Below are 72,089 nucleotides of genomic sequence, written 5' to 3'. Positions count from 1 at the left end.
GCTTTGAAAATTTGTATCTGTCCCAATTAAATGCTTGCCCAGGCCATTTTGCGTATTCAAAACACTTTTTTTGTTGTAATGACCTTTGCAGTCCTTTTACTAAAGTAGGATGAGCATCCTTACTTTATGTGTGGTTGTGATAATAGCAGGTCACACTAGGTAACTAGATTTGCTGATTATATGAATCTGAAAAAGTAAGTCAAAATTCTAGAAATATTTGAGTGAATGAACAATAAACAATCTTATAAATGATTCTTTGGGAATGGAAGTGAAGGAGGTAAAAAAGGTAATTACTAATAAAATGTGTACCATGCATTGCATATATACTGTGCCCTAGGGCACTGAAGGTCCCTTTATCTTCTTTAATCCATGCTATTCTTTGAGGTCGTTAGTCTTTTCCTCTTATTATGGTTAAGGAAGCCAAAGATCAGGAAGATGAAGTCCCCGGTACCAGGATACACACCAGGAGGAGCAAAGTCAAGATTTCAGTTTTGGTTTTGATGATCTCCAACCTGGGTGGGATGGGGTCTCATGTCAGAGAATGTAAATACACAGGTGATGGAGAGGTGATGATGCTTGTCAATCAGGGTGTGAAAAAGTTGAATTCTAGAGCACTAGAGCTCAGAGTTCTCAATACAACATAGACTCATATAGCTACTGACATAGCTAGAGATTTTCCCCCTAAATTTTTATTGTAAATGAGAAAATAAAATCCAGAGAGGAGGTATGATACATATTATGCCTCAGCCCCAAATCCTTTGTCTTCCTATTTGTACCACTAATTTGAACCTGGAAGTATGTAAACAAGTCAGGCCCACACAGTTCCTTCCTGTCCAACACTGGAGGAGGAAAAATTAGCCAGCCTCCTGTACTGATGTCATTGATTTGAATTTCAGGAAGTGGACCTTTTTCTCTGGAATTCCCTTGCTCTTAGGTTAGACAAAGCCGGGGTTTACTTACCTGTAGGCCACAGCACAAAGCCGTCAGTTTTACACGAGATGCATGCACTTTGCTGACTCCTCCTCTATCTTTCTTCTTCCTTCTCTCAACTTGCCTAGTTAAAATTCACTAAAGTGCTAAATCATAAATACCAATGCATCAGAATTAATTGTGATGTTTACTTTGCTACATTTGCCTCTGGACTCTCTGTGTATTTTCACAAATCTAACAATTTTACCTAGAGTAACCAGACACTGTTCAGCCTTTATTAGCCACTGTTGGATTTGAACCAGTGACCTCGAGGTGAGAGACTGCACATCACATTACCAATGCCCCAAGCTACAAGGTTCACTTTCTGGCTGTTTCTTTAATGTAATTGCCAACAGCAAGATCGGCGGTGGGAATTCTCCCAAGTATGTGGATCCTAAGGTCTTAGAAATTCAGCAGGGAAGAGCTCTTCTTTTTGCCTTGGAGTTTGGACATATTAACTAGCAACATCGTTAGAGAAACTGCAGAGGGATAAAAAATGGTGTATAATCAGCACTGTTCTCCTAGAGAAGAAGTAGGATATCAGGTTATAACCATCTGATTTCCTGTCAGACTGGTTGATGGCTCAAGTCACCAAAGCCCATGTTAAAGGAAATATTCGAGAACATTAATGATTTGCTGGTACCAAGGGATACGATGAACAGTTTAAAAATACTGCCCCTCGATGGGAGAAAATGTATTTCTATTAAGGGACCAGAATTGTGCTACGCTTGTTGGAATTTTTGCTTGTGCACAGGAATTTAGCTCGAGGTCTATGTCTGTCACTAAAATTGACAACTGCCTATGGCTCTGCACAATTGAAACGTAGATCTTAAATTTCACATCATTATCCAAATAAAATATATCTGCCAAGGGGGACTGGTATTACACAGTTAGAGGACTGTGATACCAGTTGTCTGATTAACATATTGAGAGGAATATAAGAATTTCTCACCTATTTTCCAGAGGGAGGCTGGCTGGGGAGCTCCTGTTAAAATGGACTAATTGATCAGGCTTCCTGTGCTAAGTACAGAAATGCCCGGCAATGGTCTAGCCTGTGGAGGCAGGGTTTCCCCGTAACATATGTCAGTAACGTGAGAGAAGGGACAGGAAACAATGCTGATGCTTCCTTAATCCCATCTTGTGAAAGTGAAGGACTATTAATACCAGCCCCTGAGTGCCTGGACCAGAAAAAATGCTCTTGGGCCGCAGATTTACCCAGAAGTAGTCTAAAGGAAGACACACACCTAAATTTCATTTTGAAGTCCCTGTTATAAGTTTTGACACCCTAATACTTCTGACTTTGCAGTATTCCCCAAAATGTCAAAGTCACGATGTACTAAAAATGCACCCCTAATTTAATAAAAAGAAATAATTGGCTGTGGTAGTGATTCACGCTACAAAAATACATTCATAGTTATTAGCATGTGTTGTCTCCAATTTTTGTTTTATATTAGGTCACTTATTTTCTAGGTAGTTCTCAATTGCAAACTCTGGAAGGCAGATTAATAGCCAAAGGCCATATGTATATGATTCACAGGTTTAGAGCACAGTGAATTCAAGAATCACAGATACATTTGGTTTTTCCAGTTGGAAATAACCTTAGGAGCCAACAGTGCTTCAGTCTTTTATTTTTCCAGATGAGAACACTGGGGGCAAGAAGTTAAAATGACTTATCACCTAAGGAGATAATGACATTTAAAATGACTTTAAGATCTAAAGACTGGCAAATAACTGATATAATTATCCTTGTGACAACATAGGGGTTCATCTGCTTTAGTTTAGCCTTGTATGAGATTTCCAGAAGTATCATCCCATAATAGTTCTCATCAGTCTATAATCCCTTTCTCCATTCTTTGGTGTATTTATAGCATTGTATTTAAAATAGTCCAGTGCCATTCTTACAGTGTTGGTTCAACTCATGCTCCGCCCTCCTTTCTTCTGCACCTCTCTAATGTGGTTTTGTATCTTTGTACTATGGTTTAGATCTTGCTCTTTTGCATGGTGCTGTATTCAGACATGGCTTAAAAATGAAAGGCTGCAAATTCCAATCTGGCTTCTTTAAAAGTTACTGTGAGACCAGAGGCAATTCACTCCATCTCCCTCTGCTTCTGCTTCTTGACAGGGAGAGGAAATTCTCATTTACTTCTACAAGTTGCGCTAGGCAGAGATGAACATATACTGTACCAGCTACCATGACTTTAAAGAAAGAAGTGAGCAGGAATGGAGGATATTTTAAAAACTGTTCTGTCTCAATTTATTTCTCTGAAAAAAATGACAGTAACAATATTGTCTCAGGTTAATTTTGAGTGTTAAATGAGAAATGTAAAACAAATGCACTTGGCATACTAACTGCTATCTGGAAATACTGTGATTTCATTCCTTCGGTAACAATTACTTCTACTTCTGGATTTCTACATTATTCATTATCAATGTCTGTACATAATATACTATGACAGTCTTATCTTAACCAGTTTGTAAATCCTTGAGGGATCTAGAATTCCATCTCACATGCATGTTCTTACTCATATACATTTTCAATATAGTCTTACTTTACTTAGCAATGAATGGAGAGATTCAGATGGTAATATTATAAATGAAAAATGAAGAATTAATTGAATGGTCCTATTTCAGATTATACTAACTATAACACTTTTAGACTTTGAATTAGTATTAAAACCTGATGGGGAAATTTTTCTTCATGAGCTGATAAATTATGCCCTGTGTGTGGGTGGCCACCTGTTTTTATAAATCAAGTTTTAATGGAACAAAGTCACATTCTTTTGTCTATGACTTCTTTTTAAGCTGCCTTTTTTTTTTTTTTTTTCAGTACTAGGGATTGAACCCAGGTCCTTGTGCATGCTGAGCAAATACTCTACCACAGAGCTATACCTCCAGCCCTGTCTATAGCTTCTTTTGCTCCACAATAGCAGAGTTGAATAATTTAGACAGAGATCATATGTCCTGCAAAATCTAAAATATATACTAGCTGGACCTTTACTGAAAAGTACCTAGGCATAAATAATATATTCTACAGTACTATAGAGCTCCTTGCTGTCAAGAAAGAAAAGAATATAACCAAAAGGAAAAAAAAAAAAAAAAAAAAAAGAAGAAGTCATGCTGGCCTATTCAAATAAATTAAAAATAATATTTATCATTTTGTTCTTTAAAGGTGTCTATAAAATGAAATCTATATGTATGGCATGTATTGAATTTTTGTAAGACATTTTAGTTTTCTTTATAACTGGTAAAGTCATTCATAATATATAAAGAACTGGTATCACATGACTTCTTGGTATTCACAAATCACTTTAAGTATGTGTTTACATATAGGGCCCTTTCAACCAACTATTCTCCAATTATATGATACCACTATGCCTATTTGTGTATAGTGAAAGCAGGTAGAACTGAAAGTTTTAATTGCTTTCACTAGCCAGGATTCTATAAGACTGGATTCCAGGAGCTGTGTCTTGATTGTTGCTATTTACAAGGCTATGAAGAAGTTTGTTGAATTGAGACAATAAAACAGATTCTGTACACAAGCATAGCCTTTGTTTACTTTGAAAGCTCACTGAGTGTCATTTTTGTTTTGCTATAACCTTGGGGATTGCCTAACTCCCTAGAGAAATGTTGGAAAGGTAGGGACTATAAAGAGTTAAGAGAAAACAGAGAAAGTGAGAATTGAGAGAGAATTCCAGTCCCCAGGGCTCTCTATTTACTCTCCTTTAAAAAAAATTTTCCCCTAGTCTTTACTGAGATTCATCAGTACTTTTTGAAATCATAAGTGTGTTACCCTGCTCAGGACCCAAAGAATTTTATAGTACATACAACATCCCTGTGGGTCTTAAATTTAGTCTGATCAGTATTCATCATTCCTGTGAAGAACAAACAAAAACATAGTCCCAGTGGGAAGACAAAGAATCTCAAGCATGAATTGGACTCCTTTTGTTCTTTTACTCTCTCCTTCCCTTGAATCCATAACCCAGCTCTGTCAAAGCCAAATAACTAGCAAATGACATGAAACAATAAAGCATCAGCCATGTAAAACTTCCCTAGGAAAAGGAAAGTAGGGAGGTTAGGAACAATATTGAATTATATATATTTGCCAGAAACCCTTGAAAAATATTTTTAAAAGCCATGCCATTACAGTGGAACAGAAGAAAGGACAAGAATGAAGCGAGTTCATTAAGGATTTGAAACAGTTTTGGATCGATGAACTTAATATTAATTTTAGTAACACTGCCCTACTATCATGTACATTTCCTTTAAGTACTATTAAAAGGTGAGAGAGAGAGAGAGAGAGAGAGAGAGAGAGAGAGGCCTTATTGATCAGTGTACAAAGAGTTTAGCAACTCAGTAGTCTGCCTTGCCAACAAATTAATTGAAAGATGGAAAGAAGAGGAATCCAGAAAGCCTAATTTCCTTTCCTTGTTTGAGTTTTTAATAAGAGTCACCCAGAGCTAAAGAGTGTAAGACAGCTCATATCATCTCAGCATCTCCCCTGTCCCTCACTACCTACCACTAGCTTTGTAAAGAACTGAGTGGAATAAGTCTGGATCCATGAATATTAGAGAATGCAAGGATCCTACAGCTACACTAAGAGTTCATTTCAGGCTCTTTCCTTCAGAGTCTTTAGGTAATGATTTGAATTTCTAAGATATCTTGGGGAAATTTCCTACCCTTCCTTAAGTGGGTAAATTTATCATGTTGATGAGTTATGTTTGTTCAAAGATTCAGTTTTCATTTTTGTAGTCTTCCACTTTAGGAGCCGTGTGCTTCCTTCCTCTCCTGGCTGACATGGAATCAGAACCCTGTGAGAAAGATCTCCAGTGCTATCTGAGATGCTGGAAAGAGGGTTCTAGATGGGATCTTTATATTTCTCACAGAATGGACTAAGCATTCCAAAGTGCTCCAGAAACACCATTAGAAGTCTGTGGACAAAGGAAAATGTGACCTCCTGTCATTCGATGTGTTAACCCAGTTTCTGTCATAGCTGTGCTCCTATACCATAGAGAGTCAGGTTAACTTTCATCAGCATTAAGTACCAAGTTGTATCTTGAAGTGACAAAAAGTGGCACTGAATAGGAAATCAGATCACCTGACTGTTAATCTAACAGTTAAGTGGGAGCTGTAGTGTGTGGACATCACTTGAATTTTCTAAACCTTAATTTCCTGATCTATAAAATGAGGATAATACTGTCTTTTCTCATAGCCCTTTACTGTGTAAAGTCATCACAAGGAGAGCATGAAGAAATGAACAAAAAGGTACCTTTTAGACAGTAGGCAAGGTGTTATATGAAAACGAGGATGAGTTGTTCCATTTTGTTTTATACAGTGGCATGACATTGATAGAAACAGCAGAAACCCTGAGTCCTGGCTCTCAGTGGTGACCTGACTTTCACAGACCATCCATAAACAGGCCTTCTTCTTTAACAGAAACTAAATTTTCAGTACTACTTTCTTGGGGATAAATGTGGGAGGGCAAAGAATGGGAAGAGTTATGAAGTTAGGCTTCTTAAAGTCTTTTCTGATATTTCCAACCTTGACATACCATGATGTTTTATTTTTCATCCTTCAGGAAAAAATTAGATTCATCTCAATCTTATCTTAGAAGAATTTGTCTCATAGTTGATACATTTTAAATATATTTAACTGTACAGTGTGCACTTGCTATAGCTTCCATAGTTCATACGATGGCAATATCTCCCACATAGGAGAAGAACTATGAATATAATTGATGACACAGTCATATAAAACTAAACTGAATTCAGAGATTATGCCACTCTTCACAAAATTTTCTTTAGAAATATTCCATAAAACTTGCAATTGATTTTATATATAACCCATAAAATTAAAAAAAAATTAATATGGAGGTCTGAAATGAAGTTGAAAGAAGAACATTGAGGAGTTGAGATGAACAGAGACATAAGATATATATTCAGTGAGGCATGTTGCCCAATTAACTAAACGTAGTTTTTGTGTTCAGAAAGACTGGGCTTCTGAGTCCTCTATTTTTCCCAAAATAAATGCAACATATAAGAGTCCCCCCTCTCAAATCCTGATCTGTGCTGCAAATATATAAATAAACTAATAACTTTTAAGAGTTTTGGGTCTGGCTCTATAATGAAACTTTGAACTTTAAGGCAACTAAGAGGTTGCCCTGAAGATAGCAACAGAAAGCTCAGCTTCCTAGGAAAGATCGAAGAGAGAAAGTGGGAGCACATTTGGATATGTAATAAAACCACCACAGCACTTGAAATGAGTTAGAGAAATTGTGGAACATAATTTGTGGTTTCATTTTTTTCTAAAATTTTTGAAATTTTTAGTCAATATACAACTGGAAACAAAAAAAACCACACAGATTAAGACAACCAAACACCAATGACACTTGAATTGCAGCACCTTCTGAAGAGACATGCACACAATCTGGTCTCCCTGACAGCCGAGTCTATTCCCACCAATCTCGTTTCACCCTGCCCCTCTGCAGAGATTTGGGGCACACTTTACAAGTTCACGAGTCTAGTGGGAAACATGCCTAGCTATCAAACACAAGAAGAGTGTATTCCTTTAGTGAATTTCAGATCGGGTGCTCATCAAATTAAAATTATGTAGAATCCTCCTGCAATCTCTAGTCAAGTAGCAGAATGTCAATAATCTAATTAGAAAGGTTTATCCTGAGGTTGGTTTTGAATCTGAACCCTGATAAATCATAAGTAACATTAAATCTTTAAATTAAAAATCTGTGAACCCCAAAATATGTTTTAAGAATGTGGAAATGAAGCAAACTCAGAAGACTCCAAGTAATACATAGGTGAAAAGTCAATCTGCACTGTATGTCTTAATTGTATAAAACTGGCTTCAAGATTTGGAATTTATTGTATTAATGTAGTGACCATTGAGATCTGATCTCTAGGTAAACCAAGCATATAGAATAATAGACACTGGAGTAAAATCAAGGAATGGGTATTAACTATTTTCCCAGAATGTATAGCTCAAAAGTAGAAAATAATTATTGTATATTCTTAATTCATGTAGCATCAGAAAGCTCCAAATGTAATAACCAGCTTATTGCTATATAGTGAGCCCTTCTTACGCTTTTCATTGGGGCCTTACATTCATTAAATTGCATTACTCTGAAAAGTAAGATTCTAGGATTTTTTTTTTGGGGGGTGGTACTGGGGATCCAACCCAGTGGCATTCTACCCTGAGTCACATCCACAGCCTTTTAAAAATATTTTAGAGACAAGTTCTCACTGAGTTAGTTGCTTAGGTCCTTGCTAAGTTGTTGAGGCTGGCTTTGCACTAGCAATCCTCCTGCCTCAGTTTCCTGAATCGATGGGATTACAGGTGAGTGCCACCATGCCCAGCAAAGTAGGGATTCTTATTCACACTTTAAGGATGAAGAAACAAAATATTAGTGAGGTTAAACAACATGTTCAAATTTACCCAGGTTGCAGATTGACGTGAGAGTCCAAATAAGGAGGGGCAAAGAATCAAACATACAAGGACAATTTAATAGAAATCAGTTTTCTTGAAAATAAAATTAGAATTATTTTATATCTTACTTTATATGATTTTCATTTGTTTCATCTTTCATTCTCTTATTCATTCAATAAATGTCCTGATTTCCAACTGTCTTTTATTGCACTAGACTGAGAGAACCAGAAAAAACAGTTTTTGCTACCAAGAAATTAGAGTTTGTTGAAAAATCAAACATAACGAATTCTTGGTAATAAATAGAACTCTATTTATACTCCTAAATCATAAACTAAATTCTCTCATACACCAAGAAAATTTTTAAAATGTATAACTATTTGGGGATATGAAGAATATTTCTTCTGACTCTGCCGAGGTAATGGTCTTATCACTAAAAACTTAAGGAAGCATGGGCATCATGAAAATTATTAAGAATGAGAGAGGAAATTTCTTCATACTTCCTGGCAAGGGTGACCTCTGAAACTGATTCAACAGATAGATCGAGGAGTTCTGTTCCCAATGGTAATAAATTAACTTTCCATAAAACTCCTGCATGTGATAACTTCACATAGATATTATAAGAGAGAATTATCTCAGATTAATAAAGAGGCATACTTTCAGCCTCAGCAAAAATATTCTAGACTCATTGAAGTTAGTAATCAAGGAGTAAGCAAGTTATTTTCCATGTCTTTGATATTGTACTCTTCAGAGTTTCTTTAGGAACACTGATGAGTGTCCTGGTGATGGTCTCTGATATGCACAGTATATTACTTTCTGTGTGAATGGATGGGGAGGAAACTTTTTTGGGCAGATGTTGGCATCATCAAGGCATCTCAGTTAAAATATTGAGCTCTGTGAGTTCATGCTGTTTTTGTTCATCACTGCCTTTGAAATTTGACCCAGTCTCAGACCCTTGTCAGAGATGTAGTATACTTTGGATGAATCAAGAAGTAATTTAATGAAATGTGATGGGTCTTTCCCATTTGTCATGCAAAACAACCCATTACTATATTGTTCTATTTTTAATGGCAGAAATTATTTTAGTCAGGTGAGAAATCGATAATATCTCTAGTTGAAAAAATAAAAGTGGTAATAACAAATGAATTGTTCTGAAATCAGCTCCTCCTGTAACCCTTCTATTTCTATAATAATATAAAGATTTATCATGATCCAATATGAAATAATTCCCTTAAAGTTTTCTCCTTTTCTGGAGAATTGAACTCAGATTTACTTTGAGTATAATTAAAAGTGAGGTTTCACCTTGTTTTATGTCAAAATCATTATACCAGAAAATAGCAATAGCAGTGTCCTTCAAAGACTAATGACACTAGGCTTATTATTCATTTTGATTAGAAAGGACTTGTTACTAGAAAACGTGTTTTTTCTTATACTAATTGCATGCAATGACTCCCTTTTGGAAGGCAAAAAAAGTTACTGTCAGGAGACCCATAGGTTCCTATTGTCCTTCATTTTTTTCTCATGATCATAATTTTAAAAAATTTATTCAAAGTGGGCCTGATGGCACATGCCTGTAATTCCATCTTCTTGGTAGACTGAGGCAGAAGAATCACAATTTCAAGGCCAGCCTGAGCAACTTAGTCAGATCTTGTCACAAAATAAATGTAAAAAGTGCTGGGCATGTAGTTCAGCAGTAGAGTGCCCTTGGGTTCAATCCCCAGTACTATGGGGGAAAAGCATTAGCTTTATGTGTCTATTTGCATGTCTGATTTTGCAATTTTCTTAATGTCATTTTTGATGTATGCTGTCTCCATTTTGCTCCGCTTATGATCTCATGAAACTCTTTTTTCCCATCATCTTCAGATTGAGCTAGCTTCCTTCTTTCAAATGGAACTCACCATGTCAACCCTAACAGTCAACAAAAGACACCCAAAAGCTTGCTCATTACTCATGGAAACCTGATGGTTTGCTTGTGCTACCCGGCAACTTAAAAACATACAGCACACTCATCCCCATAAACCCACAGCAGTATTTTCACTAAAGGATGAAATCCTGAAACATTTAATTATCTTGAAAGCAAATGGTAATTAAACACTTTTCCTAACACTGGGAAGCTGGGGTGCTGGAGGAAAGAAAGCTAGGGATTGGAATCCATTATGTAGCTGAGGCTTCTGTCTGGTCGATTTAAGCAGATTGAAGCTGAAGCAGTCACACATACCCGCCTCAGGTAAGGGAGCGCAGTGTTCCTGTGGGGTTATCAAACCGGCCAGGCCTTGAAGGCAGAGCAAAGCCCTTCCAGTGGGAAGTTCTTCCTAAGTGCTTGCATGGCATCCACGGGATTATCCCACCCCACTCACACATCATCTGGCTTTAAACTTCAGGCCCTCTGGCAACGAAGAGACGAAACATTCTATTCGTCCCCTCCTCCCTCTTATCCCTTGGTTCTGCCTTTCCCATCCTGTTTCCTAGCAGCCGCTGGCTGAGGCCTGCCCTTCTCTGCCAAGCACCAGGCTGGATTAGCTGCAAGCCAATAGCTGGGGGTCAGGATTAAGAGGCCAGCGTGCACTTTAATACAAGCTGCCTATAATTAATGGCATTATTAATAGCTTGACTGAAAAATTCATTAAAAAATCCATTAAAAATAAATACCCTTTTACAAAAGGCATTGCCTTGGGTAAGAAAAACAGAAAAAAAGATAAAGGAAAATTGATTGGTGGCTTTCAGTTCACAGAAAGACAGACCATAGTTCAAACTGATTAAAATTGAACATTTTAGATTAAGCACCCATGCCAAAATATTCTCTGTAGTTACCCAATATGAAAATATTATGGTATGTCACCTATTTATATTTCTATGTACCAAGGGTTGGGATATAAGATACACATGTAACTGCTTGAAATAACTTTCTCTGAATGAACATTCTTGACCCTTTGTAATAACAGAACATCCTATAAAATGCTAGTTAACTGTATTTGATAACTCAGAGATTCAACTGCAAAGGATCTGTCAAGAGGTAGACTTATACCCCACCAGCTCATAAATTGGCCTGATTTTTAGCAACTCAAATTCTGGCTGTGTCTAGTAGCATAGATTTTTTTTTCTTTCTTCTCTTTTCTTCTCTCTCTCTCTCTCTCTTCCATCTCCACCACAGTTCTCCTTCTCTGTATATCTGGCTCTGTAACTTGGAATCGATCTTATTGAGTTTTGCCTCAGCCCAAGTAAACAGTGTTGATGGGGATTGGAATGTCTGTGGTTCAAATGTTTGTTCAGACAGAAGAGTGGCCGTGGAAAGGGAAAGTCTTATTCTACTTAGGCATGCAGCTTTCCCCCTGATTTCTCCTCTATAAAGGTTTGTCTGTGTTGATACTAAATCTGATCTTTTGGGTCAACTTTGCTCTGGGTCTAATCTGCTCATTGGTGTGAGATGAACATTGTCTTCCAGAGGTACAGGCGACCACATCCTCCCTAAAAAAGACCCCATTCATGAGAGCATTTGCTGGAAGAGAGCTTTTATTCACTTCACCTGTTATGTTGTGCCTATAGAGCACAAAGCCAAGTGGAGATTAGGCAATTATCTGGTTAATAGGATCAACATAGACAAGAAGTTCATTCAATAGGCATTTCTGACTGCACACCACGCACAGCTCAGCCCTCCATGCGATGAGAGGCACAGGGTGAGGAGAGAACACGCTGCTGCTTAGTTCATAACGCAATAAAGGAAATGAGACATAAACACAGGCAACAACTGACATGCAATTTACAAGCGAGGGCAGAGTTGTATGGGATTCTGTGCATTACAGTCTGGACTGTAACCAGTTAAACATTATAGGAAGTGGTCATGCCAGGGTAAATTTCTCAGAAAAAAACAAATCACAGTCTCTATTCGTTCAGAGATCTCCAATTCACTCCTTTTAACCCTGATTATTTCAGACAGTACATGCTCTTTTTACCTTTTAAAATGCGTTAAATCCCCTTTGTTGATAATATAGCAAGTTCCCACAATTTATACTGAAGATGGCATTTAATTCCTGGAAATATTGAGAAACTTGTTTTTATGTGGCACTCACAAAGGCACCCACAGATATTATGTTAAAACTCTGGCATTGTTTCAGCTCTCACTTTTCCCTCCTTAATCACTATTTGGAACAGAGGTTTTTAAAGTTTTCAGCAGTTTTCAAATATTAACTGAGCAGTGAGCTTCTCAGTAGAAAGATACTGATTTTAAAAAAATGCCCCCGTTCTTTTGATTTTCAATTTTGTTGTCAATAAAATATGGCCCTAATTAGCAATGCGCTGTGTAATGTCCCAAATAGGATGTGTTATTGGTCCAAACAGCATTTCCCAATCTCTTCCATTTTCTCATGGCAGATTTTCCCTGAAGTGCAATATTTGCCGTTCTGTGAAATTCTGAAACTTGGGGATTGAGGCCCTCTTGCCTACTTCTTCAGAGCATGCAATCCTCAACTTACAACTTTTACTTCTTTGAAAGCCTCTATCCCTGGTTAAAAAGTTTTAATTATGTCATTTCATTGTTTTATCCAAGTATATTAAATATATTTGATGGTTTCTGAACTTTTACTGATATAATCAAGCAGTTGTTCTGACACATGCTGGAGAGAGGTCACATCCATGCAACAAAGATGGATAAGTGGGGTGGTGGGAGCCCAGGATAAGAGAGGCTGTGCAGAACAGAAGCCCAATGGTGGAGGAAGAGTACACAGGGAGATGGTGTCACTGTCCATCCCTGTCACTTAGCACATGGCAGTTTTGCCATCAGGCAAGTTAGGGGTGATAGGAAAAAAAGATCCTAGCAACTAGAAAAATAAGATCTAGCAAAGGCTGATATGGTTATAGCTTTCTTCAAATTCTAAAATTCTACATGTCTGAATCAGCCAGGAAATTTACCACATTTCAAGTACTTGGTGATCTACTTTCATCATAGAGGAATCAAATCATAAATATGAGATTGAGAAACATATTCAAGAGGTGAAGAAAACATGTCAAGGATTAGGAAATAAAAGAAGATATTTCAATAGAAAAGCCATCAATACCTTCCACATCCAACAAGGTGAAACTGAACCCAGCATTGAGGATTTAGACAGATCTCAAATCAGATTCTGGATCATTCATTCCTTCATTTAAAAAATAATTATTGAGAATGTTCTATATGCTAGTAACTATTCTCAGAACTGGGGATACAGCACATAACAAAACAAAAATTATGTCTTCATAAAGTTTATTTCTATGTTTTTATTAGTGCATTATAGTTATACATAAAATTGGAGTTCATCTTAATGTAATTATACATGAATGGAATATAATTTTCTGTATTTTGGTCCACAATGCTTTCTCTTTCCCCCCTTTCTGCCTCACCTGTTCCCCATACTTTTCAGGTCTTCCTTTTATTTATTTATTATTTTTAATTGGTACTTTATAGATATACATAAAGGTGAATATCACTATAATATATTCATATAAGTACATAGCATAATTAAGTGAATTTCTTTCTCATTTATTCTATCCCTTCTCCCTCCCCTCTCTCCCCTTCCTCTACTCTATCAATCTTCCATTTACATGGGATACCTGTTTCCCCCTTATTTTTCTGTAGCTTCCTCATAAGAGAGACCATTAGTTATTCCATTAAATAGAAAGTCAAGGAACATTCCCAATTGGTTCTGTGAAGCCAGTATCACCCTGATGCCAAAATCAGGCAAAGATATACCAAGGAAAGAAAACTGCAAACCAATATCCCTGGTGAACATAGCTGCAAACATCTTTAATAAAACATTGACAAATTGTATTAAAAAACACATTAAAAAGATAACAATCGAAGATCTAGTGGATTTCATCCTATGGATGCAAGTTTGGTTCAACATACATAAATTCATAAATGTAACTCACCACTTAAACAGAATTAAATACAAGACTCACATGACCATCTCAATAGATGCAGAAAAAGCCTTCAACAAAATCCAGCATTCATTCATATTAAAAATGCCAGAGAAACTAGAGATAGAAAGAACTTACCCAGCATTATAAAGATTACATACAATAAACCCAAGCTGATATTACACTAAATGGAGAAAAACTACCATAAATATTTCCTCTAAAATCAGTAACAAGTCAAGGATGTTCATTCTTACCACTCCTATTCAATGCAGCTCTTGAACTGCTGACTAGAGAAATCAGGCAAGAGAAGGAAATTAAAGGGATACAAACAGGGAAAAAAGAAGTCAATTATCTCTGTTTGTTGATGGCATGATCCTGTATCTAGAAGGCCCCACAAAACTCCACCAGAAAACTGCTAGAGCTGATAAACAAATTCAGTAAATTAGCGGGTTACAAGATTAAGATGCATAAATCAATAGATTTCCTGTATTCCAATAATGACGCTGCTGAAAAAGAAATCAGAAAAACAATTTCATTCACAATGACCTTAAAAAATGAAATTATGAATACTTGAAAGTAAATCTAACCAAGGAGGTGAAAGAGTTCTACAATGAAAACTATAGGACACTGAAGAAAGAAATTGAAGGATTGCTTTGGCTAATCTGGGCCCCTTATTTTTCCAAATGAATTTCATGAGTGCTTTTTCTATTTCCATGTAGAATATCATTGGAATTTTAATGTGAATTGTATTGAATTTATACAGTGTTTTTGGTAGTATGGGCCATTTTGACAACATTAATTTTACTTATCGAAGAACATGGGAGATCTTTCCATCTTCTCAGGCCTTACTCGATTTCTTTCTTTAATGTTCTGAAATTTTCATTGCACAGGTCTTTTACCTCTTTTGTTAGATTGAGTCCCAGGTATTTTATTTTATTTTATTGACACAATTGTGAATGAAATGGTTTTCCTAATTTCTCTTTCGGTTGATTTATCTGTGGAGTATAGGAATGCCATTGATTTATGAGTGCTAATTTTATATCCTGCTACTTTGCTGAATTCACTTATGAGTTCTAGAAGTTTTCTGATGGAGTTTTTTTGGTCTTTTAAATTCAGAATCATGTCAGCAATCAGAGCTAGTTTTAGCTCTTCCCTATTCATATCGCTGTTATTTCATTCTTTTGTTTAATTGCTCTGATCAGATATTTGAGGAACAGATATTTGGTTGATGGTCCTCTGAAATAATTCAGGAAAGAAATCATGTGGGTTTGAAGTAAGGTCCTATAAAAAACAATAATAATAACAGAGTAATAATTACAAAGATCATAGAAATATAAAAGATATAACAGGACAGCAGGATGTTTTTGAGGCCAATGGAGGGATCAAAGGTAACTAACCAGATACCTGGTTTAGTCAGATTTAAAAATTCACCAAAACCAAGAAAAGATCAGATTTGGGGGAAAATGATAAAATTGAATAGAAGTGGCAAAAGTGAGCATCCCTGTCTTGTTTCTGTTTTTATAGGGAAAGCTTTCAGGTTTTCTCAGTTTAGAATGATATTGGCTTTGGATTTTTTATCTATAGCTTTAACAATTTTGAGGAATGATCATTTTATTCCTGTTTTTTCTAGTTTCTTACTCATGAATTGGTGCAATATTTTGTCAAATGCTTTTTTCTGCGTCTATTGAGATAGCTGTGTTATTCTTATTTTTAAGTCTATTGATGTGGTGAACTACATTTATTGATTTCCATATGTTGAAACCACCTTGCATCCCTAAAATAAAACACACATGGTCATGGTGCACTATCTTCTTAATGTGTTTTTGTATGTGACTTGCTAGTATTTTATTGAGAATTTTTGTATCTATGTTCATCAAGCATATTGGTCTGAAGTTTTCTTGATGTGTCTTTGTCTGGTTTTGCTATCAAGGTGATATTGGCCTCATAAAATGAGTTTGGAAGGGGTCCCTTATTCTCTATTCCATGGAATAATTTGAGAAGGATTGGCATTAGTTCTTTAAAGGTTTTGAAGAACTTGGCTGAGAATCTATCTGGTCCTGGACTTTCTTTGTTGATAGGCTCTTAATGACTTATTTATTCTCCTTACATGAAATTTATATGTTTAAATTTTTTATGTCTTCCTGGGTGAATCTGGGTAGGTAAAATGTCTCTAGGAATTTATTGATGTCTTCAAGATTTTCTAGCTTATTGGAATATAGATTTTTCAAATTAGCTTCTCATTAGTCTCTGTATTTCAGTACTGTCTGTGGTAATATCTCTGTTTTCATCACTGAAATTAGTAATTTGCATTTTTCTCTCTTCCTCTTGATATGATTGACTCCACTTTCTTGAAAGATTATTCTGGTAGCATTATCAAGAGTAGAAGTTGTGCTATGGAGATGTGGACTTTGGTTGATGGTTGTCTGAAATAATTCAGGAAAGAAATCATGTGGGTTTGAAGTAAGGTCCTATGAAAATAATAATAATAACAGAGTAATAATTATGAAGATCATAGAAATATAAAAGATATAAAAGGACAGCAGTATGTTTTTGAGGCCAATGGAGGGATCAGAGGTAACTAACCAGATACCTGGTTTAGTCAGATTTAAAAATTCACCAAAAACAAGGAAAGATCAGATTTGGGGGAAAATGATAAAATTGTCTTTGAATAGCTCAATCTGGAGAGATCTATGTGACATCCTTATGAAATAGTGGGCAGCATGGATAGATGTATATCCAGAGAAATAAGATGGGAGTAAACTCAATACTTCTTTTTTGAATTCTCATGAAATCTTGATCATATCTCTGTTGATAGTTGGCATATTGCCCATTTGATTTCTGTACTACTGAAGAGTAAACTCTTTGAGGGCGGAAACCACATTTCCTTCATCTTACTGTCTTTCTTGCAGAAATATTCAGGCTGTTCTGTATTACTACATTTGAATAGAGGAACAAAGAGAAATAACTCAAAACTTTTCCCCTTTAAAAAGTGTATCAGGGTGCAAATAATAAAGGTGCTTTTAATTAGGATCTTTTTTGAATATCCTTTGTGACAAAATGTTTTTGGAAAGTTTTTTCTTTTTTTAAAAAAGACTTGCTGTATGCAAGTTGGGGTCTTGCCATCTGACTACTCTATTTGCACTGATTAGAACAATGGCATAAATTGATTATTCAATGGATAGGTGCTGAATACATGAAAAAACATCACAGTATTTTCTAAATATTGCCCCATAGCTAGTGAGAGCACCTGGCTAGTGAAAAAATTTAAATTTCTTTATAGATTGAATTAATTAATGAATTATTGTTATAGTCAAAATATATGATCTTATGTTGCCAGTACAAATTCTGTTTTAAAATAAGGAACTTTAAAGGATGACACCACCTGTCTAATATCAAATTGTTGGATCATACAATGGACTTATATTTCACCATTCTGTTAGAGAGCCTTTGACTCTAGGCAGCTAACCATATGTTTTTCATCCCTTTCAAGGTTAAGGCTGAGAGGATATGTTTTCATGTGGAAGTGCCAAAAAGTCACAGTCTTTGGAAGACTATATAGGCACAGGAAATATTAACTATCTTCCACAGTGTTAAGGGTCTTGACTAAAGCCACTCTCCCCTGTTTTGATTCTTAGAATTCACAAAAACGTTTTCAGTTATTTTTCCTATTTTCAAATATTTCAAATGCAATTTGCATTTTCTGCACAAAGCTGTTATTAGTCAGTAAGATGTCACTATGAATTGATAGCTAATACATAAACAAAAATTTTGGATATGGAAGGAGAAAAGAAAAGATGAGAGGCAGGGAGAAAGCACACAGACAAAGAGAATTGGGAGGAGCACCACTGAAAAGAGAAAAAGTAAAGAAGGTGAAGTCAAGACAGAACTCTGAAATTCAATGTTTTCCCTCCAGTAGAGACTGAGTAAAAGACACCCTGATATAGAAACAGACCTGACCTTCAAACTCTAGTCAATGGCTTTAGGTTTTCCATTTTAACACTGTAAAATGTTCTAAGCAAATCTATCATCACTTCACCAGTGACTTCTACTGAAATGTTTAGTGTTCCCTTCTGGACAGAGTTTTGGGCACTTCTGGCATCTTAGCTGAAGAATTCAAGGCTGTTGAAAGATAGAGAAAGACTCTCTCTGAGACTGGAGGTGGAGTCCCCTTTTGTTATCTCCAGGATAAAATTATTCTTTCTTTTTTAAAAAAATTATAATTAGTGAATATTTATTATATGAAATTATTGAATTTCACTGTGACATTCAGTGAAATTTTCATACAGGCATAAAATGTGCTTTAACATTTAGGATAGAATTATTGAGGGACTGCATATGGCAAGTCAGTGATAGTTCTACTTCACTAACGCCCATCATCTTTTGATGGAGTATCCTGTCAAGTGTATCCATCACACAATCATATGCACATAGGTAATAACCAGTGCCAAGTGAGCTTAGGATAATCAAGTATGCACTGGAACCTCAAAGAACTAATATAAGAAAGAATCCCTGATGCCCTCGAAAGTCTTGTATCTAATAGAGATGTGATCTAAAGGAAGAGAAAACAACAATTTAACAAGGAATTGGCAACATATGGTGACTACCAACTGAACAAAGCTAACATTAAGTATGGTAAGAGTTGAAAAGCAGGAGTGAGTGCCGGTAGTCTAGGTTCCAGAGTTGTTTTCTCCATGGATTCATTTAAATAGATAAAAAATACATGTTTTCCAGAGTTTTAAAATATTATATAGCCCTTTTTTTTCCCATTTGGGTCAAAATTTATTTCAAGAAACTCTCAAAAAGCTATCCATATCCCTCCATCACTTCAGAATTTGATTGTATAAATGTTTACATAAAATCAGCAGATCAAAAGCTCACATGTAGAAATATCTGTATGCCATATTTTATTTCAATAGGATGTGACAGGTGGAAGAATATAGAATATAGAGGTGGGAGAACCTAGCCAGTAGACTTTAGTCAACCATGTCTTGATATGGAGCTGGGGATGAAGAAAGATCAAGGACTATTTTTTTTTTTCTGTGTTGGACATCAAACCCAGGGCCTCACACATGCAATTGCTCTACCTCTGTGCTACACCCCCGCCCTCGGGGACACTTTTAATTGAGAGGATCAGGACTTGTATTTTTTGGGACTCCCTGAAAATGAACAAAAGATACATACCCAGTACTTGGCAAGAGCTTTTAAGGCAGCAAGAAAGAGCACTGCCTCAACTTAAACATGCTGAGACAGGAGGTGGAGGCCAAGAATGTTGACTTTCAAGTGAAATCAAGCCAGAAAACTTAAGAAATATGAATTAAATAAACACCAGCTTGAAGTAACCTGATATGAAGAAAGAAAATATTTTTAATTATTTCAAAACTGATCATGAAGTTGTCTATTGAAGGAACACCTCTTCTCAAAGAGTGAACTTCCAACTGGTGATCTTAAGGAGAGGGTCCTGAGATAAGGGACATCCAGAGAGGCTTAGAGAATGAAGGGTTTTGTTGTACTTTGTATAGGCAGCACATACAGTTCAGCTATCCACCTTCCTTGCTGTAATCTACTACCCTCTATTTTGCACTTTCCAGAGATACCTTTGTTTTGTTGGCATGTGCCCTGCTATGTATGCAAGAGATATCCATGAGTATTAACTAAGTTTGCAAAAGGAATTAGAATCCATAATAAATACTTTTAGTAAAGAGGCTTTGGGGAATAAAAATGTGTCTTCAGGCAAAATTCTCATAAACTAGACATCATATTTGATTTACAGTTTATAGTATTTTCTTCACTGTATCCAATATCCCCAGCTTGAGGGCTTCTGCTCCATGTGACATGATTGACTGCCCAAGGTGGAAGGGTAGTTCTATGCACTGAAGTTAAGTCAATGGAATTAGAAAATAAGAAAAACACAAAACAAATGGAACGTTAGTGTTTGGAGTTTGGGGTTTTGTTTATGCTTTTCTAGTAGTTAAAAAAATTTTGTGTATTACTCCATTCACCAAGCAGGAAACCATTCCAAAAATTTGGCTGCTGTTTTAGAAGGTGATTGCCCATCCTCTATTTTGATAATGTCCTGAAAATGAAGACCATAATTGGGAAGGTGTGTTATTATACTTTTTACTGTGGAATATCAAATATTCATTTACCTGGAACTTTCAAAAATGGTAAGAAGACTTCTTGAATGCAGGTGAAGGATGAATTCTCCTTCAGATTTTAAAGGTAAAGAAAAAAGGAGAGAAAATGAAACACAATTACAAAACTCGATTTAGCATCAATTTTTCAATGCACAGTGCCAGGTACATTAGTATATCGATTAAATTTATGATATAGGATATAAAAATAGACCAATATCTTATAAATCTACAAAAGCAGATTACAATAATTAATAGGTAAATACATGGGAATAACAGGAAAGGAAGGATAAATTCTTTATAGAAAATTTTATTTTTTTCCTAAGTCATACTTATATTTAACATATTAGAACGTCAGAATGATTACCTACAAAATACATTAATTTTTTTATAAAGTTATACTAATGGATATAAAATAGTTGTAATACATATTTAAAATTACCACCATGGTAAATGAGTGCACAAATTAATTGCGTGTGATTTATAAGATCCTTACTCATTTATTCACAAATAGATGGTCATAAGCATCTCTGAGCATACTGTACACAAAGAATTCTCCTGTTATTGCCATTGATGAATTAAAAAGCTAGTATGCAAGTTATGAGTAGCTTTCAAAAGAATTATTTCCTTGTCCTTTTCTACACCTCAAAAGTTATCTATAATTGGCTAGAAGCCATGGAATGCTCAGGATTATTTCCACAAAGATGTCTTTATGTGTGTGTAAGCAATATGGAAAAAGGAAGAGTAGAGTATGAACTGAAAAAGTAGTATTCTGAGAAATTAAAGGTTCTTCTGAGAAACTGATAAATGATAGGAGGAGATAAGAGACAGTACTTAAGAACTTTGAGAAGTATGCTTCAATAGCATGAGTTAATGCAGACGGGCAGAACAAAATAATTCCATAAGGGAATTGCTTTAGCCACTCCTCCCCCTCCACACACACCAAAGGCTGAAAAAATTCTTATGGTAGCTTTGCACCGTGTTTTGAAAAGATTTATGTGACTTTAATATGTATATTGGTTCCAGATTATCAGCTCTGATTTTGGATTTAAGTTTTGTCATCTCTGAAAAATGTTTATGAATTCCTGGGAAAATCCCTGCTCTCACGAAACCTGTTTTTTTCATGAGGTGGATATGGAAGTACCCTGACCAAAACTTAATCTCTGTTTCTTCAGAAGATATATCCTGGATAAAGGCTATTTTTAACTTGCTTTTACTTATGTTACTTGAAACAACCAAGTATGAGACATCATGAATAATCACATTCAGCATTTATGATTTTGACAACTTTATATGTTTTTTCTACCCCTCCACTATATTATGTCTTTTGTCTCAGTAAGTCACAGTTATTCTCCATTTGAATGGAAATCTCAATATCATATAAAAACAATATATTTCATGGCAAATCTGAGCAAATTAAAAGTCATTTACCATAAAACTTACCATGATTAAAAAAATGTATAAGGTTTAAATTAACCAAAGTAATAAAATCTGAATGAGAGATGGTAAGACAAAATGCCCTTATTTTCCATTTTCCATATCCTACAATAATGACCCTAATGAGTGCTTTTAAAATTTTGCCCATTGACTCATTGTGTATGAAACTGGGAAGAGGATATGCAGGAAATCAGAGTGGTCAGGTAAATATATGGAGCCCTGCAGATCTGTCAGTCTCAGAGGATGCAGTTGGGCCCTGCTCTGTGTTTGGGCCTAGAGCACCTGAATCATTTGGAAATAAGTGACATATGCATTAATTAGTCCACTTATTGGTTTCTACACAAATTATTTTAAAACTATTTATTTTTGCAGTTCTGGAGATTGGCCCCCCAGCCTTGTATATTCTAGGCAAGTGTTCTTCCTCTGAGTTACATCTCCAGGCCTCCAATCATTATCCAATCACTATCCATTCCATTGTTCATCTGGGTGGTTAAGATAAAGAACAAGAAAACCTTGCTAGATTTTGCAGATGTCTCATACTCTCCATCTTATACTCATATGGTCTCCATATATACACAGACACTGGGAAGTCTTCTCTACCTGAAGCAAACAGATAAGACTATACGAACTGAGGCTGAAACCACAATTGTGGATAGACTCAGTAGACTGAGGGTGCGAGGATTATGAAGTTTATAAATGATGACATGAAATAATTTGTGGAAATTAGAAAAATTAGCAATAATATCTGGGTTTGAGTGTATCCTGATTTCTTATAACTTCTTCATTTTCTCCTATCCACCAATGACCCCTGAATACCACCACAATTTGGAAACTAAAAACAATCAAAAAAAAAAAAAAAAAAAGCATACTTCGAAGATGATATTTCATCACTTCTTTAATTGAAAAAAAAAATCAAAAACAAAAGACACACAAACTGATCTCATCCCAGGGTTTTAAAGAACATTTGTAAAACTACGGAACTTTCCTTTCCTTTCCTAGAGTCTCAGTTGAACCCTAAAATAAAGATGGAGTGAAGGGTACAATTCTACTCTTCCCAAGCTGGCTTTTGGCCTACTGTGCAGCAGCTGATTCTGCGCACCCGGCATCAATAAAGGAGGTGCTATCCCTGTTTGCATTGTGTGGGTGTGTTAATCTACCACCCATGTCAAATTGCCTCAGCACTAAATGTATTTGAAAGGTTCAGCTTGTGAGGTGGTTGAGGATTTGGGGGAAGGGGAGGAAAAGCTTGGCTTTTCTTATCTCATTCAAATTGGTTTGTCCATTTCTGCTACCATGTGTCTCACAAAAAATCAAGATGGGTGATCTCCTGAGGGACTTTTAGCACATTCCCCTCTGTCAGTTGAGGATTATACCCTACAATCTGTCCCCTAGTGCTTTATACACACCCATTTAAAATAACTCCAGTAACAGGGTCTTTAATTGACTCAAGGGATGGTGGGGGCTTCCCAGTATGATTGTCATTTTGGTTCAAAGGAGAAGAATGAAGTTGATTCTGTGCCTTGTGTCTGAGTAACAATATGTGAAAAGATTCATTTAGTTCCTAATCCTTGTGGAGGATCTGAAAAGGAGCTGATCGTTTAACAGCCACACAGTGTTCTGCTTTTGAGCTGTTTTTCTTATTTATGTCTTGGTTGTTAAAGCTCTAACTGTTCCCTTTATTGTTCAATGGAGGAAAAAAAGAGAAAGAAAGAAAGACAAATTGGTATTAGTAACTTACAAAGCAATGACTCCACACTTAAAAATGAAATCCACTGAAGTAGGAGGTAAAAGTTTTGTTTGGAATATTTTGTGAGTCATTAGAGAACAGAGCCTCCTGTACGACAACTGGTTTCTTGTGGAGAAAGGAAAACAAGCAGACAAAGGAAAGCACCTTCCAGAGAAAACTGATGCATATAGTGTTTGACTTAAACCCATCTGGACCTGGCCCAGTCACACAGCCTTAGATGTGCTCAAATGAGTTTTGAAATGGGTATGAGAATACATTGGCCTATGCATTTATAGCAAAAATATTACAAAGTTGAGAATTCCCATAATTTAATGAGCTTTCCTCTCAATTCCCATTTTCCATCACATCCTCAGCAGTAAATCAAACTAAGAATACTTTATTATGAAGTTGAGGAAATATAAGGTAAGGGATTATACTATAAGAATGATTATTATTTCTCAACAAATAGTATCTGCACATCTCTACCTGTTCTTGCCAGGTCTTACTGCTGTTAATGCCTTCTGGGAAACTATAAGAGACAAGCTAAATGAAAAATCCCCCAAACTTCCAATGATGGATCAATCTAGGAGCTGAGTAAAAGTCTTCTAATACATACAAAATTTCCTCATTTTCTCTGGAGTGTTGAATTGCTTATGCAGTCATATCAGTGTGACCTCAAAATGTAGTGTATGAAGAATACAGATTGAGAAATCCAGTTTGGCTGGAATATGGATTTTTCTTGCCATATTGGATCATGATTCCAGATATGTGCATAAGGATACATTCTGATGCAGAGCATTCCCGGAAGTTAAATACGTGACTCAAAGCAAACAGCACTGGCATATTTTATTAAAGTAGCACAGAGTTCAATAAGACAAGGGTCATGTTCAAGGCACATATACAAGCAACACCTGAATTACTAAAAGAGTCAGTCTCTAGTATCCAATAAAATCCTAATTTTGATTCTTCTACATTTTTCCAGATTTTTTTAAAAGTCTTGAAAAACTCAAAGAATTTTGGGTTCTGTATTATAAGAACCACTTTTAAAGGACACAGGGCATCTAGAAAGGAAATATTTTTATATAAATGTGACTCAACACTAAATGAAAAGACCTGAAAATAAATGATCAGTTCAAGAAATTCTGAACTCTAATTGAGGCAATTTCTGCAAAGGCAGTTTTGAAAAAGAGTCCACACTGAGCTGTGACTCACCAAGGGGGTTTACAGTTTATAGTAGCTAAAGACCTAGCCAAAGAGAACAGAAGACCCCAGACTCCTCATAGTGTAAATGACCACTGAAGTTCCTTCCCAGAGTAAGATTATGTGATTCAGTTAGTGTCATAAGATGAATAAGGTATTGCGCCATAATAGTAAGTACAACTGTCACAGATATAATATAAAGAGAAAATAATCCAAGTGTCATAAGTTGAGTTTCTTATTTCTGATCTCTTACATCGATTTGCCAAGGTCCATGGTCAGTCAGAAAAGAGTATGAAATGGGAAGGCCAATGTTGCAGAGGTACCTACTGGGGTCCCTTGGCACAGAAACATCTTCAACAGTGCTGGGTACTTCATGCTTAATGTCCTTCTCTGAGATATTGCATTTATTTATTTATTTATTTATTTATTTATTTATTTATTTATTTATGCATACCAGGGATAGAACCCAGAGGTGCTTTATCACTAAGTCACATCCCCAGCCCCCCTTTTTTTCCTTATATTTTGAAACAGGATCTTGCTGGGTTACTGAGATTGGTTTTGAACTTGCCATCCTTATGCCGCAGCCTCCTGAGCTGCTGGCCACTGCACCCAGCTCCTTCTCTGAGATAATTCTTTAAGAAGAAAACATTTCTGAAAATCATTATTCTCCTTTCCTTATTGTTGTATGAAATTTTTTGTTTGTTTGTTTTTCTTCCAGGTTTGACAAGATTAGGGACCTCACTGGTTTTGTAGAGACCTACCCTGTAGAGAGCAAGAATTGAAAGATAGGAAGAAAGATATGAAAGTTTCAAAATAGAGTTCACAGTGTTCTTTACCTCACTATTGTTGCTGTAGGCCTTTTGGTTGTCAGGGAGGGGTTGGATAGAATCTCCTCCAAAGGACTGTCCTGATATTCAATTTACCTAAAAGATATTTTCATATATGTAACCCATTTTTGTTGAGCATTAAAGATTTCCTTTATAGCAAGACCTCAACTGTACAAAACACTTTGACAAACAGTCTCAAATCACCCTTATCTTTTTTTTAAGAGAAATCATAAAAAACTCCTTAAACATACTTCTAAATGAGTTTTTCAAAGTGGTATCCTCAAGGATTCAGTTGTCTCACAATGCATGATGCGAATGTTTCATATGTGCCCTATACACATTAAGTATCTGACAACATTTCTAGTAACCCAGAGTTTTATAGACATTTAAAATTAAATTATAAAAATAAACTATCGCTTTTTCTTCAAACTGGACTAACATTGACTTTGGTTCAATTCAATCTTACTCTGGAATCTGAAGTTCCTAGCTATATACTTTTCTAAACCTGTGACCAGTTTCTGAAAAATTTTTCCATAGTAGCAAAAGGATAAAAGACTTCTAAAAATTCCCTAAAGGTAAAGCCTCATCTTAGATGTCTTTACAACTTAACCATACATTGAACATGATAAGTTTTTAATATATTTACTGATTTGTGGATTTAATTCAAGGAGTTAGAATAATATGAATAATACAATGTTGAGTTACAAAAACTTCTTTGTGATTCTTGGACTAATATCATCTAGTGAAATAGGTGAAATGAACTAGGTGAAGTACTACCAGCAAAATGAATGATGCATTTCCATTAGCTTTTGAAGGTCTGAAAAGACCTGTCAACATAATACTACACTAACAAACAGCAACTTGCAAGCAAGAGAGCTTCCAAGCAGTTGGAGGAGTTTGGCACAGGAGATCCAACACAGGCAGAGAAGCCAAAATGTTTCCCAGAGAATGCAAGGTGGCTTTGTGCTCCAGTTCACCTTCCTACCTGATCTTGGTCCAGAATTGCCCTGTCTTCTTCTGCCTGGGTAGTTGTGATCTGGCTCTCACAGTAGGACATTGTGCCACTGCGAACCTGAGACATCCTGTACTGGAGTAACAACCAGTTGGGCCATTTGGTAATGGCATAAAGAAAATTTGTTGTTGTTGTTCTTTTTTTAATGACAAAGACAAAACTAGTTGACCAATCAAGAGTAATTCATGGTGCAATAGTGTAAAGAGACTCAAAGTGGGAGTTGGAAAAGTTCTCAATGTTTATTTGTTCACTGTGATAAGTTCTGCAAATGATGATTCCCTTTATCACATGACAGATACACAGTATCATAGAAGTCCTTGCATCTCCTGGATGGGCATGCTGAATAGTCGAAAGCTGTTCAGAATCTTGCCATCACACTACCAGGTGCCACTGTGGAATAGCTCACATCTTGAGTGAAAAGTTTAACTTTTATTATAACATAATTATTTCTTGACAAAAGCATGATTTATTTTAGTCTTAGCCAAGTTTCACATACATAATTCTTTTAGGTATTACTTGAACCAATAAGTAATTTTTTTATTCTTTGAAAAATCATGATAGGTTGTATGATAGCTTAGAGTATGTACTCTACTTAGAAAAATAAACTAAAATCTTATTCTTTTCCCCTATGTAAGCTTCCTAACAACTAGTATATGAATTATCAAGTCTTTAAGCATTTTTATCAAGGTTAGCCTTAAATTACAAAACCAAATTAACAAAAACATGCAAAAGTTCAATAATATAACATTTTGTTTTATTAGTGTTATATGTAAGAAAAAATTTAAAAAGCAGATTTAATTTAGCAAATATTTTAATTCTTCAAACTGCAAAATATGTATTATCATAACCATTTTCAGTTAAAATATATGCTAATTTTGGGGATTGAACCTATGGCCACTTAACCACTGAACCACATTCCCAATCCATTTTATTTTTTATTTTGAGAGAGGATCTCACTAAGTTGCTTAAGGCTTTGCTAAGTTGCTGAGGCTAACCTTGAACTTATCATTCTCCTGCCTCAGCCTCCCAGCTCACTGAATGACAGGCATGTGTCATCACATCCAGCTAAAATGTTAAATCATTTACCCAGGAATTCAAGTCAATTACTTTTGATTCCCAAGTGTAGTTTTTATTTTACTTTACTTTTTAGATGATACAAACATTGTCGTATAGACTGGTTATAGCCCTAGAACACAGCAAGTATGGACATATCCATCAGGTATTTATGTTCCCCTGCATTTATTTTAAAACCAGTATGACAGGCAATAAAGTCCCTCAAAGACACCCATGTGCTATTTCTCAGAACCTGTGAATATGTTATGTTACATGGCTAGTGTAAGTTAAGATTGCAGATGAAATTAAGACTGCTAATCAGTTCATCCTATAATAGAGATATTTTTCTAGATTACTAATTGGGCTCAATGTAATCACAAGTGTCCTTAAAAGTAGAAAATAACTACAGAAGAATTTTCAGAGAGATGCAGTGTTGGCTGACTGAAGATCTAGGAAGTGAAAAGTAAGTTAAGGAATGACCTTAAGTAACTTAAGGAGTGACCTTTAGAAGCAAAAATGGATTCTCCCCTAGAGCTTCAGAAAAGGAATGCTTCCTACCATCATCCTGATTTTAGTCCAATGATCTCATTTGGACTTCTGAACTCTAGAATGCAAGATAATCAATGTGTATCCATTAAGGCAATATGTTTGTAGTAATTGGTTATAGCAGTCATAGAAAAGTAATGCAGATGTATACATTGCACCCCCTCTTATCTGCCTCTTCTGGCTTTGTAATCAACTCAGTTTTATCTTCTAATGAGGCCTCTACTACCATCAGCCACTAGACTTTGAAGTTGGTAGGACGCTGAATGTCATTTCTCCTGAATTACTCCATGACAACACTGAGAGTCATCACTTGGTATCCCAGGACCATTCTTTTAGGTTTCAATTCCATGTCTCTAGTGTTGGACATTTGGGCACTATTGGCAGGAATCATAAGCACGTAATGCCACGTCATCCTAAAGAATGTACTGATTTGACCAAATTACATTTTATGTATATATGACTTTATCACAATGAAACCCACCACTCTGTAAAATATGCAACAATATGTATTTTTCATTGTTTCATTGTGAGTCAAGTGAAATAAGAGTAAAATCACAGGCTTTGAAATCTTCATAGCTTCCATTTACTTTATGGAAAGAATTTCCTGCATTATCTGATCTAATATTCTGATTTTTAAACTCTCATCTTTCAGACATGGAAACTGAGAAACAGGCCCAGGAAATTAAGTAATTTGCTAGACATCTCATCTTTAGTCTGAGGTAGAGGCAAATCTAAAATAAGTTTTCCTGATTCTAAATGCCATGCCCTTCCTTGACCTTCACTCCTCTGAGTTTGATACTACAGGTGAAGTCTTTTAGGAGACTTGTTGGAATAAAATGCTTCTTCCCCCCCAGAATTGAGGCTCATTTGATTTCCTTAATCCCAAAATGCTAGCTCAAAACTTACTCTCCTAACCTATCACTTACTTGATTTCCCTCCTGCCTATGCCTTCACTTCCCATCATACATAAAATCTGATTTTCATCTAACCAGCAAACATATCAAAGTATATTCCTCAAATATCTACAGTGCAACCTGCATTACCAATTATTTGTTATTGATTATGAATATTTACTTTATGGCAGAGTCCTAATCCATTCCCAAATCATTAGCAAAATCACTGGAATTCATCACTGGAAGGTTTGTAAATTTTTGAATAATACTTTATTTACATCCCATAAAATAAAGCTGTCTCCTGGCCTTTAACAACATCCTCTGATGAAACTAGAGTAGGTCTAGGATCAAATAATTGGGAAAAAATGTTTCTCTTCTTAAGTGTTCATTATTTTCAAAAGTTTGTACTTCAACCAAGTCAAGTATATAAAACATCCTTTTCTTTCTGTGTTGCATTTATTTGAATTAAGTCCACAATTCTTAGCCCTGAATTGTCACCTATCCTGTTTTACTCTCTTTTCCCCACTCCCTACATCACTCTTTGCTTCCTAAATTTTTGTTAATTTCTTGAAGTCATTATAGTAGTTTATACCTTAAAGCCTTTGTTCTTACTGATTATTTTCTAAAATGTATCCATCTACCCACTCCACTCATCTCTTAATTTATTACAGAATGAGGTTTGTGAAGCCCCATGTGTCAGAAACAAGGCTAGATACTGGCAGGGTCATGAGCAAAGGATGCAATCCGTGAACGTGGAAGAAGATGGGATATAGGCAAATGTAATGGCAATTACCAAAGTTCATCAAATAAGTATGGATATTTCTCAGGTTACGATTCAGTCTCATTTTGATAAACATAGGCTGAAAGTACCATAAGTCAAAAATGTGTTTAATACACCTGATCTAATAAATGTCATAGCTTAGAAAAACAAGACTCTAGAGTAATGGTTGCTAACCCTTGTGATCATGTCTCTAACGGGAAGCTGTGGTTACAAGTCCCTGTCCAGCATCATGAGGGTATTGTGCTGCATTGCATATGACCAGGGTGGGGCAAAAGATCAACACTCAAAGTACAGTTTCTATTAAATGTATCACTTTCACACAACTGCAAAGTCAAAAAGTGATAAATCAAGCCATCATGACTGGGGACCTTCTATATAGCAATGGGGTGAATCAGGATTGGTTCCTGGAGGAAACACAGAGAGATTACCTTTGTGGAGGGACTATTTTAGCATTAAGTTATGTATCAATGTAGAATCTGGGAATGACTAATATATAATACTCAATAAATGTTGACAGAATTAAAGAGAATACTCTGTGATAAAATGTCTCCTGAGACAGGGTTACTATGATCTCTTTATCTCCAGATGATTTTGCATCATAAACATTTATTGTCTGTCTAAATAGAGTTAGAGAGTGGTAGAAATTACCTGGATATTTTAGTAAACTAAAAAGCTTTTAGTTATTTTTCCCATTAAATTATCTTTACTGCCTATTCAGACTGAGTAAATTCAATCGCTGGAAGGATGAATAAAAGTTTGTGGGTTAGACATAACGTGTTTGAATGCCGGCTCTTCCATTTATGAGCATGTGGCATTAGTCTCATTATTTAAATCTATAAGCCCTATTTTTGAATGTGAATCATTGTGATGTATTAAAGAATTAAGAATAATAATATGCAATAGTATGTACTGTTCCAGTACCTAGAATGATGCTATAAATAAGTGTTAATCCTCTTCAGATTCTTCTTCTGTTTAAGGACTGTTTAAGGAGAGATAGTCTTAGTTTATTTATATACTCAACTAATAATATAATACTTAGAAGATAGCAGTTGCTCAATAAAAATTTAATAAAAATAATCCCTTTTTTTTTTTTTTTTGCGGTGCTGGGGATTGGACCCAGGGCCTTATTCTTGCAAGGCAAGCACTCTACCCACTGACCTATATCCCCAGCCCCCAAAATAATCCCATTTAATAAGCAATGTATTTATACTAATAATAGTCGATCTAAAATAGTATTTATGTTAAGTTTATGTTAAAATAGTGTTTATGCATAAACTTTCCAATTAGACCTTCTGGGCTCCAATTGTGAATCAAACATTTGCATATTGAGTTTGGCCAAATTACTTAACCTTTCTGTGTCTCAGTTCTCTCAGTTATAAAATGAAGTTAAAAAAAAAAAAATAGAAACCTGCTTTGAAGATGTCCCCTTCATTGTTGCGAGCATTAAGGATCAAATAGGTGTAAACTCCTTAACATATGACCTGGCCATGGTGAGAAGTCAATCAAAACATCCAGTTTTAATAATTTCTATGTGCCAGGTGATTTTCTAGTGTCAGTATTTAACCAAAGGCCAAGAGTGTATTTTTTCAACAGCCCATATCACTTTTGGAAAGACAAATTGGAATCTCATATGAGTCTGTCCTTTACTGAGAATGATTTAGTCTGGGCATATGAAACCAAGGTTTGGATGTAAGGATATTTGATGAAAAAATATGATGATGGAATTTAAGACTTCTAAAAACTAGTTTTATAAAGGTGAAAACTAAAAATTTGCAATATCTTTGCTTGAAATGGTTACCCTGCGATGACTGGATACTCATATCAGTTCTGTAAAGCTAAGCTCAGCTATTTCCTCTTCATCAGAAATCTTAGACAAGAGTTTCATGAGAAAATTACAAGTTCCTAATGGGTCATTCTATGTTATTTCTACCTTCAACTTCATATATATTTGCTACCTCCTATACTGAAATATAAGCTTCTGATTCCATGTCATTATACTCATTTTTGCATCCTAAATCTCCTGGTAGCACTCTTGAGTTCAAAGCACGAAGAACAAGAGACAAAGGAAAAATCTGAAAATACCTTCTGTCCTCTGAATTTGTAGACTTTCCTGAAGGAACATCAGAAAAAAATAGCACCTAGTTTTTGGTGGAAGAGGTAACACTCTAAGAAAAATTGTTATCCTTATTTTAAGGAAATCATTAGGGTTATGTTAATAGTAGAACATGGAGATATTTTCAAAACCCTCTTTGATATTGAAAAATGTGAAAAAGGAAATAAATGAATAAATAAATAAATGCAGGTAGAGGAAAGGAGAAAATTAAAAAAGCAAGAGAACATTGAACAACCATTCCTATAGGAATTCTGGGATCTGCACTGACCCCTTAAGTCCCTAGGAAGCAATTCAAAATCAGCCTTTTCTAACTCTGTTGCACTGATTTCCATGCTTTACAGCCCCATACACATAAGCCAACCTTCAACTTCTAGACCGATGGCAGAGATCAATGATTCCTATAAATGCAGCCAGCTGATAATTGACATTTGGATCAGAATCATCAGCCTTTCTCAGAGATAGAGACAAGTACTTTGGAAGGTAGGGTCCTAGTCTCTTTCCACCTGCCTAGCTCAATGGCTTTCATGAACACTGAGAGTGGTGTCAGAACAAAGCCCCAGTTTGAAAGGCCAGAGTTCTGAGCTTTGTCTTTAACCTAGTGGAAGATATGACAGGAACCGAAGGGGCAGATACCACTGGCTTTGAATAAGCTATTTAACTTCTTTAAAACTCGGGCCTCTATAATGAGAATGAACAGGCTGGGCCACCTTCCTTTTTAGTTGGATTATCCTTGAGGGTACCAGAGTGAAAACCTTAAAAATATCCATGTGAAACACTCTCCTCAGCAAATGTGTATGTGCCTGAGTGCGTACACTGCCCTGGCTTCACTTACACGGGACACTGAAAGGAGTTTGCTGAATCTTCCTCTAGTGGCCAAACTGTATACTGCAAGACTCTAGGTTCTCTGCCTGTGTTGCAGGCCATAACCAGTTGACTTGGAGTCAGGGACCCCTGAAGGTTGATACCACTGATCAGGTTATCATGGCTGCTGGTACCACCCAGGTAGAAATCTTGGTGTAGCACAGAGATTTCTAAGCCCTTTGAATACATTCATACTAAAGTCATATTTTTTGAGAAAAAATTCAGTTAATTAGAATATTCAACTGTGCCCTTATAATGTATTATGATGACATTTGAGCTGTTAACTCCTTAAATCACTTTTCCTTGAGATCAGAAATACCCAGAGAAATCTCACCTAACTCTAGAATTTGAATCCAAGTCTGACCCCACCCCCACCCCCAGGCTGGCAAAGGCAGAGCCCTTATATCTTTGCAGCTAGAAAAGCTGGTGAGACCATAGGCTATTCTTATTGGTAATTTATCGAGTAGAGAAAGCTGATTAAATCGCAAAGAAAGAAGGCTTCATCTCACACACACACATACATAAATGCAACTGCCTCCCTGCCCCGCTCTGCAGCCCCAACCGTGCAAGCCCCTGAACACATTAGCATTGAACAGGACAAATGGCCTATTTTCAATCAGCTGGAGTCAGCTGCCTCCCACGTGCCACTGCCTCTCTGACTCCTCATTGTTCTTCAGGCCTCCAGCAGCAGGAGGTAAGGGACATGTGGAGCCACTCTCACCCTCTGGCCCCAAATCCAGTCCTTTTCATCACAGCATAGACAGACACTTTCCTAGAACTTGAATGGGAATCCACAACCTCCTCTCCAATTGCTCATTAATCTGCTTGTTCAGACATTCCTCTGCCTTTTGGCTGGCTTGACCAACCCCTGAGGAGGATAATACCCAGAGTGGAACCACTTCTTGTGAGCAGTAAGTATGACTCAGGGAGGCAGAGCCATCTGATAGTAGCTGAGTGTTGAATAGATGGGAGTTCCCTAAGCATGCACTCCTATCTGAATCGGGAGTGTGTGAATTGTCAAGTTATTAACTTTGGAAGGATTCAATATGGGTTCATTGGGAAGCTCCAGGACAACTCTGCTGTGTGCCTGGTGAGGATAGAGAGGAGGTATTTTATAGTTCCTCTTTAAGAAGCTGCCATTTAAGACATCTCAGCATTAGTCTTTGCTTTTAGAAGCTGCCCTTCTAACTGGGGAGATGAATCATGATCACATGCAGTGGAAGTACATACGAATTTCAACTGAATAGAACAGAATCAAAAGCAAAGTGAATTTCCAAGTTGGAAGGTTCAGGAAAATCTTAAAAGAGAAAATGGAATTTGATTTGAGACTTAAAGTATGGCAGTGTTTGCCCAAATAGACTGATACGAGGAGCAAAAGTACTACTGACAAGGCAGAGAAATAAGAAAGCATAGGGTATAGTACACTGGACAGGAACTTTCCTAGGGTGACTAGGGGTAGGGCTGGTGCAGGTGTATTGGAGACAACTGGGGGAAGTTGAGCAGAAGGTGCATTCCAGATGTGGACCTCAGTTTGGACTCCTCCGTGTGCCACATCGTCACCATGAATATTTATTTTCTATTGGGACTTCTGTTAGACAAAGTTATTTTCCAGCTATCTGTTGTTTCTAAGATGAGACAGGAATAACTCTCTCTAGACCCTTGTGTGGTGTTATGTGGGTGACTGAGAAGCAGTTTAAAGTACTTTGTAGCAGGCAGTTCTATCAAAACAAGAAAGATATTGCCTTATTATTTAGAACTGAGATTTCTCTGTTTAATGAAGCAATTTCTCACCTAATCTGCTCCCTGGGTGATCACCAGGCAGTTTAGGAACCAGCATGAAATCTCTGCTGGGCCCAAAGCTGCCATTTGGCACACTGAAGCAGCAACTTTTGGAATGATCCCCCAGCATCCTAACAGAACCTCACTCTCCAGTTCTTCATGAGGTGTCCACCTGAGTTCCAGGGCTGGGTTGCTGCCACAGTTCTCATCCAACATGCACATTATGTGAGTTAGTGGGGAAAGCATGGCACTTAACCCTTTTGCATTTCATGGAATCAAGAATGTGAATAGGGACACATTTCCAAAAATCTAGAGATCTCTGTCCTAATGGTCTCTCTGGCAAGGGGAGGTCTCATGATACAGAGTCAATGCACCACAGTCACTACTTCAGTCACCAGATGTGAACCTCAGTTTGGATTCCGTCCTATGTCACTTCACCAATGTGAAGCTTCATACAAAAGTACCCTGAGCAGTGAAGAGAAGGAGGTACGGATGTCATTTAATGAAATAAAAGTATATACACACAATTTCTGGCTCTTGTGTGTTGAATCTGTGGCCAGAATCTCATCTGAGTATTGAAATAAAACGAAGCTATTATTTACATTTGTCTTTATCTTTTAAAAAGGGACACATCTTAATAATGTGCTCCCTCAACATTACCATCCAATCCTATGCTAGGAATCATACACAGTTTGAATAGTCCGAATGGGAACAAAAGTGAAGTTTTTCACAGACCTGGGCAATCATTTTCATTCAATATACTGTTTTCACAGGTTTCCTGTGTTTCCCTACAGTGCTTGTACACACAGGAATAATTTCTCCCTTTTCTTACCTTTAGATCTGTGAAATGCAAGTTTTTAGGGAGCTCCCTAAGAGAACAATTGGAAGACTGAACACATTTACTTACTTCTACCAAGATACTGCAAGTAGGTCCTGATATAGTGGTACATTCCTGTAATCCCAGTAGCTGGGCAGTCTGAGGCAAGAGGATCTTAATTTCAAAGCCAGTCGTAGTAATTTAGCGAGGCACTGAGCAACTTAGCAAGACCTCTGTCTCAAAATAAAAAATAAAAATGACTGGGAATATGGCTCGGTGGTTAAAAGCATCCCTGGGTTCAATCCCTGGTTCCAGATAAAATAAAGATTCTGCAAGTAGAAATAGAGCAAATCACATTTAATGATGCTTCCTTTTGAAGAATGTGATATCCCTTGTGGTTAAAGTATTTGCATCAAGCTAGAACAATACCCAAGCACCTACTCTGGGCTAAGCATTTTCATGTGAGAGGTCACTTCATGTCATTTCAGTTAGTGACAGGAGTTTTAGTGCGAGCCTACTGGTATAAGTTCTAACATGGCCAGGTACTGTTGGAGAAGTAGCAGGACTAATCCACAAGACATTTATCTACATCAGGGGTTGAGGAAACATCTTTGGGAAAACAGCACAGGAAAAAAGGAGGTTTGTCAGGAGAGCTTGGCCAAGGAAGAAAGCATTTGTCACCCGAGTACAGCCTTAATGTCCTTCACCCTTGCCTTTTGGCCAAAACAGTGTCTGAGTCAAGTTTAAATTCTATGAAGCCAGAATGGTGTGGGAGAAAGCAGGTACAATAACAATATCCAAGAAGAGTTAGTTTGCCTGAGACTATGTAAAGCAGCAGGGCCCTGGCTCCCTCAGCAGAGCGAGCCCTGGATAGGTTGGAGGCATTTTCTCCTGTTTCTTTTCATGTGCTCACAGATCTTTGACACCATGACGGTTCCTATGCTTTAACAGCAATGCCTTGGCAGAATCTGTGGTGTACTGCAGAAGGCAAAACTGCCTAGTGGTTGAGACAGTGGCTGGCAGAAGTAACAGTATACCTGAGTTTTGAAGAGTCCATGTGACTCCCTCTGAAAACTCCCACACTTATTTTAAAAGGAGGAGTTTGGGATGATAGAAATAGCCAGAGAAATAATAGTTATCCGTTTTTCAAATACAAATATTTTTCTTAGCTGGGACTGCTACAAGAAAATAGCATAGACTGGGTAGCTTCTGAACAACAGAAATTTGTTCTTCATGGGTCTGGAGGGTGTGCAAATTCTGCTTCTGGTGAGAGCCCATTTCCAGGTTCCTAGACAGTAATTTCTTGTTGTATTCACAAATGGTGGAATGGTTAAGACCAATCTCTCTCTCTCTCTCTCTCTCTCTCTCTCTCTCTCTCTCTCTCTCTCTCTCTCTCTCTCTCTCTCTCTCTCTCCCCGCCCCCCTGTCCTTTTCTGAAGGCACTAATCCCATTCATGAGAACTCTGTCCTTTTGACCTAATCATCTTCAAAAAGCCCCTCATCCTAATATCATCACCTTGAGAATTAGGATTTCAATACTTGAGTCTTGAGGAGACACAAACATTCAAATCATAGCAGTATTAAATGTAAAAAACAAAACAAAACAAAAAAAACCATAAATCAAATGTTTCCTTCAAGTATCCTTTGGAGAATACGACCTATCATATTTTATCTACTTGTTTTTCTAAGTTACTAATAAGGACTACACAGCATGTACAAGGAGATGCTCTACATAATTGGAAGCTGGATACAGACACACAGATCAGAGAATCTGGGTCACAAAGGAGAAAATGCTTCAGACTTCCTGGACATGCACTAAGGAAGATACATTGCTTCAGGCAAGCTCTGATAAGAACTTACTAAGGAAAGAAATATGAATTGATCATTTCCACATTCATTAGTTTACAGCTGACTCCAAAGGTGCAGAGAGGTGTCAGAGCATTTGAAAATTAAAATGATCAAATATTAGTTTTTTAAACTCTGGCTGCAAGGAATTTTGGCAATGTAAGTTATCAAAATGTGTTATCTAGTTTGCTTGCTGGAGTGTTTTCTGTTTATCTACAAGTGAGGTAATATCTTGATATTTGATAATGTAGTATTTTTAGTTATTTTTCCCTACTTTTACTTTTGTGTCATTTCTCAATTTTAAGTGAGAACTACTTAATCTCATTTGGGAGGCCAAAATGCTATCACTTTTTCACATCTTTTTCTATGTTATGACCTTGTATCCTGAAATTATTTAATATTATGGCAGTTGGATAAAAAGATATCCTAATACGAAGCACATTTTCTGGCGTTTTATTCCAGTTTTTGATACATTCTTCACATATAGATCAACAGGTCTCAGATAGAGATATATATAAAAAATATGTACAGTTTTCAGGTTTTTCAGATAAGAACAGCATTCAGTAAACTCAAAAAGAGAAATGTTCTTCCAGTTTACGCATACAATGAAATCATCCAAAAAAAAATCCAAAAAAAAAAAAAAAAGTATGCAAGTAGGTGTTTTCAGTGTTAAATCCATCTCTGTTCAACATCATACAAGGTGCTATGCTGATTATGATACAAGCAAATTTGGGTTAATATGGTTATGTTGTTAGGGCACTTAAGATCAGTGGAAACCAAGTAAAACCAAGCCATTATTATAAGGCAAGATAGGAGAAATGAAGCAAAAAATTTACAAAGGCTTGGAGTGTGTGTGTGTGTGTGTGTGTGTGTGTGTGTGTGTGTGTGTGTGTTAGCAGCTCATATTCTATTGAAGGAAATCCATAAAGACCAAGGGTGATGGGTCATGTGAATATATGAGATAGGGCACTGGAATGGGTAGGAGTTGAAGGTGATAAGCAGAGTTGTGTAGTTTTTATGAGGGAAGAGCATCTGCAAATAAAATTAAGAGGGCTGTACAGCAACTAGGGCTGCTGGAATGAATTATGCAGGAAATGTGGGTAAATTGGATATACAGTGAATATGGCTTGGAATCCTGTTGGGAAGAGCCAGAAAGTAGCATGAAGAGGTTATATGTGGGTTGATAGGCAAGTATGTCTGAGATAGAAAATTTTAGGATGAATTGAAGGAGACTCAAGTATGATATTGCAGTGGTACATGAGATACAGTCTAAGCTAGAACAGTAGCAGTGAAAAGAAAGAAAAGAAGGATGTATTGGAGAAAGGGAGGTAAAATTTTAAGTACAGGGAAAAGGAAAAGAGAAAATTAGGTTTTAGAAAAGGTTCATTTCAAGGTGATTAGAGCATGGTGTTGCCATTATTAAAAACACGAATTGTAGAAAAAGATGTCAGTTAAATGGGTGAGCTAAGAATGGGTCCATTTTGGACAAGTGCCATTGGAAATTTTGCTGAATTCTTTTTTATTTAATTTTTTATTTGTTCTAATTTGTTGTACAGGGCAGTAGAATGAATTCTTTTTAATTTAATTTTTTTATTTGTTCTAATTTGTTGTACAGGGCAGTAGAATGATTTATGCATTTTGATTGTTCATACATAAATGATCTTCAGTAAGCAAATAGTAATGGAAGACATGGGACCAAATCTGCTCCACTCCCACCTGACGTCAGTTATGAATTGGGACAAGAAAGTTTTTAAGATCTCCAGCTCAGAACTCTGAGACTCAGTGCCAAAATATTTTTTTTACTGCAAGTTCATGGCTGCTGCACTTGGCAACTCACTTTTGGTAATAGGGTCTTGCTTTATGCTAAATACCTAATTCTGTGCTCTTGCATCCATCCTGTTTGCTCCCATTCTGATTTTTCCAGGTGCCATCTTGTGATCCATTTCTCTAGGATTGAGGTATCTCAAAATCCCTACAGATAGCTGAGATCTTATGACCCAGATTCCCAGAGGTCACTGGCCATATGATTTCACATCATCATATTTTATCCACCTGTTGAGACACCCTTGGTATTTCTTTTTTGACATTTTTCTTCCACACCATACAGACGTAGACATACCAGCACCAAAAAATGCATGACAATTCTACTGCTCCTTTAGTATCTATAGGCAGACTTTTGGATACCACACCATAGTATACTTTTGGGACTGAATATTTTTTCAGCACTTACAATTATTTCTTTTTTCACCTTTCACTCACCTTTTGGTCTGCTCCATCCCATGTAATTAGCTGGGCCATTCACAGATCTGATGATATTCTGGTTCAAGATGTAATAGTTTATATGTAGATATGAGAGTGGAGGCCATGGAGTGAGTGAATGACCAAGGTAGTGGTGCAAAAAAAAGTGAGAGAAGATATTGGTGAATGCCCGTGTGTATTTGAGAGGTAGAGAAAAACAGAGGAGCAAATGAAAGGCTCAGAGAATAGGCAGGAGAAGAGTCAGGGTTGTACAGAATTATAAAAAGTAAAAGGAGATTTCAATAGCAACTGTGGCAAAAAGAATTAAAGACTCCAGGAAGTGTCAAGAGGAGAAAATGAGTACAAAAACTGTTGAATTGGACTCCATCTTCTTTTACACATAAAGAAACCAAGATTTAAAAGATTTTTAAAAATTCTCTTACATTCATTTTGCTGGAAATTGTTAGAGCTAAAATTTCAACATGTAAATTTAGCTATAAGGTCTGTATCTTTAAGTAATATTGGTGATCATGTTTAAGTTAACCAGCAAAAACTGCAGAGGATCAAATCAGTAATATTTTTACTTTCTCTAAGTTTACTTAATAGAGTCAACAAAGTAATTAAGGCATTCACTCAGGACTGAGAAAGGGCATAAATTTGGAGATTGGGAAATCCAGCACAGGAATTGGTCTAAATAAATACTAACTGGCTTATAAAATGAAAGAACAGCAAGAAAAACTAAGAAGACCAAACAGAGTCAATGTGTCTCTTGTGAGTAGAGCTTTCCATAAGGGTAAAGAATGAACTTAACAGGAAGGAGAGCAGAAGCATGTCAGAGAGAGATCTCAGAGTGTGTATTACATGTCAAGTGGTGGCATCTGACATGGAGACGTTCAGGAAGCCATCTGCTGAAGCAGAGTAGAGTTGAGGTTAGAGTTTGAGGAACTAAAGTCAGGGAAGTACAAGAGATGCAATAGAAATCTACATGAGCCCTTTAGAGGGTTAAGTAAAGTTAAGGGCTACATGAGCCCTTTAGAGAGTTACGTATATTGTATCAACCATTTAGGAAATCTATTTTTGCATGAAACAGGTATCAGGATAGGTTTTAGAAGCAAGTTGGACATATGGAATTCTCCTTTATCTACTTTTTGCCCATGTACCTATGACTGGATTGAGAGAATGAGGAAGAATTAGAGCATCTGTATTTATACTGTTTTTCACCATTGAATTCTGAGTGATTTATTCCATCATATCAACTCACATAATCATTTTATGTTGTTCAGGACTATGTGAAGTAACTCAGACATAAATACATTCAGAAAGAGAATAGGTATGTCCTTTTACAAAACAACTATGCTTAGCTTTAAACCTGACCTCATATCTCTTTACTCCTGGAACTTCTGCCATTAGAACAATGTTCTCTGAAATATATACTAACTCAAAGGAAAAAACAAATTGAGTGCATTAACTATAGTGATGACCGCTTAACACGGTATGATAAACAACTTCTAAAAGGACTTCTAATGATCTCTGCCTACTGCTATTAACATTCAGAGAGTAGGCAAGGCCCCTGACCTACCTCTAACAAATACAATATGGCCAAAGGAAAAAAAAAAAAAAAAAGAAAAAGTGATGGAATGGGATATCTGAGACTAAGTTTCAAAAGACTATGACTTCTGTCTTATTTGTTCTCTCTCTCCCCTTCTCTCTCTCTCTCTCTCTCTCTCTCTCTCTGTCTACTTGTTAATCAGGTATGGTGAACTACCATGTTGTGAACAGCACTGTAGAGAGAACCACATGGCAAGGAACGGAGGGTGGCTTCTGACCAATAGCTTGCGAGTAATGGAGACTCTTAGTCTAAGAATTCTCTAATAGTCATGCAAGGGATCTTAGAAGACAATTTTCTCCTGTTGAGCTTTAAGATGGCCATTGCCTCAGCCAATGCATCAATTGCAACTTTATCAGAGATTCTGAGTGAGGACACAGCGGAGCATTATCCAGATTTCTGACTTAATAAACTGATATAATAAAGGTTGTTTAAAATCACTAAGCTTAGGAAGGTATAATGTGTTACATAGGAATAGGTAACATACATGGAATATCTTGGTTAATTTTCATGACAATACAATATAGCATCATTATGTCTATTTCAGTAACAAAACTGAGTTTTCAGGTATGAAATGATTGACCAAGATTAAATACTAAGTGATAGTTGGATATGAAATCCCAAAATAGATTTTTCATCTCTAACACAGTGCTACATGATAACAAACAGTAAGTAGGTAGCATGACTATAAAATGTACATTTGTAGCAAATTCTTTTCCTGATTTTATGTTATTGTGTAGACAGTCATGGTCCCAGCGACCCCAAAAGGATTGAAGCAATTCATTGTAAGAAAAGCTATCGTACTGGAAAAGGAAAAAAGAAAAAAAAATTATAGTTCCCAAAGTTTTCATCTACATTAAATGCAATTTGGAGGACTAAACTGCAATTTCTTTAAAAAGACTAGAGGGCGTAGTAATCTTTCATTTCAAAAAGTGGTAGTGATATGTCACCAGTGGTGGATGAACCTAATTGTCAATAAATGTAGCTCATTGCAAAGGATTTTCTAGAGTCTTGCTTCATATTTAATCTTTTTAGCCTCATAAATGCAACCCAAACTTTTAACTCTTTTTCTGGTTTAATTTCAGCTATCCCCAGAAAAAAAGGACTTGAATTCTCTATGTTCAGCTGATTTTAAATTTACTGGAATCTGCTTCTTTTTTCTAATCTCTGCACTGAAGTATTTTCCTTAAAGTTACTCACATGGAGAATTGTGTTTTTTACATTTCCAGAAAAGTTTATTTTTAAATGAACGTAAGACAGACCTCAATTTATTATGAACAACAGCTTTTTAGTTATTTGATGGCCACAGAATTAAGGTTTCTTCCATGAATGATAACTATTGATGCCACACATGGAGTTAACTTGTGAAGGTATGTGTATGAGTGTGCATCCATACTTGGGTGCCTGTACAGATCTGTGACTGTATCTTCATAATCTCAGGTTTTAACTGAATAAATTCTCCTAACACCCACTCTTTTTCTTTATATTTCTTTCCATATCTCCCCCAAAATTATAACAGCCAAAAATTAAAGCTGTAAAGGATCTTAGATAGACTTGTCACCTCCAAACTGCATTTGAAAACAACTAATGAGGTTCAGAAATGACAAACTAGTGTTGCCTGGGGACCAGAAATAATACTTGTCATTTCTGAAATCCATTTCTGTTCTGAAAGCTGAATCTGTGTCAATTCATAAAATCAAGAGGATATTACTAGGAGGAACTATTAGCATCTCCATTTTATAGATGAGGAAACCAAGGGACAGGAGAATTAAGTTACCTAAATTCAGTAAGTAAAGTCACACATGGTCTAAAGGATGAAACCAGTATTGTGGGTCAGAAGTGGATACATGAACACTATAACCCCATGCTCATAAACTCTTCATTCAGAAACTATGCTAAATGGGTTTTTCACTTTATCCACCCCTTGATGTAAATCTAAATAATACATGTATCTAGTCTGATATTGACTGTGTGTGACTATGTGTGTTAAATCACAGGGTGAATTCTGGAACACAGGACACCTCTTTTTCTTAATCCGATGTCTGTATTTGATGAGTTCACAAGAGCGTAATTGATATAAGAACATTTTATGCCAGCTAAGATGTCAGTCTTTATACTTAACTGTAATCTACATAGTTTGTTTTTCTACCAAAGATGTATGCTTGCTTTACCTGTGATACCTAAACCACAATTTATAAAGTTATGACATAAATAATGAATGCTTTTATAGAATATAGACACAATATGTGGTTCAACTGTTTTGAAATTTCAATATACCACTTTTCAAAAGTATGAAATGAATAAGTATTATTTGGAGAAAAGATTTGATTTCAATATGATAAAAGGTAACTTCATTCTATTAACCTGCAATATATATACACATACCAATTCCTGAATTTGTGTTTCCCAAACTACCTTACCTCCAAGAATCATTCATATCTAGTCTAAAATGTTACAAAAACATTTATTATTCTATATAATAATAACACATACTGGCATCTCATAATACAACTTGCCATTGTTCCAGAATTAAATATGAGGCATTAGATTTTTCCTGAAAGTTGTCCAAAGATAATGAGAAAAAAGGGTCATATCACTCTAGAGGCCAAAGAAATGTATCATAACTCTCACTTGCTTTTAATTCAGAATGTGTGCATGGACTCCTTGGGCAAGTCCTGTCAATGATATCACCATTAATACAATTCACCTTAATTCTTTGAGAAGAGGTGTAAGATCAAAACTCACAGTCTCCAAGTTAAAGTGTGAGTGGAAAAAGGAGGCCATCCTCTAAGTAAGGAGTCTGCAAATATTTCCTAAAGCAGGCCAGATAGTAAATATTTTAGTATTAGCAGGCCTTAGAATCTCTGTTGGAACTACTCACCTCTGCCATTATAGTGCTAAAACAGTCATGACAACTTGTAACTGCGAGGTGTGACTGTGTTCCAACAAAACTTTATTTACATAAATAGTCTATAGGCCACTTTGGACTAGTTTGCTGACCTTGCCTTAAATCATAGTATGCTATTCATTTCATTTTGACATGCAGTTAGTAAGTTCCCAAATTATGTAAGACATTGTGTGAGATATAAGAACAAAATAGTATGACTTCACCACACGCAACAGTTTTCTAATTTGGGGGACATTATTAGGGTGGGTTGTGATGTTTTGGGCAAGAATTGAGCAAGAAGTATCAAAAGATCATAGCAAAGCAGAAGAGTTTAATTTACTTATGCTTAATTTGATTGTCATAAGTTCACAGATCTAAACAAAGGCTGGGGTCCTCAGGAGCATTAATCTCCATTTTTTTTAATCATTTATTGGATATGGTGAAATGTTTACATGCCAGGCACTCTTGAAGAGATGAAGAGATATGGAAGAACACCTCACAGCATGGCAGAATACAGATATACCAATACTAAAGCAGATGTGACAGATTCTAAACTCATTATGTGTCCTTGCCTTCATATTGACTGCTGGAGGTAGTCTTCATGTAGACTTAGTACAGTAGTTTAACAATTAGTAGTATCAGTGACGGAAGAATAGTTCTCACTAGTAGTAGCATTTTGCATTTGAGGGAAGTGAGGTTCAGAGACATTTCAAAAGTCATCTCTTTGAGGAAGTTTTTCTAATTTCCTTGAGAGTAAGGCAGTTCTCTTTTCCCCATACTGCCTCTCTCAAGCATCATCTTTATCTTCCTATCCCAGTTGTAATCTGCTCTGATTTGCATCTCAATCTTTCAGATTTGCAAAATAGAAATAATAACACTTAATCTTTTCTGACTTGTATTTTGAAATTGGAAGCACTTTTTTTCTGAAAATGCTAACACCTCTACTATTTTGAGTTTTGTCATTGTTGTTGTTTTTGAAGTCATTTACATATTGATAGGGACCTCTAATAAGTACTTTATTAATTTTAAAAGTCATTGAGTGACATGTTATTGTCATAGGAGAAAAATAACTTGAAGTTCAGTGTAAAAGATATGCCAGTGATATAACAGTCCAGTACATCAGCTGGATTGTTAAACTAACTCCCTCTCTACTTCCTCCTCCTGGTATCTGAGAAATGGTCAGTTTGTAAGCCATTTAGCAACCTACAGTTATCCTACAAACTAAAAGACAATCAAGTGTCAGTTTTACCAATTCACTGAGGAGGATGTGTTTATTCTTCTCTCAGAGAAATAGGAAAATGTGGTAGAAAGTTCTAAAAACTTCCTTTCAACCTCCAATCTACAATCTCCTGTCAGGGAGAGAGAACAGAGAGAGAAAAGAGCCACAATTTACCATAAACACAGGAAACCCAGAAGCTCAGCTCTCCAGCTGTGAAACTCACTCCCACATAGGTCTTAGAGAAAGACCTGACTCTGCCCAGGCCTCAATCCCACCTCAATCACTACAAACCAAAAGAAGCATGACAATATTAGGAAAAAGTGTCCACTCATTCACTGTTAGACTTTTCTCTTGTTTTCTCATTTTAAAGTGCAACCTCCTCTTTATTGGTTTGCATGCTCTTTTGGTCCTTAGCCTCATTCTGAGTGTGTAAATTAATGAATATTAGGTTGTACTTGAAAGTGGATGAAGAAAATAGCAAAGTAATTTAAAATGCAGTCCACATAATTTCAAAACCTTAAACTGACCACATTCCATTGTAGTGTAGCAGAGGTAAAAAAGAAATGTAAAGAGCAAACAAATTTATAAAAATATACCAGTCCTTATATCTGTATAATCAAGTGACTGGACATCAGAAACGGTTCAGGTGGTTTTCACCTTTTGTTATTCTCAGAGTATATCATTTATTGCAGTTAAGGACAAAATTGAATAGAATCAAATGATGATTTAATCCCAGTCTTTAAGAAGAAAGAAGGACCTGAGTGGGAAGAGATTTTATTTTGTTTTGTTTTCTCTTTTTCTGAAACTCCTGTAATTATGTGCAATTACCTATTATGTTGGAAATTGGTTCTCAAAGATGTGGAACCTACTTTGTGTTCTTAAAAAAAAAAAACTGTACAAAATATGCAATTTAAGAAGGGAACAGTTTGAGTGTGGAGAAAAATGAGGCTACAGCTGTAGGATTTTGTTATGCTTTTAGTACCAAATCACAAAACCCATTAAATTATTTATCCTACAGGCAGGCGTTGTACTGCAAATGTTGAATACAATTGCAGATTCTAGGGGAAAAAATGTGTGCATTTTAATTGCCTCTGATTTCAACAACCCCTAATTTCATTAGCTTTATTTTTTTTCCTCAAAAAATAAAAGAGTTCATTTTTGTTCTAGGACACAAGCAACACTAATATTTTTTCTTTTTTTTAAAGAAGCAGACAATTGAGGATCAAGCTGCATAGGAGCACATGTCCACACATCCATGCAGGGAAGATACATACACATGCATAACACGTTCTCCCGTATATACAATCTGCAGTATGCCCCCAAAGAATTCACGGTGCACCTCTCACATTCTTTGCTTCTCATACATGCATATAGATTGACTTACTATATTTCACTTCCATTGTTTCTCCTGATACTATAGTACAAAGAAAGATATCCTTCAGGAGTCCTGCTTAAAAGCAGACTATTGTTCCCAGATGAAGATGTAAAAATTTATCCAGGGTTGGGTAGTATGAAGGTACGAGGGAAAAGCTCTTTAAGTCATACTTTTGGGTTCATTTGAAAAATCTTGCTTTGCCATCCTCTGTAATTAAAACTCTTCTTTTAAAAGATTTATTGGTGCAGTAATAAATGCATTTTCAAAATGTTTCTTTACAGCAGCTATTGGAAATCTCCAATTCTGCCTCAGGCAGGATGCTGTGGCTGCTGTACTTTTTGGGGTCTATTCTCCCCATGATAAATGAGCTTAACTTCAAAGATAAGTTCCAACAACTCTCAGAGGGGAAACCCCTATTACTGTTAATATACGTAATCTCCATCACCGCATTTCAAACACCGTTGTGTGGAAAAGAAACCATATAAGTCTGTTTACATCTTGCTTAGTCAATAGAGTCAGAGTACACATATACAGACTTTAATTGGACTATTGGTTAATAATTTTCTCCCAAGTTACAGCTATTTTCTTTACATGGAGGAAAGCTGGCATGTTGAATAATGAACAATGCAGTGTTGCCACCTATATATAATGTGTGAGCTACACCCATAGTATTGACAATAATAGTATTATTTATTATTTTATTCAATTGAGTTTTATGAAAATGTTACAAACTCCAAAACTCCTTAAGAGTTTCTTATTTCACTTAAATGCTGCATGATCTCCAAAAGGATCGATATCATTTAATGAGATTTTGATATTTTATATTTAATAACACATTTTTTTTCCTTCCATCCCCTCTTACTTCCAGACATGTTACCCTCCAGTCCTTTCTGTGAAAATAGACTTCCTGAAGTTGTAAAATGACAGTGTAAAAGAAAAGTGACCCATCAGGCTCCGGTGCTCCTAAGCCAAGACTATATTTGTTCTTGTTGCCAATGAATTTTCCCTCCTCTTCCTGGATTGCTAGCAGAGCGATGTATAGATGGATGGGTGTGTGCAGATTGAAGCCTGGCCCTTTATTCTTTGAAAGGGTTAAAGTGAAAAGGGGGCTTGTTGAAACTGGGGAGTCTGTAGGGTGGGGGTATAGGGAAGGAAAAAGGAAAAAGAAAAGGTTAGTGTTTTCTGTCCATTAAAGGGAGTATTCTGTTCTGAAACCAAATTGGTCATGCATTCCAGAAGCGTTTCCTGGTAGAGCAGAGAGTCTGACCGAGCACCTGCCTCGCTATTGTACTGGGTTTGGGCTGCTCTCCTCTGGCCCTTTCCTTTAGAAGGAGGCAGAATCTGTCACTTATTACAGACAGATTGCTTGTGGGCCCAGAATGGCTGTGTGCCACTGAAGGGAGAGAGGGAAACCCTGGCTGTGTGACTCTGTACTCAAGCCCTCATGTTCACAGACCTTTGTTTTCTTCTCTAAGCACTTGAAAAATAACGATGTGAAGCCTCGATGACATTATGTTGAAGTCCACCCCATGAACCAAACTATCTCAACTCAAGGTGATAGCTTAGTAGCCCAAGCCAAAGAGTAAGAAAATATAGAAGAAAAAGAAAAAAATAAAATAAAAAGCTGGGTGCTGGGCATTCAGTATTTCAGGAGGATAGGAGAAAAAGGGGATGTCAGGACCCACATACCGCTGGTGGAATCTGTTAGCTCTGTAACCCCAAAGATAAATAACTGGACTTGGTCTGTGGATCATAGAAGGAATTCTCCAGTGTCCCAGCTGTGTTTTTCTGTGCCACACAAAGTGTTACCATGACTTTGCCCTGATCAATCTCTGCACTAAAGAACACCTTATCCAGAAATGATGTCATAGACTTACTACCACATGCTCCAACTAGTTGTTTTTTTTTTTTTAAAAGGCCTGTTGCTTAAGAGTCACTCACATTGTGAACAATTTTTGTAGCACATTCTTTAAGGGATTTGTCGGTTCCTCTTTCATCTAGTCATTTTGTTTTCTTCTTCATTCAAGAAATGCGTAATGCACAGAAGATTTTTTAAGTGGTTTTTTTTTTTTTTTTTAATGAATTCTTTTTAATGGGCGTACATTGAAGAGAACTTGCTGTGATAAAATCCAGTTGTGGAAGATTCACATTGCCCTGTGGCTATCTGTTCAGATTAATGAAAGGTGGCCTTTGTAACCAAATCTTCCAACCCTAAGGTCACCCTCTCTGGCCCTCTAGAACTATCCTGCTGATCATTAGACAGAAAGACAGACCTAAAATAATATGTTGGTATTTGGTATCTTTGCTGAAGTCTCTGGAGAGATGTTAATTATAGGAAAATGATAGTAGAATTGTAGATGGCATAGAAGATATCTATTAAATATCTCTCTAACATTCAACATGAGTTTTTTTTTTTTTTTTAATTTTTTTTTGTTAGTCAAGAGATTTGGAGAGGAAGAGCACATGGCATAGAGTTACACAGAGCTCCCCTACCCCCTTGTGGCACAATGGCACTTGCAAAGCAGAAATTTCATCCCTTTTTATAACCATTGAAACTTTTGAACTCAGAAGCACTTCAACTAAACTTTGAAGCACTGTCAGTCCTGTTGAAGGTCAGATATGTAAAAGGTAGATTTCCCTTATCTTTCAGGAGACACAAAGTAGTCTGAGGGATTTTGCTTTTGGACTATTTTAATTTTTATCTTGCTTCTTAAAATGTATGTAGCCTATTTAATCTTCAGACATCCTGGCTAATGATAAAGACCTCATTATTTATGTAGTTATTCTTAAATATTTACTTTATCTTAATCAAAATAAATAAAAACTTCATCACTTTTGCAACTATTAACTAACTTGTTGCTCCCAGTCATGACAAAGATGAATCTGTGGGTGTTCTCATTTTGCAGATGAAGAAATTGAAACTCCTAAGTATTGAGCCTTCCCTACCTAAGGTGGTGAGCTTAAGAGAAACATCATGGTGTAATGCAGGTGGTCCAGGAGAAAACTGGCATCTTAATCCGGGTTTTCAAACACAAAGGACAAGGTTCTGTGGTCTATCACTCTATAGCTCATAGTTTAAAAAATCCCATGATATTAAAACCTGTATCACATGATTTAGCATGTATATGGTTCTTCACACTACTCTCATTTAGGTCATCATTTCCCTGCCTAAATTTTTCCTTATCTTTGAGAACTTGGATAAAATGTCACCTTCATGAAGGCTTTCTAGATTCCCACAAGCAGTCATTCACTTCCTCCTCTGTTTTCTGTGAATTTTATTCATTCATCTATGTTAGCAGCTACTTTGTTGTATTAGCATTATGATTTCATTCATCTATATCTCCTTCTAGATTGTGAGTCCTGTCAGAGAGAGGTCTGGTCTCATATAAATGAGACATATCCCAACATTTACTATGGGCCTGGCCATGCCACCTACCAGGAGATGTTTGAGGCTTCATATGTATATGTTGGGGGCTCCATGTGATCAGCTAAGTCACTCTGACTAAGCCCCACATCAATAATGTTAGTATCTGACAATTCTAACAGAACCTTATAATAAAGTTTCAGGAATGTTTCTCAGACGCCTCCTATTCCCCGAGATTTCCTACCCTTTCTGTAGCAATCACTAGTTATCCAGGATGTCTCTGGATCCAATTTATTCAAACTTTATTTCAAAAAAACTTGGAATGGAACCACCATTGCACCCAACTATCCCACTCCTCAGTTTATACCCAAAGAACGTAAAATCAGCATACTACAGTGATGCAGCCACATCAAGGTTTATAGCAGCTCAATTCACAGTAGTTGAAATATAAAACCAACCTAGATGCCCTTAAAAGAGATGACTGGATAAAGAAAATTTAGTATATATGCACAATGGAATATTACTCAGCCTTAAAGAAGAATGAAATTATAGCATTTGCAGGTAAATGGATGGAGCTGGAGAGTATCATGCTAAGTGAAATAAGTCAAACCCAAAAAACCAAAGGCTGAATATTTTCTCTGATAAGAGGATGCTGATTCATAATGAGGAAGGGGTTAAGGAAGAGTGAAGGAATTTTGGATTGGGCAGAGGAGAGTGAGAGGAGGGGAGGGTGTGTGGGAGTGGGAAGAATGGCAAAATGAGATGGATATTATTACCCTATACACATGAATGACTGCACTACTGGTGTGATTCTGTACCATGTACAGTCAGAGGGATGAGAAGTTGTGTCCATATGTGTACAATGTGTCAAAATGCATTCTATTGTCATATATAACTAATTAGAACAAATTAAAAAAGAAAAAAGCAGAAATAGAATAACTTCAGAGCTATAACATTTCGTTATTGATTGTTCATCTCTTTAAATTTGTTATTTTTAAAAATATGTCTCTTACTGCTTTGTAGACAGTAAAAACATTTACCTTGGTGTGTGTGTGTGTGTGTATATATGCCTACTCCAGGACAACAGGCATGATACTAGGTCCTGGGAAGATGGAAGTTAACAAGGTAAAAGAAAGAGAGTTTTTGACCTCAAAAAACTTAAAGGATGATGGAGAAGATGGTATCAAATACACACGACAATGTTGGTGGACTGGGAACTATAGCTATTCACAATGTTCTGTAAAAGAAAATTTTAAGGAGCAAGAAGGTAGAAGGCTATGCCTATAAAATTTTCTGGAGGAGGTCATCACTCAGCAGTCTCGACTCATGAACAGGCATCAACTCAACGGAAAATAAGGATGAATCAAGGGGAAATGTGGGAATAGTGCTGTAATCAGAAAGCACGGAAAGGTCTGAGAGAACATAGCACATTCAAGGTATTACAAGGAGTTAAACGTGCAGTTACGGGATTAGGAAGGAAGATGGTGAGTGACGAAGCTGGGGGAGCCAGGACCCCATCCATCATCAAGTGATTTATAAGGCAAACAAAAATGGCATCCTGGAAATATGAATGCACCCTCTGAAGGATCGTAAGGAGGTGAGTAATGTGTTCAATTTTCTAGTTTTTAGAAAGTTTGTTTTGAGAGAAGTGTGGAGAATGACAAAGAGTTTGGCTTGAAGAAGAAATGCTGGTGAAAAGGGACAAAGTTGGAGGTAAGGAGACATGGGGGACATTACACCCACTTTGGTAACAGTCCAAATAATGTGATGAAAAAAGAACTAAGACATGGGAGTCCTGGAACACATTTAAGAGATCTAATTTTATATACGGAACTGGAAAGGGACAAAAGAAAAACATTTAAGGAAGAAGAGAGGAAATGAACCTCTTATTTTATTCAAAATAAGCCTGCAAACCAAACTTCTAAAACATGAAAAATCAAGTGGTAACAGAGAAACCAAATCCAGATAAATTCATTTGATGAGCACCCTGAGAACAGTTCCAAAATACATATGTCTGGAATTCTAAAAAGATATGAAAGCCTGCATTTAAAAAGAATAATAAATGATGAACGGAAACAGAAACTAAATAAAAGCAATATAAGATAAAAGACTAGTTGAAAATCTTACAAGGGGGAGAAATATAATCAGTGAAATAAAGTTCTGTAAATGAAATAAATTCTGAATTGGAATAATTGAAGCAGCTATAAACTTACCAAATCATTAATTTAAAATCTAGCACCAAGTGATGAGAAGACAAAAAATATTAGAGGACAGTTAACATTTACTGAGGAAAGATCGAATGGCTCTAACAAGTGTCAAATAAGACTTCTCTGAGGAAAAAAAAATAATGCAAATGGCAGAGAATTAAGGAATGAAATAGAAGTTTTGAAAATTAGAGAAAATTAAAAAGGACATGGTAAATACCGAATAGAATGAATAACAATGATGCTATTATATCTAGAAACATCATACTGAAAGTGTCCATCAAATCCAAGTAGAAATGCTCCAAAGCTACCCAGAGAAAAGATAAATAACCCTAAAAGGAATAGAAACTAGATTGACTGTAGACTTTCTACAAATCACAATAAATGCCAAGGCCAACAGAATAATGCCTTCAAAACGCTGAAGAAAAATATTTAACAGCCTAATATTCTATCTCCAAGTATATTACTATTTAAGCTTAAAGATAAAGTAAAACACTTTAAAATATATAAAAGTTCAGGAATTTATAAAAAACTCATTTAAATCACTATTAAACATTGTTTTAAAGAAGAAGAAAATAATTCATGTGAAAGGAAAGGAATACTATGAGTAACAGCAAATAATCTTCCAATATTTCATCTCAGCTGGGCACAGTTCTCAATAATCACTACAACAACTCAATAAAATAGGTACTATTATGAGCCCCCTTTTATAATTAATAAAATGTATGCATGAGAAAGATATACAACTTCCACACAGCTAGGAACTGGCAGACCTGGGGTTTAAACCTGGGCTCTGAGAGACATGTGGCTTAATCATACATACTTCCCCAATTGAAGAGAAGAGATGAGCAGAGAAAATTACAGAACATATTGCTAAATGTGTAAGTATGTAATTATCAAGTGTAAAAATAATTATTTTTTGTGTTTGTAAAATTGAAGTCATCCAGCAGTAGTTAGAGGGAGATACAGAACAGAAGAAATGATCTCAGGGTTTTGTGTTGGGAGGCAGAGACCTAAGGAAGAAATGACTGACATGGAGAAAAGGGCACCAAGTGTCAGAGGCAGCAGGAGGAGCCCAGAACCAAGGCACGAGAAGCCTTCCTAGCATATTCCTCCACTCCTGTATCTGCCCCTTTGGATTCCTAAAACCTTTGGAATCTTAATCACCCATATTAGCAGGTAATTAAACTGAAGTTTTCTTGTTTGTATTTCCATACATATTATTATCTTCTTACCCCCAAGTAAACTAAGTTCTTTGAGGTGAGAAATTACTTTTTATAGCTCCTTTATCTCTTTTAAATGCCTACCAAATTTCAGGAAATAAAAAAGTAAACTATTATAATTGAACAATCAATCAATTATAAGGTTGTAATATATTCCATAGAAACTACATGATTATATATGTAAGGTATGTTAGATATCTCAAGCAGGAGTGATATTTTTCAAAGTATTTGTGTTTTCAGACTATGTAGTTTAAGAAACTTAGTTTGGTTACTTGAAATAGTAGAAATGTTGGAAACACTTTTAATTGAGTCCATAGAACTAGCTATTCTTAGCTCTTTGGACTTTTAATATTTATTTTCTCTGATAAATATCTCTCTAAGCTACAAAGATATACAGTAGGACTTGCTTAAGAAGTAACACCATCTTTCCCTTGGACATCCTCCCACCCCAGATCAGCTTTCAGTAACTAACCCCATACTTGGAGATCCCATAAATGAGCATGTAGAAGAACACTGGGAAACTACCCTTTTAAAAAGAGTGTAGGCAGTACTCTCGGTTGAATCTCTTATAGAACGTTTTGAGAGTTGTTCTAAGAGAACAGTCTCTTCTTCACTCCATGTCCCACCAGCTAAATCAACTATCTTCAAACACACAGTGGTTCCTCAAATGTTACTGAGCTCAAGATGATCTGCTCTGGAAGATTGAATCCAAGCATTTTCATTCTTCTCCTTTGCTAAGTTTAGCAAGATTTCCTTCGGAGGAGATCTAATAAAAAGGGCTCTAATGTCTCTTTGGGACTCTGGGGAAAGAGATCCCAGTGATTTCTTTTCCCCTAATTTGTTGTTCTTTGTTGCACTGAAGTTATAACTTGCAGCAGTCACAGGTGTTACTAGGTGCCTTGGACTTGGCTTAGAGTTGATAAACTCAAGCAAGACCCCCCTGACCATGCCTGACCCCACTAACTGTCAGAAGGACTTAGGCAATAACTAGGAAACTATTTGTCTGACTTTCTCCAAACTCCTCTGTGGGCTAAATGAAAGTACGATTCTTCCCAGCAGTAAAAACCTTATATAAACAATCCACTTGCACTCTCTAAAAATCACCTACCACTTCCATAAAAACATCCTAAGACCCACTGTCAAGGAGGCAGAGCACCCCAGAGGATTGGCTAGCATTTGTAGAAACCCACTGGTGAAGCACTCCAAAAGACCCCCTCTAGAATGCCCAAGGCTACTCCCCAAAGTGTCCCTGGGCTTTTCTGTCTTTTTATGCTTCAAGAATGTCCTTGAGCTAAATTACTAATGCTTACTGTATCCATTTGTCAGAAGCTCAGATGAGATGGAGAAAATTGAGCAGCCAGGTTTGGGAGGTACTACTGAAAACAACAACAACAACAAAAACAACAACAACAAAGTAAACTAAAGTAACAGGGAAGCCCTTAATCCTCTACTGCAACAGCATAAGTTAGAAGCTAAACACCTTCTGTTCTATCCCACAAACCTCAAATGGCACCAAATGAAGGTCAAGTGGCTCAGTATAGCTCTGGGGTTAGTTCTTCTGAGGAATTCCCAAACAAAAGAATCCTGCAGTTTCATAGGCCTGTGCTGGGGCAGGGTTTGAGGGAATCTTGGAAGGAGATAGGAATAGTGAATTGAGACCTGAGTTGAAGTGAATAAAACTAATTTCAGGGTTGTTCCCAATGCCATAATAAAGGAATTCAGAGAGATGTCTGAGGTACCTCGGCCAAAAGCTCATAAAGAGCCACAGAAGACACCAAGCTAGGGGTACAGCCATGCCTAAGAGCGTGGCCAGCCAGGAGTACCCGAGTCCTTGTCTAAAACGGCCTTCGGAAGCATCAGTATCCCAAATTTTGGGTAAGGAGGGCAGGTATTCCCCATAAGATGTACCTAGTGAAGTCTTACTTATAGGAGTAAGGAATCACACACAGGGTTTTTTTTTTTCCCAGAAGTCAGGCTCCTAATTTAGCATACTTTCCTTTGGAGAACCACTTTCCTTTTCTTATGTCCCTAGTGAAGTTATCAGTCACCATTTATTATTTATATTTATTACTATCTTTCTCTTGCCTCTAACCCAGCAATTGCCCAATGTTGAACCAATTGTGGAACTTTTTTCTCTCTTTTTTAAAAAGTTTTTTAGTTGTAGATAGACAAGGACACCTTTATTTTATTTTATTTTTATGTGGTGCTAAGGATGGAACCCAGTACCTCACACATGCTAGGCAGACATCCTGCCACTGATCTACAGCCCCAGACCTGGTACCTTATTTTCTATTCCCATTTTTTTTATCCTGGTCTGAAGGGTAGAAATGGAGATTTGCAAATGGAAGTCTTTTCCTAGATTTTTGAAAATTAATATTGAAGAAAGCAGGTAACTCTTCCTTAAAGGTCACAAGGTCCTAGTGTTCCCAGAGCCCTCTTTTTCTGTCAGTGTAGAGAACCTGCCTAAGAACAAAGTTGACAAAGTGAGAAGACAAGTCAGCTAATACAGAGAGAACTCAAACTCTGAATTACGCAAATTACGCAGGCTCTTTAACTTCCAGGTTATGGCATCTCACAAACTCTTTTTTTGTTTGTTTTTTAATGAAGGTGAGGTGCCAGGTGTGGTGGTGCATAACTGTAATCCCTGGAAGTTGGGAGGCTGAGGCAGGAGGATCACAAGTTCAAGGACAATGTGGGCAACTAGGTAAGACGCTGTCTCAAAATTTAAAAAATAAATGAAAAGGGCTGAGGATGTAACTCAGCTATAGAGCAACGCTGAGTTCAATCCTCAATACCACACACACACAAAAATTAAAAACAAATAAAGGGGATGAAGTGAGGTCACTTAAAGCTATTTAGTCCTGACAAATATTCTTCTATTTCCATAGTCTCTTCAACTATCAACAACTAACCCCCCTTCACTCTACTCCAACCTCACTTGCAACACACACAATCCTCCCAATTCATTTCAAATACCAGATTTGTGTCCAAGTATTCTAAGACCCACTCTAAGTGTGCTGCTAACCAATGCAGGCTAAGGACTCTGCTATTCATTTTAAATAGTAAGTAAAAAACTAGAGGACTATAGGCTTAATTAAACTTTTGGATCTGGGATTTTTTTTTTTTTTTTTTTTGAGTGGTAGAGGGGTAAGAGAAGCACTCTTGGTTTGCCTAAAATCAAAAGTGGGAGACTGACTTTATATGTGAAGAGTATGTCATTTTGGAGGGTTTGGGGGGCTTCCTAATAATTATTTTATATAATTCTCATAATAGTTCTATGATATAGATGGGTTTTAAAATGTGAGCAAAAAAGGAATCATTATATTCAACAGGCTTTTGAACAAGGTAATGTAAAGTCACCCAACAAATCAATGCCAAGATTTATTTGCATTTTATTAAGTCATAGGACTACTATATATTTGCATAAATTAACTTTGGAGATATTAGAAGTAGTGATCTTACAAATAATCATTAGGTTCCGTTTGAATGAAAAGTTACTTGCAGATGAAAGTTTTTCACCTAATAAACTTTGTGAGATTATTCAGGTACAATAATTTTTGAAACCAATTTAATATCTCTTGCATAATTTTTAAGCAATCTTTAATTGATTTTTTTCTCTCTCTTGGGAAAGTCTTTTAAATTAAGAAATACCTGTATTAGACCCATAATGGGTGGTAAATTGTAGGGAAAATTTAAAGTTCCATATATGTCCTGTTGATAAAGTTGATTTTCACTATCTATGTAGATTTTTCTTACTTAAGCAATGACATGCTCTTTACTAACAAGGAGAGTCCCAGAGCATTCACAGGAATCCTGTATGTCAGAATATCTCTGGGAGGTATTAAATAGCACACTTCTTTTAGGGATACTTGAGGACTCCAAAATAGTTAAATGGGTCCCTCCCTTGCTCTTCTCTCTCAAAGAAGTTTCCATTCCGCATGAGGCAATCCGATGATCCCTCCTTATGCCTCCCTGGAGCCACTTCCTCTGAGTCCAGTTAAGGGCAGTTGTTCCCTGGAGGTCTGTGGTTATGAGCATGGTCACCATGTGTTTTAAGCACCTATTTGAGAATATGAATATATTCTGATAAAAATCATCAGAAAACGAGAAGTTTAAAAACTGCACCTAAAAGTTATAGTTATAGAACTACTAACATTTATTTTATATATGATTTACTAATATTTAATTAATGTACTGTTCGTCCAATATTCGTCTAGTTTGTTTTTAAATCTGTTTTTTTTTTTCCAGTAATGCAGATTATCATTCTATGAAACTTTTAGAGAATGGAGAAAAACACCTTGTTAAAAGCAGAAATAGAGGATCTCCTTGAGATACCCGCTCTTAATGTTTGATTCAATTTAATTGTACAGCACTCTTATGAGGTTAGCACTTCATGACACTGATTTTACAACTGAAGAAACTACTGCAGAGGGCATTTTAGTATTGTATAAAATCACACAACTAATATAGGATAATGCTTGACTGAAGACAGGAAGTCTGACTCCAAGGATCACATTCTTAATCACTGGACTATGTAGCCACTGTTTAATATTTCCTGTCTGCCAGTTATGTTTTGTATACTCACCATTGTGACCCATGCATAAATGCTTGAATATAAATCACTTCACAGTTTTGGGAATTTATACATAGCTGAGCCCTTATACGGAACTCAATGGCCAGTCTTTTGCTAACTTACAGTGTGACTCCAAATATCATATGGTCACCCAGTGTTTCAGTATCTTACTCTGTACAATGGCCACAGAAAGGAGCAGTCCTTCACAAGGAAGAGAATGACATAGTGAATCAGGTTAACTGGCCTCATAAGCTCCGCCCTGGGAATAAGCCAGGTGCTTGTGGAAGCTGTATGGTTCTTTCAGTCAATTAGAGCAATTTGGGCATTATTGCTCCAGTGCCCTGAATGTTCAGCTAACAGGCCAGAACGCCAACACCTGCCTATTCCATGTCACTCTTAGAGCCTGATGCCCTCTGAGCCTCCTGTAGTTTATGTGGTGAGATATCAATACCTCAGCAAGAGAGCTCACTCCTAATAATCTTTTTTGGGGGGAAAGTGTGTAACTTCTTAGAAGTTAATATCATCTAACAGGAAAGTAGACTCTCATTATGATCTTCTGGTTTTACTATCTAACATACAGTTTTAAATATTGAAAACATTTTAGATTTATCTACTTATTTGCAAAATATATATTGAGAACATACCATGTGCATGGAACTCTGATAGTAAATGTGAGATACTAAGACCACTGATTTGTAGAAATTAGAAGAGAGGGAAAGCCTAATAGTGTGGTTTTATGTGTGTTTTTGGCAAAAAGTTATTAGACATCCAGTGTACATCTTAACTTATTTCTAATTGAAAGAAGGGAATATGTGGTTTCTAAAATTGCCTAGTGGGTTAGGAACTATGGCTCTTTGTAGATAACTGATCTAATCCTCACTTCAATATTATAAAATTAATTTTTTTCATCATTATGTCTTATACTTTATGAACAATGCACTGAAATCTCAAGAAATTATGCCAGCAGGTCCAAGTTTACACAGCTGAGGAAGGATGAGCAGGTTGGTTCCAGAAGAAGCCTATTTCCCTTTCACAACCTGGAGTCTCCTGTTCATTCTGGTATTCTGAGAATAGAGTGTTTGTAATAATTGTTGGAAAGAGACATGGAGGAAGTAATAATATGGAACCCTAATCCACAAAACTTGGAATCCTCAGAGAGGACCCATAAGAGATCAGGCTACAGAGTAGCCCTGAACAAAGAGTGTGTTTGTTAGGAGATAACACAATGTCTGAATTCTCTTCCAAGTCCCAATTCAAAGGATAAGGGTTGCCTGAAAGATAGATAATCACACTAGAGAGGAATGAGAAGCAATGGGAAGAAAGAATCGTGATTAAATTTATAAAAATGATTGGATGTTAAGACTCAGGAGGTACTCAGAGGTTCGTCCACTGACTCTTACTGCATTTAGTACACAGTCTTGAAACATGCTAGCTTAGGGACAAGACTGAAGTCATAGTAATCTTAGGGTCCTTAATTTCTGAAACCACAGTTCTCAGGAGTTGAGAGATTTCTAAAACATATATCCAGTTGTGTCCTAGGTTGCACAATGAGCACTTTAGTTTGTCTTTGACAAAGAACAGCGTATGTTTTGGGAAAAGCTTTCAATCATGGTGAATACCAATATGAAAGCAGACTTAGAATCTGGAAAGCCAGTATTGGTGATGTGTGGAGTAAATACTAACTACTGAAGGATAAGGCTTGTGTCTTATCTGTCTTTGTACACCAGGACCCAGAACTTGCTCAAAGTATGTACCCAAGAAGTATGGACATAACTGAAATGGAAGAACTTTCTCAAGACACTTCTCTGATTCTTGCTTCACCCATTCGTCATCAACAATGCAAGCCTCACACCAAGAACATTCATTTTGCAGTTTTTTGTAGTGACAAGTGAGTCTCCTTTCCATCATTTAGCCAATGATTTACCAAGGTCTTGTACAATCATCTCCCTGCCCTGCCTGGAGCTTAAGGTACCTTCATGACATTATCACTCGTGACACCATCAATAATGGCAATATGGAAAGAGAAAAAGGAGCTGTGTGTGCATGAGTGGGTCTACAGTCCCAAAAATTCTTCATATGAAGACTAACAAAGCCAGGTGAAGAAATAAATGGAAAGGGGACATGATATATAACACATAATGCTTTTGTCAAAACTTGGGGAAAAAAATATACCAAACCAGCAACTTTGGAGAAAAATTTTTAACTTCAGATTCCTGACTGTGATACCCAGTAAAGGATGGCATTTCACCTCTTGCCTGTTTGTAAATGATCATTGGCTATAATAAAAAACTACAGATGCCAATACCTTTACTTAAGACTTAACTCCCATAGCCTTTCCACTCTGCAGATACAGGGTAGGTGTGAATCACTCCACAAATTATGCCCAAGACTTCCACAGGAGGTGCTGTTTTACTCCAATATTTCCTATTGTTCTATAATATCAGATTCTTTTCATACCATTGGGGAACTGGGAATCACCAACATTGCATTAGTTAAAATTTTGACTGAGCTCCCAGTTTCTAAACTAGCTTCATTAACACATCACAGGTGGTAGTGTGAGCATGCTGCCTTCTGAGAGTGGGTTTCCAAGTGCACCCCAGTCACCTTCAGCAGAAGTATTTGTGCTAAATTCATAATCACCTTTTTCTCTTTAGAGTTCAGTGTGGTTTACATCTGTTTGCCCCATGACTCCACTCATAAAAAAAGAGTACAATTAACAGTTTTTAAGGATCCTTAGGGACATTATATGCTTGTGAAAATGAAACTAATTCAACCTAACTCCAACATAACTGCAGCTGCTTGCCATGCACGGGGCCCCACAAACCAGTAGGTTCTGCTGTTGTCGACTGACTAATAAACAAGTTCCAAGTTTCTAATTGACCATGGCCTCCTTGGCTTCCCTGAACCTATTTATCCCTTTGGGTAGAAGATCTCACTTATATCACTCAAAAAGAAGAAAACCAAGCTAAACTAAAATGTTTCGTATAGATACATTCTCATATAGATGCATTCTCTAATGCATAAGCTTCTGCCAGCATCTGACCTCCTCCTACTGGGCAGCGTGGGCCTGAGGTTGAGACCCTCAGAGGATGCTCTTAGGCCCAGTGAGTATATGGTAATAATGTGAGCTTAGAAGGAGGACCTAGGAGCCACCTGAGGATTCAAGGGAGAAAAATTCAGAAGTTCAGTACAAGGGAGAGTACTTGAACTCAATGAACATTTACTAAATAATTTTGTGCTATACCAGATCCTGGAAAAGTGAAGTTAAGGCACACCTCCTATTTTCAGAAGCATCTAGTCCAGTGAGGTATTAAATAAATATGCAATAAGTGCTAGTAGAGAAGATACATGCAGGAAAATGCCTTGGAGGGTCACCAAATACACTGGCAGAAGGTGTGCAGATGAAGGAGGGAAAGTCAGAGAAGCTTTCTTGAGCTAAGATTTGAGCAAAAATGGAAAGGATCCTGATGAAGATGGCAGGTTGGCCTAGTGGGAAAGGAAGGGGGTGAGCCTAGGGAAACACCAGGAGGGCGCAAGTGGCTCAGTATCAGCTGGTTCACATACTCAGCATTGAGTGGGTTGTTAAAAGCTCATTGAACTCTTTCATTTGACATTCTCACAAACCAGTGGGGGACTATAATGCCCAGGTCAGCCACTCAGCCACTGACACTTCCTACTTTGAACAGAGCTAAAGTCAGTGAGCATTCTCTGCTCGGCCTACCCTAGGTGTATAGAACGGTCACTGCACCCTCTTAGAGACTTTCTCTTTCTCAGTCTCTGCATTCCCTGTGCTGGCATTTCCTCTGGGGATTCACTGTCTTATTTCCTTTATGGGTTGTTTGTCCTCCATGTCCCTGCCAGGGTTGGAATGCCCCCATGTATTGTTTAAGACCTTTTATCTATCTGCTTCTTGACCATAAGTGATTACATCCAGAGCCATAGCTTTAAAAAAATAGACTTGATTTTTTAAAAACAGGAGGCACATCTTTTAGTGCTAGCTTTAGTAGGTTGACAAATTTTAAATCTGTGTTTCCAGCCCAAACATATCCCTGAATTCCATGTTTGTAGACCTTGCTGAGTATTTCACATTGCTACTTTCATCTCAGGCTTGACTTGGCTAAAATAGAATAGTTAATTACCTTTCAATCTTCTTTATCTTCTTTATTTGGGGGGAGGCAGGATACCAGAGACTGAACACAGGGACCCCTAACTAGTAAGTCACATTCCCAGCTCTTTTTGTTTATTTATTTATTTATTTATTTATCTATTTATTTATTTATTTTGAGACAGGGCCTCGCGAATTTGTTTAGGACCTCACTAAGTTGCTAAGGCTGGCCTTGAACTTTCGATTTTCCTGCCTCAGCCTTCTGAGTAGCTGTTATTACAGGCACATGTTGCCTCACATAGCTTCCCTTCCACTCTCCAGAATGTGTTTCTCTGAGTACTCCTGATTTGCTGGGAGGCCTCACACTGTGGCTGCTGGAATGGTTTTCTATTCTTCCTTACTTCTTAGTTAGCAGAGCTAGGCTGGATGTGCCTCTGTACCTTACACCTTTCAAGAGTCCATCTAACAAAAGTTAAGTTCTTCACAATATCCTTACTCCAGCTAAAAGGACATAAAGATCCAAGGAGACTAAGTAATTTTCCCAAGATTACAGAACTGGTCACAGCAGAGTCAGGATTTGAACTTTTCCACTCTGCTGGTTGCCTAATTGCAACTTTACAACTGACCTAGGAGATGAGAAGGAAATGAAGTACCTTGCAACATTCTGTACTCAGAGAATTCACATAGAGACTGTAGGAATACCTAGGGGGGTAAAATAATGGCCCATGGCTTCAAGTTTTGGATTCGCAGGAGCTGGAATAAATTGGCCTTTAAGATAAATTCAAGTTCTGAGACCATATAAGGTCATATTATAGGATAGAAATAGGATGTTGCTATTTGAGGTATCTACATCTCACAGAGGGTTTTCTTTTATTTCTCCACAGTCTTTGGAGACTCACACATGTGGAGATCATGGTATGGTAATTCCTCTTCAGGAACTTAGTTTACCAAATGTTCTCTTGCTTAAACTTCTGTTCTGGTATAAAGTCCACAGCTTTCTTTACCATCTTGATTTTCTGTTGTCTATCTCCTAGTCAATGAAACATTAAAACTCTGGTTCATGATGCCCCTCATGAACCAGGGACTTTACGTCCTGCTCAATAATGAAATAGTCTATTGGAAAGGGTACAACTTCTATATAGCAGTAGGTTTCTCATAGCGAAGTAATTCTGTGTTTTCATGGTATACTGACATAGGCCAAGAAAATATGGTTTGTGCCTTCACTTTGGCTTCTTCCAGACTGAGATTCAACTCATCACCCCAAACTGAAACTATACTGACCTTCTTTAGAAAGGCTGAACCATGTCTGGCCCAATCTAGCACTCACAGTGCTAGAAGATCCTGGGAGGGGGATGAAATAATGCTTTCCTACTAAATTATGAAAAAGAAAATCAGGGCTGGGGATGAGGCTTAGTAGTGCCTGGCATGTGTGAGGCCCTGAGTTTCATCCTCTATCCCCAGCATGACAGAAAGAAAGAAAGAAAGAAAGAAAGAAAGAAAGAAAGAAAGAAGGAAGGAAGGAAGGAAGGAAGGAAGGAAGGAAGGAAGGAAGGAAGGAAGGAAGGAAGGAAGGAAGGAAGGAAGGAAGGAGGGAGGAAAAGAAAAAGAAAGAGGAGGAAGAAAGAAAGTCGAAAGAATTGATGGTTTCCAAGAATATTTCTCATATTAGTCATTGACAGCCACAGGCAAAATATTTGGGACTCTCAATGCAATATTAAAATACCAACCCTGACTGGATAATCACATTCTAGGGGTACTTCTGCCTTCTACTATTTGAATGGATCAGTGATCTCCAGAGACTGACTTCCTCCACATGTGGCAAAGCATCTGGGAATGTCCCACTTTACAAGTCTTTGAATATGTGGACATACACTACTGGCACATTCTCTTTTGTGGAAAGCCAGGTAGGGCCTATGACTAGGTAGCTCTTCCACTAGGTAGGAGAAAGAGTGATTGACTTGGCTATTTGCTTTCTCTTGAGACTTAAACAAGAAGAAATGAGCTAAATCCTAGTTGGATCTATAGATCGGCTTCCTCCCTGAGGTCAGTTACCTCAGGGAGTTCCATAAGAATGTTTTATACCTAAACTAAACTAATCCCAAAATTATTTAGAAGCCACAGCACCAGAACCTGAAAGAAACTAGTATAGTTCTAAAAGAAACCAGGCATCAGAACAATATAAGTACAATTTTAAAAAGAGGGAATATCAACCTCAACATTAAATTTATATTTCAAGTTGATAGGACTGTTAGATGTACAGGTTTTGTATGTTGCTTTGCATGTTTACTGTGTTGGTGGCTTTTAAAACTAGTTTAAAAGACTAAAGGGTACTGGTTTAGCTGAAAAAGTCTCAGGTTCCATGATGCCTATAGGGAGGAAGCAAGAGACTTAGAATATCTGTCCGGGGATACTTTCCAGTCTGTATGAAGTCACAAAATTCCAAATGCTAAGAAAATAAGATATCAAATTTGACACTTGGTCCAGTAACATATACCAGTCAGCTCAAACAGAAGCCAAATGTGCAGTTCCCTCCCTAACATTCCTGTCCCTACTCCTCAGCATGTTAAATAAAAAAAGTCTCCCAATAAGCACAGAGTGGAGACTTTGAATGCTGTGCAGTAGTCATTCAGTGAAAAACCAAATTAACACTAATTATATTCTGGCTTGCTGTGGTGCAGCCAGTGTGACTTCACAAGGGGAAATGGCATCCAAGGCACTAGGTGGCATCATTCTGACACATTTACAGACCATTAGCCAGCACTAATATCATTTCAAAGGGCTTCTGTCAAAACAGAAAGGGCACCCTAGGAGCATTCTGCTCAGCCCTGTGTGATCTGTGAGTGAAAACTCTGGGCTCCCAATGGAGAGGAAGAGCTTGGACTGGGGTTGGGCATCCATTCCTGACTAATCTTGTTCCCTAAATGTAGGTCACTCAGAGCAGGTTGTCCCTGAGTTATCTAAATAGATTCTAAAAACACTTTTTTTTTCTTTTGGTGTGGGGAGGAGGGGCTTGTAAGAAATGCCCTTGCCTCATTAACTAACAGATCTAAGTTCTTCCTCAGCATCTGAGATTTCTGACCACATGATCCAGACATTTCCTGGACAAAGTTAGGAGTTTGTTTGTACTATTGGAGTTTCAGAATTAGGCTTGCTCAGCTTTAGTAGGGTTCTATCACAGAGAAACAGGTCAACTCCATAAACTAAAGGTGATGCTAGACTGCTGAGGAATTCAAAAACTGTTCATGGAATTCAGAACAAGTTATGAGACTCTCTCTAAAAGTTGTCTTGACTTTTGCCACTCAAAATGTGGTCCATGGACCAGCAGTGTGAGCATCTGGGAATTTGGGGGTACTCTGTTAGAAATGCAGAATATCAGCCTCCAACCCAGTTGGTCTAGACCAGAATCTACATGGAGATAAGGTCTCTAGGTGATTCCCATGCACATAGCTATTGGAAGCACTGGATTCGTCTATACTCCAGAGTGCAAGGGTGCTTTTACAGAGAGGATAATTCATTCTCTCTCTCACTCCCTCCCTCTCTCTCCCTCTTCCTCCCTCAATGAACTATGAATTTCTGTATTTACAGCCCAAATTTGTACTTATACCAAATCTCTTCTCATATTTGCCTATAGCCCCTTTCTTCTTATATTTTTTTTCTCCCTCTTTCCATATACCAGGCTCACACATCCAGCTCTTATGGACATCTGGATCCTGCCAGGGCAAGGCCAACTCTGCAGTTAAAGCAGTTAAAGTGGGAAAAGCACTCCACATAGATCACAAAAACTGAACCTAAGCCTTAGTTCTTCAGAATCCGAATGCAGTCTTTCCATTTTGCTAATAACACCAATTTTCCTGGATACAGAGATGAAATGAAATAGTGTATGTAAAAGAACTTTATGAGCTATAAAGCATTAAAGATATGTCTAAGGTCTTGTTCCCCAAGGGGCTGTTTTTGAACACGTGCTATTCATAAAGGAGGCAGTATTTTGTAAAGGTTAAGAGCATGGGCTCAGAGCAGATTGCTGGAGTTCAAATCCCAGTTCTGTTATTTCCTGGTAACCTTATTTGACTTGGTTTCCTCGTTTGTAATAGTATCTACTTGCTACCAGGTTAGGGCTGCCATGAGGAGTGAGTTCATGTGCGTGCCATGCTTAAACATTTCTTCTCCTATGTTGTTAGCTGTGACCATATGGACTATTTGTCTTTAAATGTATCCATAAATATCAGCCACATTTACTACAAAGGGCAACTCAGTTTGATCTGAGGACTTGATATATGTTATCTGTAAGGGAAACACAGAGACCTGGAATAAATGAACAGACAGCAAACACAGGAGACATTTGAGGGGAAGAAAAAAGAGAGTAGACTCAGGGACACAAAAACATAGAAAAAGCGTTAGGGGTAGTGAGAAGCAGAACTGAAAATATAAATGGGTCGACTCTAAATCATTCAAAACATAACCACTTGTGGGTATCACTGCAAGGAAATGAGTATTTGTCACAGACGAGAGCCACCACGGGCTATAGTCCTCAGTCAGATACTGATCACTTGCCCAGATAGAACTGACATGAATTCATAGAGAGGATATTTCTACATATTAGATGAATAGGTCATTGTACCATGGGAACCCATTTAATAAGAACACAGTGTCACAAAACACAACACAATACAATGATGAAGACACATTGAAACGTGCCTTCCTTAAAGAAGTGTTTGATGTCTACATGAACATCCAGTGATTTTTTTGGACACTTGACTCTCTCTGCTTCCTCACTCTCCTCACTACATGCTCTTGCATCTCAGCTCAGTCCATCTCCAGTGCTATGTCTGGGGGTTCAGATAGCCTCTTCTTTATGTGCTTGCCCTATGTTCCTGCCATCCAACAAAGACTGTGTGTTCTTGACAGATATCTCCAGGAAGGTATCAGGTAGAATCCTGCTCTTTCATAAACATCCCAAGATAGATAGGATAGAATTGATTGGGAAGTGATAATGGTGGTGACAATCAAGGCTCTTAGGAGAGTTATCAACCCAGTGAAATGTGAACGCTGTCCTTACCCTTCTACCATGGAACCCTCCTCCTCACTTTCTAGGTTCCCTTACCTTCCCCCAATGTCTTTGCTCTGCACCACACGGACAGGACATCCTACCATGGTACTCTACTCACCACTGGTCTGCCTTGGTATCTGGAAATTCCACAATTATGTATCTATTTCTTAATGTAAATGCCTCTCCAAGGAGTCTCAGTAATTAAGTCATTAGTGAACATATGGGGGTGGTTAGTGAGAGGGGATCCAGCATCTCAAAGTGTTTAAGATTTGATTGGATGGAACAAAATTCTACAGTGTGAGGAATTTCCTTTTGAAACAATGCCATCTAGTTATGAGGGAGAGTAAATGGTCTATCTAGTCACTCTTGGGTCCCTTGGAGGCTACATTTTGCAATAGATACGGCATCATGACAGGAGCTTCTGAGAAAGCTCCATCTCACTTTGGTTATTCTCAGGTGCAAATCGAACCCGCAAAATCATTTCCTGAGTTTTCTAAAATAATTATACATATGAAACACCATAGATTTGTGATTGAAGCAGTTAAATCTTTCTTAAGTCTGAAGGATTACACAGTTCCTTTGGGAAGTCAGTTACAGCTTTGCCCAGTGACACTAAGATGCTAGGTGAAATGATATTAAATATACATGCTAAAAGCTGGAGATGTAGCCCAATTGCAGAGTGTTTTCCTGGCATGCGCAAGATCCTGGGTTCAATCCCCAGTGGTGTACCAAAAAAAAAAAAAAAAAAAAAAAGGAGTTTTTAAAGAGTAGTTTAAACATTTGCAGACACTTTTTCTACAAAAATTCTCTGAAGCAATTTTGGAGCTGCTGGTTCACTGGTTATAGCACCTACAGCATCTTGCCCAGAGGGAGACTAAAGTGGTGAGCTGCTAATAATGACTATGATAAATTATTTCTCTTCCTTCGAGTCATGAAAATCCCTTCTCTGAGTTTACTTAATGTTTTTGGAATATGGATCCATGAGCAAGAAGACAGAAACAGGTGAAATATTGGTGTTAACTCTGATAGACTCTGATAAAGGAATAATTTTCTCTTAGTTCTTAAACAGTCTCCAATATTCATTGATTCAAGCACGTTCATGCGTAGATTTTAAGGTATCAATGTGTTTTTTATACCGTTCAGGTGTGTGCCCTCATTGTCTCTGCTGCTCACCTTCCCTGTCTCTGACTCCCTTGAATTATTTAATGTTTTTCCCCATTAATCTAAATTAGAGTTTCGTTTTTTTTTAATTTTTTTGAAAGGGGGATGGGTAAAAACTAAAAATAGTCACTGAAGCCAGGATATATTACACCAACTGCTTTTGCCTCTGGTGGTTACTGGAGTTTCCTTTGTTGTCTTGCTTGATTGTTTCATTTATATGGCAAGTTAGACAGCAACAGACTTCTGTTATTGCCTTTTCTCAGTGGTGGATTTTTTTAGGCTCAGATCCCCTGAGGCAGCCACTCCCCATCCCCAGCTGGTGACAAGAGGTGCTGTTGCTCTCAATACTTACACCTACTGGAGAAAGATCAACAGAGATGCTATTAAGTGGTGTGGAGTGTCTCCATTTTTAACTGTTTAGTCCTTTGTTGAGACGGGGAGAGAGAGAGAGAGAGAGAAGGAGGAGAGGCCACTGAACAGGTTGCATGTCCTAGATGCTTTATGTACTGGTTTTGCAGATGTGCAATTGCATTTTTTTCTTTATTCCTGTCTTCTCACAACCAGCTGCTTTCCTTTCCTTTAAGGTTGTTCTTATTATTTGTTGCTTTTTAATTTTTCAATAGTCAGAGATCATTTGTAATAGAATTGCAAAAGTAGTACATTAAAGTGGAGGAGACAACTGTAGGGACAGGGTTTTCACAATAGGCTGAGAATGTGAGGATCAGATTGGTAATTCAATCCTCCGGCTATTTTTGAAAGTTCTCCCAGGAAACTTTGGGTCATTAGTTACTTCCTTAATTTCCATTACTCTTTTAGCTAATGCAGTCATTGAGCGCCATCCTTGGCATAAAACTAGGAATGAGGAGATTTATGGAAGGAAAGGAAGTGAAACTTTGTGAAATTAAACAGATTAGATCACTCTGGTAATACTTAAGGCGATAAATTAGCACTGCAAGTTGAGACCCTAAAGAATCTTGGCCATTAGGAGAGTGTTGCTCCCCTCAGATCTCATCTCCTGCAGGCATCTCAGCTGCCTCTTCATTTCCCTTTAGCTCATAGAGCAGAGAGATAAGACACATTGCGAAGATTGTTAGTTAGTTTTTTTTTTTTTTTTTTTTTTTTGGTTAAGGGCACAAAAAGCAAGGTGAGAAAATCTAAGGTTAAGAAATATTATTTAGGTCTTCGAATCAATTTAGGACCAAGACCACTGGAGCGCTGGGGTATATACTACCACACCCTAACAGAAAAATAAGAAATAAAGATAAATTTTAGGAAAGGAGAGTGACTCTGGAGCCAGAAACCTCACTATAAAACCATAACAGAGAGAATTTCCAGAAGGAGATTGCAAGAGAAAGACAGGAGACTTTCTCTTCTAATGGCTGTGCAGGCACCAGTTGAGTAAGCACCACATTAGTTCCTAACAAGATCAAGGAGACTGACATCGCTGCTCAGAGATGGCCTGGGTGTGGTGAAATAATTGGGAATTGGAAAATGAGTAGGATTTGGATAAGTACTGTAGATCAAAAGAGGCATTTAAAAATATTCCCCTCCCTCTGAAACCACAAACTTAAAAGCTCAACTTGGCTCCATCTTTAAGAAAATGCCCAAAGTCCTAGTTGATTTTTCATTGAAATAATCCTGATGAACTCCAATAAATATTCTGAACTTACCCTATGAGCAAAAGGAGCAAAACCAAAATGATGACATAACACAGAATCTAGCAGGAGAAAGGCTGTCAGATTCAGTGACTTCAATCTGATTTCTCTTCTTGATCACTCTGCAATGAGATTCTGCAACATTTTAAACTATGAATCCCTTTCATACAAGCATATATAATCTTGACAAACATACAATCATGAACAATTTATAAGTCATTATATAGCTTTATCCTGGCACAAGATAAGAACATATTTTAAGTAAAATATTAAGCTTAGAACAAAATACAATTCAAAATTTAATGATGAAGTACATCCTAATGTAACACTTAATATTGTGTGACACATAAAGGAAATGGTTAATTTTTCCCACTTAACAAATATACACAGTTTAACTTGCCATTTAATTATGTAAGACAGCATTATTTGCATGCAGATAAATTTTAAACAAAACAATTTGGGTTTTGGGAAACCATTTCTATTAAGATACAGATTGAGAATAAAATGTGTTCTATAGCATGAAATCTTGTAAAATAAATACTGGAGTTTGAAGTGAAGAAAACTCTGTTATATGCTTTTATGAATTAGTGAAAATGAACCTCACTATCATGTATAAATATAATGCACTAATGAATAAAATTTTAAAATAACAAAATTACACAGTGAGATGAAAAAACATTTTAAAATACTATTATAAATTTTGGCTTGGAGTTCTTCCACTTTATGCTAAAGTTTTTATTATTTTAAAAACATGTTTCCAGTGAGTTTCTAAAGGACAAGAGAAGAGAGAATGTTTTGGCTGCTATTTACCTTGTGTCTCTGCAAATACCACACCTTCCATACAGGTAGTCTTTGTTCCCAAGAAATGAACAACCAAATTGCGCATAATCATTGCTGTGCTTCCTGTATTGGTTTTGAAGGAATGGAGATGCAGGAATCTAAGAACATTGATCCAATGATTGCACGAGGTGTGTTCTGAGGAGCCCTGTAGACAGCAAGCACAATGTGATAGTTAGAAGGAAGTCCCTGGACCCAAGCACTGAATTTAAACCCACCATCCCTTCTTCTTTTCCTTTCCCACCATATGACTTCCTACCTTTGAAACCTGGAGCAAATGACTTATCCTTTCTGTGCTTCAGTTCCTTCATCTGTAAAATGGGCATAATAATAGTATCTATATTGTGAAATTGATAGGAGGATTAAAGCAATTAGCATTTTTGAAGTAATTAAAACATTGCCTTATGTCCTCCTCAATTTCTCTCCTCAGTGTTTCGTAATTTTAATTGCAGAGGTCTTTCACCTCTTGTTAGATCAAACCCCAAGTATTTTTCTTTTGAGACTATTGGAAATGGGATGGTTCTCCTAATTTCTCTTTCAGTGATTTGTCATTGGAGTATAGGAACACAACTGATTTATGAGTTAATTTTGTATTCTGCTACTTTGCTGAATTCATTTATGGGTTCCAGAAGTTTTCTGGTAGAGTTATTATTTTTTTTTTTTTTGGAGGGGGGTGCTCTAAATGAAGAATACTGTCATCGGCAAACAAAGATAGTTTTATCTCTTCTTTCCTATTTGTATAACTAAAAGAACCAATAAATTTAAAAAATGAAAGTGGAGACGTCACTATGTATCTCACTGACATTAAAAGAGTAATAGAATAATATTGTAAAAAAAAAAAAGTAATTAAAATAGCACCTGGCATATAGTAAGTACTATTTTAATTAATTTTTTTTATCTCTACCTTGTGTAAATTATACCCTGATGTCTAGGGATAAAAAAGATTTTAAAATATGGAATGGTTAAAGTTACATTGGGTTTCTTTTTTTTTGCTGGGCTAAGGCTGAATCACATGCCTGATCATAGGAGCACACACACAAATTCTGTCTATACATTTAAGATCCTTGCTCTTTAAAGGACATTATCTACATAATTATGTTTTAGCTAAAAATGAAACTGATATCATTACCATCTTTCAAAACAAAAACTTCCTGAATCATCTTTATAAACTCCATGGTTTAGAAAAGTAGACCAATAGTAGCTCAAGTTTTAAAGAAGCTGAAAGACTCTGAAAAACATGATTTGATTTTGACTAAAATATAGGGGAAACATTTCCATTCCTTTT

General features: G+C 36.8%; 1 long non-coding RNA gene across 1 annotated transcript; it reads left to right on the top strand.

The window, feature by feature from the left end:
- Window positions 1-33,642: 33,642 nt before the first annotated feature.
- On the top strand, window positions 33,643-60,252 carry LOC306665164. Its single transcript, XR_013764934.1, has 6 exons — window positions 33,643-33,780; window positions 35,487-35,574; window positions 51,629-51,712; window positions 56,034-56,130; window positions 57,675-57,808; window positions 59,727-60,252. It is a non-coding gene; the product is annotated as an uncharacterized lncRNA (long non-coding RNA).
- Window positions 60,253-72,089: the final 11,837 nt, after the last annotated feature.

This window comes from Sciurus vulgaris (genome assembly GCF_902686455.1).
Source record: "Sciurus vulgaris genome assembly, chromosome: 7".
Classification (NCBI taxonomy): domain Eukaryota; kingdom Metazoa; phylum Chordata; class Mammalia; order Rodentia; family Sciuridae; genus Sciurus; species Sciurus vulgaris.
Note: the sequence above shows the minus strand (reverse complement) of the source record. Positions and strands in the feature narration are given on the sequence as shown.